General features: G+C 29.9%; 3 protein-coding genes across 10 annotated transcripts; 1 reads left to right on the top strand and 2 right to left on the bottom strand.

Annotated features, from left to right (window-relative positions):
• The first annotated feature begins 37868 nt into the window (after positions 1-37868).
• Positions 37869-41607, top strand: LOC114169884. Its single transcript, XM_028055264.1, has 6 exons — positions 37869-38770; positions 38877-39085; positions 39456-39678; positions 40474-40559; positions 40683-40774; positions 40937-41607. The coding sequence occupies exons 1-6, from the start codon at positions 38675-38677 to the stop codon at positions 41176-41178; spliced, it is 948 nt and encodes a 315-aa protein (XP_027911065.1). The 5' UTR covers positions 37869-38674; the 3' UTR covers positions 41179-41607.
• Positions 41608-49390: 7783 nt separating this feature from the next.
• On the bottom strand, positions 49391-53524 carry LOC114168956 (ELMO domain-containing protein A). 8 transcript variants are annotated; one of them, XM_028053951.1, is made up of 11 exons: positions 52705-52987; positions 52087-52189; positions 51509-51655; positions 51322-51428; positions 51137-51205; positions 50837-50952; positions 50644-50698; positions 50387-50507; positions 50102-50149; positions 49902-49996; positions 49391-49729 (listed from the first exon to the last, which is right to left on the bottom strand). In XM_028053951.1, exons 1-11 carry the CDS (start codon positions 52756-52758, stop codon positions 49634-49636), a joined length of 1011 nt encoding a protein of 336 aa, XP_027909752.1. In that variant the 5' UTR covers positions 52759-52987; the 3' UTR covers positions 49391-49633. The 8 variants fall into 8 exon arrangements, with proteins under 8 accessions (XP_027909752.1, XP_027909755.1, XP_027909754.1 ...); XM_028053954.1 differs by lacking the exon at positions 52705-52987 and adding an exon at positions 53304-53524 and having other exon boundaries at positions 49399-49729; positions 51509-51581; XM_028053953.1 differs by lacking the exon at positions 52705-52987 and adding an exon at positions 53001-53194 and having other exon boundaries at positions 49399-49729; positions 51509-51581.
• A 1212-nt stretch (positions 53525-54736) lies between these two features.
• LOC114169886 ((R,S)-reticuline 7-O-methyltransferase-like) lies at positions 54737-62592 on the bottom strand. Its single transcript, XM_028055266.1, has 3 exons — positions 59529-62592; positions 55380-56144; positions 54737-55298 (listed from the first exon to the last, which is right to left on the bottom strand). The coding sequence occupies exons 1-3, from the start codon at positions 59571-59573 to the stop codon at positions 54999-55001; spliced, it is 1110 nt and encodes a 369-aa protein (XP_027911067.1). The 5' UTR covers positions 59574-62592; the 3' UTR covers positions 54737-54998.
• Positions 62593-72089: the final 9497 nt, after the last annotated feature.

Below are 72089 nucleotides of genomic sequence, written 5' to 3'. Positions count from 1 at the left end.
CTTAGGTTCTCTCTAGTACCTCATTCTCAACTCTGTGAATGTTTGTTTTTCAGCTTTGTAGCCTCCTCCGGTACTTTATTACTCTTGCTTGGGTTACCGCTCTTGTGTTAGCATCCAAAAAGGTAAGGGAAGCTAGGGTTTACATTTTTTGAAGTATTTTGCTTATTTTGGACTGTTCTTGTGTCTTTGATGCTTGAATGTTGTTGTTGGTTGTATGAAAATGTTTGATGCGTGTGTATGTTCGGTTGAACAAGAAGTTGCATGTGCTAACAAGTGAGACACCTACTAATCTCGCCCAAGCGAGTGACCATCGCCTAAGCGAGAGTAGTAGGGACTCACCCCTAGATTTCAGCTTGGGTTGTCGCCTAGGCGACTGATTTTATTTTTGAGTGAGGCATAGTCTCGCTTAGGCGAGACGCTGTCGCCTGAGCGAGAACTCGCTGGAATTCTTCCAGTGGCCACTGTTGAGCTCTCGCCTAGGCGAGAAGGGGTCACCTGAGCGAAAGGAACCCTTTCGCCTGGGCGAGGACCTTTAGCTTGGGCGAGGACCTTTAGCTTGGGCGAAAAGTCCTGACAAGGGCTGTTGTGTTAGCTGATGTGGCTTCGTGCTAGTATTAATTGTTTTCCTTACTCATGGTATGTGGCTATGCTTGATACGTATGTTTGAATTTGGATTGGAATGAAAGTGCTATTATGTATAAGCTATGATTTTGTTGGATTGTATATTGGTATGCATGTGATAAGCATGAAAGGAGAAACATGATATATTTGGTGGTGGAATTACATGAGAATTGGGTGATTGATAGGCATGTGAAATGTGATGGTGAGGGAGTTTCATGGGAAACTCTTGGTGATATATATATATATATATATATATATATATATATATATATATATATATAGATGTCTAGTGTATACCTTGATATAGAAGATGTCTAGATAACGGAGGGTATCCTATACTCTAATAATCGTTCATGCTCACATAGAGCAAAATGGTTTATGTGGTGGGAGTGGCAAGAGGTCCTAGTCTCGAGACATATTGGGCCCGAGACAATAGAGGATTAACCCTATGTGTGGTTGGGTGATAACCCCTTGTGTCTAGACTCTGCAGAGTTTAGAAACCAACACGAGTGCATACTTCCTTTAAAATTCTATATGAAGAGTATGATCCAGATATCGAGTCGTAGTAGCTTGCATTTGTTTGCTTTCACATGATCTGAGTGTTTACTATTTAATTGTTAATAACTTGTTTCGCCTTTTACATGCTTTATAATATGTTAAAAATATTTCCATTAGCTTACCCTTTTAGTTGTGTCTCCTTCTTGTTTGTTTTCTCTTTTGCGATGATCACCATATTGGTGGGAGCAGATGGAGGAATTTCTGAGTCTAGATCTGATGGTGGTGAGCAGCAACCTAGTTGTGTTATGTTAATGGTGGCTCTTAGGAGTAGCTTCAAGGCCCTGGGTGCCTTTGTATTTCTTGCTCTAGGAGCAACTTCTTTTGTAAAATTGTTCAATCTCTCTGGATTTATGTTTGGTTTAAGGCATGGTAGTTTTGCCTAAGTATCTTTCAAAGCACGTTTATGGATGACGGTAACAGTGAATTCATTTTAGTATGCTATTCATCTGGTTGATCTGTTTATCATTATAATTATGTGATGTTTTAAATTTGGTAGAATTATTCTTTTTTTTTTAAATGGGATGTCACAGGAATTATAACGATCATATTTAATAGTTACATTAATTCTAAACATGTTATACACAAATAATATAAATATGCATAAATTAATTTACAATCCTCCAATGAAGTAAAACATTTCAAAATAAAATATAAACATTATTTAAAGGATTATAAACTGCACACATTTATAAACATCCAAAATAATTGTACAAATTTTAAACTCTCTCAACTACTCACTTTTGCGATCATTCACATGTCTTTATTTCCATATAACACAAAATCATAGTAGATAAACAAAACTACAAGCTAGGGTAAGTTAGTATATTTTAAAAGATTTAATAACTTACAACAATTTCAACAATTTAACATACATATCAAATCTCGATTAAATTCGCCATTTTATCTACTAAATACAACTATCTTGACTAAAACTATGTCAATGCTTTTGGAAGACTTGTGCATTGAATTGGACTCAAAGATTTTGTACAGCTACATGGACACTCAATAGGTTTTGGCAAAACTGTTTCGGCTTTACTCAGCCCAATATATCATGACTTAAGTCATTTTTATATGACAATGTTAATTCGCTATAGTCCGCCAGAGTGCTCTAGATTTTTCAAACTATTTTTCATCCATAGTTATGTTCGTTGAGCAACCAAAGGCCTTGCAAGCACGTTTCACTAGGCTCATCCAACAAGTTATGACTAGCTTTATGAGTGAAACATATAAAGCTCATTGGATTTTAATTTTTCATTTTCGCTTAGCCATGGTTTGGCTTGCTTGGCGAGTTTACATAAAATCAGAATTTTGCAAAATATATTAATTTGCTTAATTGACTCCATCAGGTGTTTTTATCTCTTTTACCAACCACAATACTACAAATCATTTCAAAATCAGTCACCAAGAATCAATTTACTCTAAACTGATATACCTATTCCCACTTTGGTCCTTAATCACATACAACTTATTTCATTCACATAATCAAGACAATAATTTAACATAACACAAAACAACCAAGATTGTTATACTCCTATCATAACATCTACAAACATATCACATATCATCAATTCAACCAATCACAACAAAATATCATACAATCAATTTAAATAATTAGTTTCCTTTACCTATATTGTGAGCTACTAACACAAAGCTCATATGCTTTTAAAGACCTCTACTCACACATGATGTAATATTTGCACATAAAAAACTCAGATTAATTAGATTAATTATCTAAGCACATCTTAATAATCATAATCGAACAAAGATTCATCTTGAGTCCTTAGATCACATGCAAGAACAAAACATGCCCCATGTAAACAAATTCACCAAACTACTCAAAAGAAAAGCATAAATAAACTTATCATGTTCGAGATTTTGATAAGATAAGATAAAATCATAGCACTCTTCACAAGAATTATTTTTACGCATTTAATCTAAGTAAACAAGTAACTTGGTCAAAAACTAAAAAAAGTGTAAAGAAAGAAAAGAATGTACTTTCTGAAAAAAATAATAGTTTTTGAAAAATAAAACTCGATTAACTAATTTTTATTTATAATTCATATTTCTTAATAATAAAACAATCTAGTCTCTTTTATAAAAAATATTTATAATAAATATTTTCTGGATCTTTAAAGGAATGACCATAAATGATATTTGGACTCTCTTTTCTTAAACTAAAAATTGCATCTTCTAGAATCTTAGTTCACTTCAAAATTTTAACTAAAATTCTATAGATTGGATACATTCTATCAATTTGAGTCGATTGACAAATTCGTTAAGTTAGTCTAATTCTTTTATTTTACGAAATGTATATATTATTTGATAGAATTGTTTTATTATTAACAAATTTATTTTAGATATTAACTAATTGACCATAATGATGCTTGAAAATTAAATCATGAAATTACATTGTATTAAAATTTATTTATTATTTAATAATTAATATTTTTTATAATATATTATCTAATTATATTGGACCTGTGTAAATTTTTTTAACTTTTAATGTAAATGTGATGTTGTGACCATCAACCCATTAACTAATATTTCAACTGGATCAATGGGATCAATTTCTACAGCAATAACACAGTACATATATGAATAACAACTAAATTTCATGCATGTGAATGAGAAACAACTAAATTACCTATATTAACTTCCTAATTTCTTTAAGAATTTAATTTTTCGACAATTTTAATAATGTTTTGAAATTTTTTGCAATTATTGTTAGTTAATGAATCATGTATATGAAAACACCCAGTCCTTTTCACAGTGAATAAAGTGGACACATCACGGATATCCACCTTCTTTTTATAGTGCCACTTAGCTTTTCCTTTATTAATTGGTTATTAAATAATCTCCACCATTATAATTTTCCATTGATGCGATTGGATAGCAAGAATTCATAGTCTTTTTCACTTTTCTCTCAACTTTTATTTATGCTCTTTAACTTTTGCAACAATTTCTCTAAAATCTTCGCCCTTTTCTTTACTTTACAATGTGTCTATGTCACGGTTTTTCCAATCCTCCTACTTTTTCCTTCACCCTACTCTAATTATATCATAACATTATTTTCAAACTACAAACCTTAAAATTTAATATTTATAAAAAAAAATCATATATATTACTCAACTTTCTTATTTCTTATTTATAGTTAACATGAAATTTTTAACTCGTATTTATATCTCAATCAATCTTTTATTTATTCAAATACACTTGGAATTTACATTACATATTTCAGTCACAATAAAATATTTTCCATGATTATAGATTTTCCTCGTAACCATATGAATGGCATGCACAACAAATATAAAATTCTTAAAAGTTTTACACTTTCAACTTTAAATAATTCTAAATCATGTATATCACAGGAGCGGATCCAAGAAGTTTAAGAAATCATTGACCCATTTTTATCTTTTAAATAAAGGACAGTGGGAAGGGTGGATGGCTCCATTATTCTCCTTTTTAACATAAAGAATTAGGAAAAAGGAAAAGTTGTCTTACTAAAAATTGAATAAAAGTGATGATGGAAATATTCTTATAAATAGTCCACTAGTATTTATATTGTTGTATAATATTAAGTACATGATTTTGAGAAATGAAATCTATGCTAAGATATATTATGTATTTTTCTATGATGAGTTTTGGTATATAAATATCTAATATCTATGAAAAACAATAAGAGACATAATTGACTTTCTTTTTGTCTTTTAGAAAAGGTTGATAACCAATTAAAGAAGAAGAGTAGTGCAAGCTATAACAGGATTGGGTTTTAGTAACTTCATTATAAAGATTGTATCTTTCCATCATGCTTCATAGATATTATAATAGTTATTAGAAGTACCACGTCGAATAGAAATAAAATAATTTTATAATATATAAGTGAGGTGCAAACTTCACTTTACACTACATGTCAGTTTTGTGAGGTTGAATTAGGTTTAAAATCCATTTATATAGAAGTGGTGTGCGTCATATATGTAAAATTATAATTTATTTTGGATGAAAAAGTGTATAAACAATGATATTTTATTCTAAAAGCATATAGCAAAAAGATACATGAATTAATGCAAATGCGCGCTCGAGTTTTCCCAGATCTAAGTATTTTTGAAATATTTGTAAATTGTTTGGTACTTTTAATTAATAAAAGTGAAAAATACATGTTTATGTTAAAGAATCTTTAACTAATGAAGACTAAGAATGACAAAATATCCAGAGTTTTGGAGATTATATTGTACCAACTTTGCCTCATGCATGCGCTGTTTGATTCGGGTGGTGAGTCACCTACACCTATGCCCTATAAATGAGAATGTAACCTCCAACACTAGGTACCTTTCTCTTTTATATACTATTATATTCATTTACCTACTCACTTATATGTAGGATGATTTTGCAAAATTTATTACACTTATTTCTTTATTGGATCATCTGGATTTTGTTTGAAGATACTACATCAACTATAGATAAAATGAATTTACAATATATAAGTAAGTATAAATCTCATTTTAAGTTTGACATTTATATTATATTTGTTATTTGTTGGATTTATCGTATTATCCGCAATCAGATCACCACTAATGTGTAGTTTCATGTTAAGATTTATATGTCTGAGTGTTCCATGCTTGAGATGTATGTTCTTATATATTAGAGATCTCACATTGACTAGAGATAAAACAAATTATAATATATAAATATATAAGTAAATGTAAACATTATATAACTTCTTTTCTAAAATATGTTTTTTTCTTTCTCTCTCTTTTTTCACTCGATAAATATACGAAGAAATTTAGTTCACCTTTTAGTTATTGTTTATATTCGTTTGGAAAACATACTTTTTTCTTTCACTTTGTTTTCTTCTTCGTTATCCTTCTCTTAATTTTTCATTTGTCAAGGAAATAAATTAGAAGAATGAATGTGTTACACAATGTTTGATGTTTCTAACAAAAACTTAAATTATGGTGATTGTTATAAGGTCTCTCACTCTGGGTTCTTCTTTAATTACACGAGTACAAGAAATTATTACCTTAAAGCCTATTCAACAAGGTCACCAATAAAATTGAATTCTTGTTTCCAGTGACGGACCTACATGTAATTGAGAGTGTGCAAGTGTCCCCCGATTTTGTTAAAATTATTACCAAATATCTGAAGAAAAAAAAATTAGTTTGCTCCCCTAATCTTATTATTTGACTCCTAATTTTGCTCTTTTTAATTCCTTACTTTCACTTCTAAAAATTTTGCTTGATTGAAACCTAAATAATTTTTAATTATCTGATTGACTTAGGATTTTAAATCCATCACTGTTTTTCTCCTTGCATATTCCATCGAAGGCCCTCTCAAACATTTTTCTTCCTTCTACTTTCTTAGCCAAACTTTCATAATTTCACATTTAGGCATCACAATGTTGTAGGATTTTTAAATTTTGGAGATAAACTTTAATGGGTAAAAATGGAATTTGAATTCTTTAAATATTATTTAACTTTACTGTTTTTAAGTGCTTTTTAATTATTAATAGGAGAGCCAATTGTGTATGGTCAGAATCAACGACCAATATTCTTAGAAACTTTAAATTTAGACGATATAAATATTTTCTTCTTGACATAATTTATTTCCTGGTTAAAATATCACTATCAAATTCAAACCCTACCTCTCAATTTATTCCTTATCGGTATGTGTGTTTTCGTGTTTGATTATAAGAAATAAAAAAGATATTAAGTCCTTCACGTAATTGTTATTGTACGGCGCAAATAGACACCACGAGACATCTTAAATTTGCACCATAATTTAAAGTCCAACCACCATAAAGCACCAACCTCATCCATATTCAGGTTAAAACCTTGAATTGCCATAATTCTATTTCAAGCAACTACCAAACCAAAATAACAATCCTCATCTTCAAATAGGTAGAAAGAAAAATAAAAATAAACACTTATGGTATTCATTGGCACCACCAAATTGCTATTAAACCTTCCATATCTTTTCAGAAATTTAATTTTTTAACAAAATTGTGAAAACACATATTGTATGCCAAGAAAACTTGTGAGTATATGTTAGGAGTGAATAATTACTTTTAAAGTTTTTTTTTTCTTTTTAAAGTGTAACTTTCTCGAAGCAGAGAATAAATGGTTAAATATTTTTTAGTTCTTAAACTTTGAACAAAATTAGAATTTTTTCATGTCTCAAACTTATTTTGGTCCTTAAACTTTAAAGACATATAAATATAATTCTTCTAATTTAATTAATTTTTTTTTTGTGTCAACTGATGATTCAGTTTGGTATTTGAATTGTTTACCTCACTTGATATGTTTCAACTCAAATATCAACATAAAATATAGTTGTTTAATACGTAAAATAAATTAATAGTTAGATCAAAATAATTATATCCATATATTTTTAAAGTTTAAAAATTAAAATATATTAATTTTTAAAATATGAACAAATTTTAATTTTATATCTAAAATTTACGGACTATAAATATATTTAATCCTAGAATAAAAATATCTTGTGAATATAAACATAAAAGAAAGAACCTTTTGTTTAATATATTTTTCTGAAAGAGTCCAAAAATAAGATACATTGAAAGTAACAGGCCCATTTGATGGAGAGAGTCCAGTAAGAGTCCAGCAGTAACGTGACGTACACTTGTGAAAGTCCGCACAACCTTGGTTTCTTCAAACTTACACTGTTACGTTTTTTTCTTCAATCAAAATATCTGTTACGTGTTGGGCCTCACTACTAAACCCATCATCACAACCATACTCACATCAACATCTTTCTTTTTCTTTTCTTTTTTTTATAATTATCACAAATTCCATTATTTAACTAAACTCTTTGCTTGAAGACAAACTAATAAGTCCTAATTCAGATCCTCTCATTTGGGTGAGACGTTTTTCTTACACACTTCTCATAGAGTCCTTCACATTTTACATTACGAATGCTTCTAAAACAAAGAAGAGTTTTATGAATAATTATAAAACCATGAAGAAAGTATTAAGATCAATAAAAATATCTATTATCTAATAAATCTGATTCAATTAAAAAGATTACACAAGGTAAGAAAATTTTCAAAATCTGATATGAAGCCGGACTATGAAATTTTGGTGGTAGAAGAAATGCTCTAGGACATTAATTCAACCATTATAATTACTAATTAATACTTATTATAATTAAACCCTGAAAGTGATTTTATTCTCCAATTTAGTTTAAACAGATTGATTTAATAATAGTTAAATTTTTAAAAATAAAAATTAATATAATAATTCAGTGTAACTCTCATTAACCAATTTAATTTTTTTATACAATGCAAATGAATTCCATGGGTTATAACATTGAAAAAAATTTAGGTGGAAACCTGGTAGTCCATTTTCAACGGACATAATTTTAATAGGCAAAACAAAACTCTTGCGTGTTACTCCTATCTTCGCCTCTATTTCTAGTTTTTGACCTCACACACTATAAAATTACTACTTACAAATTTCAAAGATCAAATCGGTTAAAACTCAAATCATTAGAGAAAAAATATATGATAAGTCAACAACAAATCAAATTATTTGAAAAAGTTATATTAATCTGTTATATAGAGATAGACTCATATTTCATTGATATTTTTATTTATAAGATTAGATTTGTTATATTATTCATTATCTATATTTTGAATTTTATTTTAGTAATAGTATATTCATTAAAAAAAATAAATTACCGAAATAAAACATGAGATTTGATTAAAGAAAAAAAAAACTAATTATTATGAAAGTTTCGTTCAGCCTTAAACTAGTGAGATAATTAAGACTACAAACCCAATCGGTGGCGAAGAATATGGGAACAAAGACCAAAACTCTTGTAGAGACATGTTATAGTGTTTTATAATGAAATGAAACACCACAACACAATTTTTTTTTTCTGCCACTAGCTTCTTGACTTTATCCGATTCCAGCAGTTATTGTTCTTAACTTAGTCTATGTCCAAGTATGTTGAATTTGTTTGTCACTGTTGAAACAATTGAAGTGTTGAATAATGATTGAACAAATGAAGGGCCTTAACCAGTGACTGGTCGATGAGAAGCACAAAAACTTGATTTAATTGGGGAGTTTTAGGCATGAAGAATGACTTAAGTTTTATGCATTTATGTTATTGAGTTCTCTGTAGTTTTAACAAACACTGAGACATGTTAATAGCGAAAGCTTGACCAATTAACCACATCGTATCAACAACTTTGTCATCACCCATAAACTTTTACTATCAATAATAATGCTCTTCGTTCTGTCCATTTTTGACATTTTGGCATGCCTTTGTCGGCACAATAGACCTGTTGTATTCTTAAATTCATCCCATACTTCTTAACATTATCCATATTCAATCAAAGTTTCGTTAAAAATCACGTAAGAGTACATCTTCATTAAAAGAATCATTAAATATACCTTTGGTGTCATAATTTTTGGTAAAAATTAAAATTTGTCTCTTTTTATAATTTTGGTCAAATTTAGTTCTTGAACTTTAAAAATGTATAGATTTAGTCATTTTAACCAATTTTTGTTGAGTTTATTTGATGTTTCAAAATATTTCATGATAGTATTTGAGTTGTTTATATTTCTTAACACATTTTTGTTTCAACATTAACTAAGAAACATGATTGAAATATGATATAAACTTAATAAAATTATGTTAAAATGATTAAATTTACGTATTTTTAAAAATAAAAGATTAAATTGGTCCAAAATTTTGATGATAAACTAATTCTAATTTTTATTGAAAATGAAGGGACCAAAAGACCAAAAATATATTTAATCATTAAAAAGATTCACACAACTTCTTTTAAACAAGAGCTCTACTAACACGAGTTAACATATTTTTCATGCGTTAATTAATTACTATGACTTTTTTTTTCTTAAAATATCTTATTTATTTTATTGTAGACTCGTGGTCCATTTATTCAATGAATATCGGATTTTGACTTCTAATTGGGGCTCCTGGTCTACATTGGTTCTAGTGTTAATTTTTACATTGGTAATGATTTTTGCAACGATTTTAAAATAGACATAGGTTTATGTTAGGAGTTTAAAAAAAAATACACTTTCTACATAATTATTTCTATAAATGGTGTTGAATTATTAAATATACTCAACATAGTCTAAAAATTTTACTTTGATATATCGATCACTACAAAAAAAAAAACTAATATTTTCTACAAATTTTGTTTTAAATTTTTTTTCATAAAAAATATTTATAAATTTTGTTATAAAAAAAATTGCATGAAATTGCTGCCAATATGTTTATAAAATATTTTGTATAAAATACTTTTCACAATAAATTTTATAGAAAATACTTTTATAATTTTGTAAGAAATAATTACTCACGAATGAATTACTTGCTAATTAAAATTTTTAGAAAAGTAGAAAAAAAAGTTTTTTTTTACAACTTTTTTAATAAATTTCAAAAAAATCTTATATAATATAAAAAATTTTAATAATGAATGTAAAATGTCCATTTTCTCTGTAGGTTATCAACCCAACATATTTAAAAAATTACCTTTTTTTATTTATTGAATAGACTGATTTGAGAATATTTTCAACCTACGAAATAAAATAACTGATCTTAAGCATAATATATTTTAATTTTTGAAATCATATACAAACATTAAAACATAAATAGTTATATTCTACGCTTACACTGTGTACACTTTTAAACAAATTTAAATTGTCTACCGTCACTCTAAGTTAAAATTTCTACAAGTACTATATGTTTATTTGTTTCAAACTTTTAAGATTTTTTTATCTCTTTTAAGAAAAATTATAATATTACGTGCTACTATTAACCACATCCCATTCGTCACATAATAACAACACTCAAAGATTTTATATTTCTTATTACACTAAAATCAATAAATTATTTATATTCAATAATTCACCATGTATCGTTTTTTTTTTACTTATGTATTTGTCATTCATTATATTACTAATTTTGAGAGTACTTTTGAAATACAAATACAAAATGGTAAAATATATTAGTGTAGTTAATAGATAAAAAATATAATTAAATGTGACACATACACGCTCATTTATTATATTTTTTATTTCATCGTCTAGCTTAGGATGCAACTTATACAATAAAGTAGCAATATTATTTAGGATCCAAACAATATTGAACACTTAATTATTATTATTTATTTATCGAAATAAATAAACGTAAGATATACATCTTTCTTTCATTCCAAGGTTATTTTTGAACATATTGACATTGGCATTTTAAATCTATTTATCTACTATCCTAACTATATTATATGTCAATATGATTTAACCTCCTCATTTAATAGAGTAGCCACTCTTAAGTCGATCTAATTCTCAATCTCAAAATGAAACATTAATTTAAAATTAATTAACTTGAAATATATGATTTTTAGTTTATTATCAAATAACACTAACTAAATTAAAAATACACTCAAATTTATGTAACATATACAATTTAATTATTATGACGTAGAACACATTCTTCTATGATCACTAGTGTAAAAATAATGTTTAATAAACCACAAATAAAGATGGTTTAAAAATACATATCGTGAAGGAAAATATTATGATAAAGACAAATAAGACCACATTTTTTTTATGACGTTTGGGGGGGGGGGGGGGGGGGGGGGGCGTCATTAGAAATCTCTTTTGAATATGACATTTGCTAAACAAAAAATATCGCTAAAAATGCTATCTTGAGAAATGATGACAGTTACCGAAAGAAATTGTCATTAAAAATCTTGTTATATTTTAAAGAGTGTGAGCCTCTTCTTCCTCACACTTTCACTTTCGTTTGGTGTAACATCCCTGGCTACCCCTCCTCGGGCCCCAGAGGCTGTCAGGTTACTACAGCCCAATGCACCCCAACCCCTCACCCTTCTCCGTCCATTCATACTGGGTGGGTTGTTGCCAGTGGGAATCGAACCCCCAACCTGACCTTTAACACCTCTGGCTCACCAGCAGATGCTACCAGTTAAGGGTGAGGGGTTGGGGTGCATTGGGCTGTAGTAACCTGACAGCCTCTGGGGCCCGAGGAGGGGTAGCCAGGGATGTTCCAACCTGACCTTTAACACCTCTGGCTCACCAGCAGATGCTACCAGTTGTGCTGCAGCGCAACTGGTAGCATCTGCTGGTGAGCCAGAGGTGTTAAAGGTCAGGTTGGGGGTTCGATTCCCACTGGCAACAACCCACCCAGTATGAATGGACGGAGAAGGGTGAGGGGTTGGGGTGCATTGGGCTGTAGTAACCTGACAGCCTCTGGGGCCCGAGGAGGGGTAGCCAGGGATGTTACATTTGGTCTTCTTTCATTCTCTCTCACCATTCATAGTCGTATTTCATCTTTGGTGGTGTTCTTCATCCTTTGTAATTGTTCATTATAATAAAGATCTTATTGTTGCTTTATTTTGCTCCTTACAAAAAAAAAGGTCACCCATTTCCTTTAAGCAGATAATAGATTAGTAAGTCTTCTTCTTAAAAAACGCTTACTACATTGACGTTGAATATACAATATCATGTTTTCTAACATCAAATGTTGTTATTGTAGTGCTTAGAGTGAATATAACATTTTGAGTAGTAGACCAAGTGCAACATCCCAAGCGCTAAAGTGGATGTACCTCAAGGTTTATATTTAAATTGTCTCATTTATCTACTTTTGTATTATCATTTCTATTGATCTAACCATCTTTACTATGGGCATAATGCAATAAAAAATTGGAAGCCATGGGTGTGGCTATTATGTCATGCAATGGATGACAACCATTGTGTAAACTGGTTTTAAAAGAGCTTGGGATTAAATATATAAGTTATAACACACTAAAATACTAATATAATTTATTACATGTACATGGACTTATCTTAATTAACTTCGATTCATTTTTCACAATTTTTTATGACACAATACAATTACACTCAAATCCATTAGTTTATGTCAAAAAAAAACATGGCCTATACATTTTGTTAACATATATATGACAATTTATGGTAGTAGATAATTAGTTCAATAGTACTTTTTATAGTTTTATTAGGCTTTGTTTATTAAGCCTTCTCTAAAATATTTTGGACTGTTATGTTATAGTGTTGAGTTGAAAAATGGATTTTGTATGAGAATTTATGCAAGTGTATGGCTTTAAACAAAAACGTTTTGTTATTTTAAAAAAAAATCGTCATCATCTCATTGCATTATAACAATGATTTTGGGAGGAACCATCATTGAATCTTGTCTCAGACTATGCTTTTTATTTTGTATTTTTCATTTTCAATAATGAGTTTATTACAATCGTCTTTAGGGGTGGCAATGTGGGTTTGGCTCGACAGACCAGCCACATGCTTACCAACAAATGCAGGACGGGTTGAGATATTGAGCTTGTTGGTCTGTAAAAGCCTGACCCTCATAACCCACAGCCCACACAGGCTAGCCTGCAGGTCGCATAAAAAAAACTTGCACTTGTATATATTGATTACTTTTCTTCCGGTCTTCTGCATGAACATTCCAAATTCTTGTATGAATGAAAAAGATAAGTGTTATGTATTTTTGAATGTGCTAAAATTTGAAGAGTACATCGTGTATGTCAAAATACGAGTATGAATTTGATGAAAATATTGAATTATTAATTTATCATTCAACTCCCCGAAGTCTTTGCTTAATTTTGTGAACTTGTTCAGGTTTTCCAATTTATTGAACTTGAAAGCCTTATCATAAGATTGATGTGAGATGGGCTATACTCTTTAGCCTGCATTTTTAACACGGGCGAACCAGTCCGATCCACATTTTACGGGCCAAGTGTGCGACGGGCCTAAACGGATCGGGTCGACCCGCATTGCCATCCCTAATCATCATTACTTTTTAAATTTTTAACGACGATTCTTTAGTTGTCATGGATTTTTCAATTTTTAACTATGAATGAAACGATGAACGTTAAGAAACTTTCTTTATAAACCTATTTTAACTGTCATGAAAAGACTTATATGCTATGATGCACGGATACGGTACGTGTATCAAATACGACACATATCTGATACGTCGATACGTTTATTTTAAAAATAATAGGATACGGTACGTAAGAGCTACGTGATATATGAATCTTGAAAAGTGTACAATAATTCTTAAAAACATAATAAATGTATTATTGTTATTGTGTGAATCCAAATTAAAACCTTGGTATTTAATCTTAGTGACAAATTTATAAACCAATTTGTAATAGAAACTATTTTAGTTACCAATTTAAAAACCAATTATAATTTTTTGAACTATTTTAATTGTAATAATATTTAGTTTATTAATTGGTCACTATATTGACTAATTATTTTTTGTCACTAAAATTGGTTATTATTCAAAAATTTTCTTGTAGTCTACTGCAACTTCATAAATTAGATACTTCATTGATAAATATCGATAAAGTATCCTAAGATATCAGATACGGATACATGTTAGACACATATACATAACCTAAATTGAAGTATCAATGCATCATAACTTATATGCAATAGCAAATCAAATATTCATAAACAAAACTTAAGATATATTGGTAACTTATGTAAATTATCATTCTACATCTTGAACTAATATTAAATAGTAGTTTCTACATTAATTTCTATATAATATTGATGTAAAAAAGTTAAAATATTAAAATTTGTCATCACTTTAATTTTTTTCCATCATCCTTTAAATAACATATACATAAGGTTCTGATGAATTGTTATATTTTTTTACTAGTATCCATATTCGATTTTGTATAGTAATATACTTAGTTAGGAGTTGAGTGAAAATATGATTAATTAATTTAAACATGGAAACTTTTTATAGCATGAATGAGTCATAGAGAAAAGGGCAATTGCAGGTAAACTTCACATCTCATCCTTAATATGTAGGATGTTTATGTTGTTTTCCCCAAATATCCAACCACTTCCTTCTTTGCTACATTAAAATATAGAAAGCACTTAAATGCATATTAAATTGACATCTCACTACATATTCATTAATGAATCACTTTCTTTTGCCATTGTTTGCAAGTCACCCCCCACTCATCTTGTTACTCCACTTTAGGTCTTTGACTTTACAATTTTTTGCTGGGGTCCCCAATGCATTGCTAGATGCAACATGTCTCTTTTTTTTTCCTTTGTATCTTAAGTGCTTTTTCATTTTTTAATTAAATTAGAGTTTTTTTTTCATAGACAAAATAAAAAGTGTTATCAAGGGTTTATACTAGTAAGGCTTCAATTTTAATTGAATAATAACAACCAAAACATCTTAATACCAAATATAAATTTTGTCATCTTCATTGGGGTGTGGTTATCATGAGTCATGAGTACAACTACTCACATGAATTAACATAAACTTAAAACTAAGCCCAAGTGGCGTTTATAATTTATTGTTTTAGTTTTATAATTCAATGTTCATATATACGAAGTAACCAAATCAGAGTGTGACATTTGTTTAGTTTTTTTTGTTTTGTTTTGGTTAATTCCCTACGTTAGATTTTCCCACACTAACATTTGTTCAGTGTCATATAATGCTAAAATTTTTAAAGTATTAATTTTTAATTTTATAAAAAAAAAATTCGTTATGTTATACATACTAAAACCATATTTAAATTTTATTTAATTTTATGGTATTAAAAGTTTAGGAGAATCAGTTCTCAGAAACTAGTTAGATTTAGGACAAATATAAAGATAAAATAATCACATAGATACATACATATCGGGTCTTTTTGAATGGTTTTTCTACAATTATAGAGAAAATAAAAATTATTTTTTAAAAAATTAAAATTATCTTCTTTATTAGTTAAAAAATGAAAGTTTAGAAAGTTTATATAATTTGTTTTAAAAATTATGTATACATAAACTGATTTTAATTTATAAAAAAAGTTAATTTTAATTTTCTCCTTAAAAATGTTTATAAATAAAGTCATCTAAACACACTCATTGATTAACAACGCCTTACAACCATAATCAAACTCGCATTTCTTATGAGATATGAATTTCTTTCTTGCGACCGGTCAACTCTTCTAAACTTTGTCGTCATTGATTTTATCTTTGACTTCCGCATTCTCAAAAGATTAGAAGTAGAACATGATATAATTTTTTTTTTAAAAGTAAAAATTAACTTATTCACTCTTGATTTAAAAAATAAATAAATGAAAAATTCCTTCTATAAAAATTAATTACGTAAATTAATTTTAACATGAGAGAAAAGTAACTCATTTATCTTTATATATATATATATATATATATAATTATTCAATATTTTGTCCTTATTAATGAATGATTTGTTAGCAAAAGTTGAACCACATATGTGTATGCAATGAACTTTAGGATGTGATTAAGGAAGTTGATAGATGAAGGGAAAAGTGATGATGATAGAGAACTAGGAAACATTTTTTATGTATATAATTTAATTTCTTCTATATCATTAAGAAGAAAAAACCCTAATGGGAAATTATGATATTAGGTGGCACGTGTATGTTTGGTCCACGATTTGCTCCACATTGTTTGCTTCCAGTTTTTCATTTTCTTTTCTTTTTTTGGGGTCCATGAAGAAGACTAAGTTACAGTGTTTTTAATTTTGTAGTTGAATTGTAGTGAAGAAGATAGAGTTGAATTGAGTGCACTAATGAGGATAAGGAGAGAAAGAAAAGCCAATGAAATGCTAACAAGTTTTTGTTCATGGCTTGGGTAGGGGCCATTCATCACATGATGAAGAGTTATTTGGAAGAGAGTGCCATAACATAACATAACAAAACAAAAACCAGTGTGAATATGTGACTCAAATTCAGAGATAATTCAGCCAACATCTCCACAAACAGTTAGTTTTTGTTTCATATTCAATCATTTCATGTTGTTATAAATTTAATGTCGGTTTTCAAATTTCATATTCCATAGAAAAAGTTAAAATAATCAATAACAAATAGAAAATCTCTATAAATTTTATTTTCTTTAAGTTTTTTATTTAAAGTAGTGTTTTTTGTGTTCTTGTATAAGTTTGATTTTCATCTATATCAAGCTTCCCTGATATTTTCTTCATTTCAGACAAATATAACATAGACTGAAAAAAATTCTAAATTTATTCAGGGGTATTCCACCATTAAAGAAACTCGCTTAATTTTGTTACAAATTTAAAATAAGTTTGAAATCTTACATTGAAAAATATAAGCAAAGGCTTTTGCAGATATAAAAAGAAAAGATTGCACTAACATTAATTCTTACTTACACGAATTATTCTAATGTCAAAGACCATTACTCATTTATTTTTCTTTTAATGAGTTTCTTTTTAACTTCAAAACTATAATCACATGATGGCCTTTTTTTTTTCTAATTTACCAAATAGTTAAATTTTATTTTACCAAAATTAAAATATGTTCGTTTCCAAAATTATATTTTAGTTTAGAAACTTTTAAAAAAATAAATATAATAATTTTAATCTAACTATCAATTATATTAGATTTTTTATCGTGTCTAAATCGTTTTATGTCGTGTAAATAAAATGCATGTATAAAATATTTAACATAATTAAATTTAAATGATTATATTTATTTATTTTTATAATTTAAAGATAGGATAATAAACAAATTTCGGGTCAAAATTTTAAAATTAAAAATATATTTAAATCATTATTAATAGCTTTGAGAATAAATTTTCTATCTACTTTTGTATTTTATTACTGATCAAATAATGTGTCATCGAATTTCAAAATTATATTCTTTATGTCTCATTTTATTTATTTATACTTTCTAATAATTCTGAAAATAATTCCAAGAAAACTGTTCTTAGTTTACATTGTACATCTATTTCTTTGTAAGGAATGAAAGTGAATTATTTACTGAAATTATTAAATTAAAACAAAACTATCTTGCTTCAAATTGCTTTAAATATATAACTTAATTCTCATTTTTTAACAGGAAATATCAGCTATCATTTAAATCATGATTAATTAGTAACATCATTTAAAAGTTTGAAGATCAAAATTATATACGTAATTATTCAATATCTTTTCTTTTCTACGATGAAAACAGTGAATCGGACAAGATACTTGTCACGTGCACATCAAAACTCGAATTCGCCGATTCATCGTTTTGTGTGTTGATTATCCAATTGGTCCTGCGTGATTGGGATTTGGATATGAATAGGATATATAATAATATTTCGAGCACCACGAATAAAATGCTTTAGTTCTCCACAATGCTACATTTCTAGTGATTTTAACTTTTAAGTTACTCTTCATAAGATAATATTAAATATGAGTAAAATACAAATTATACTCAACGCATATGGAATGGTTGTAATTGTATTCCTATTTTAGTGAGTACATTCCAATTTTTATATTAATACGTGTATGTATTTTGTAAATATACGTAATATTATATCTACGATAATGTAATATTATTAAGTTAATATATAAAATAAATTTATATTTATTAAAAATAAATTAAAATATATAAGAAAAGATTAAAGAATAATTATTGATAAATAAAGAAAAAAGAAAGAAACAGATATAGACGATTTTACAAAAAAGTTTGTAAAAGAAACGATTAATTTTCAAAAATTTAATAAATAATTATATTTTAAAGGATAAAATTAATATTTTGAAATGTAAACACAAAAGAGAATCTCTTTATATGTTATTATAGATCAGATACAAATATATATAGATATGAAAAATAGTGATTTTTTCTTTTTTAAATCAAGTATAATACATTTACTTATTCATGTTTTCATGGTGGTTTGTTTCTAAATTATCAAAGCAATTCTAATTTACTAGGTAGTTTAAGGCTATGTTTGGTTGAAGAGATAAATTTGAGAGAGAGAATGTTAAGATGAATTTTCGTAGATTTAAGGGGATAAATATGTGTGTTTTTTTTAGTTAATTTAGATAGTAAAGTGAGTGAATTTGAAGATAAATTTTATGAAAATTAATGAGTGATTTAATTGATATAATAGATTAAAAAAATATTGTAATAGATAAAATTTTAAATTTACAAAAATACCCTTCATAATAAAAATTTATTAAAATTACAACCGAATAAATTAAAAAATTTAAATTTAAATATATTTTCATTATATTTTTATATAATAATTATTATATGGATATATATATATATATATATATATATATATAAATTAATAAAAATAATAATAATTACATATATTATTAGTTTTTAGCAATACGATAATTATTATTAATTACTATATACTTTTATTAATTAATAATAATCATTTTATATATATTACTCTTATTATATATTAATATATTAATCATTATATTTTTAATAATATTTTAATTATTAATATTTATTATATATATTATTAATAATTATTATTAATTATATATATATATATATATATATATATATATATATATATATATATATATATATATATATATATAATACAACATATATGTTTATGTTACGTGACCGGTTATATATATATAATAAATTATAATAACAAGTATAATATATAATTTATATATAAATATTTAATAATATTTTAATTATTAATAATTATATATATATATAGTATATTTATGAAATACATTGTGGGATCAGTTATTCTATTATCATGAATTATTAATTTTGTTTTTTTTTTCCAATTATGAATCAGTGTGTCGTTGTTATCGATATAAGGATATATAAAGGTAAAATGTATGATAATTTGTATAAATCATCGCAATCTTGAGAGTGAAATTTTTATATTATCTCGTAAATCTATCTTTACATTTATATTTAAATAATTTCATTGAAACACGAAATTAGGTGAATATTTGTTCTTCCAAATCAGCGGATTTGATAAATTTTTTCAGACGAACGCTGTAATAGTTTATTCTCACTATTTACTTAGTTTTTGTTTCATTTTATTATGTTAAAAAGAATCCACACAATTCATCATAATTTATCTTAATTCTTTGACTTACTCAATATTAATAAAGTTTATTTGTATTTTTAATTTTTTTTCATAATCTTATAATTATATATTTCTTTTCTTTGTATAATTCATTTAAACGATGTAACGTGAATTAGGAAAAATAAATCTCAACTATATTAAATTAAATCGTTTCTGGGATAACATTTTATAATTTATTTTGTTTTTTAAATATTATTATAGTTTTTTAATCTTTTATGTGGTTCGTAAAGTACTTATAAATTATAATATTATTTATTTTTCTACATAAATATGATTATAATATTAGTCATCACACATAAAACAAAATTAAAGAATAAACTAAACATAAATTATATAAATTATGTAACGTCCATAAATTATATTATCGGTGTATTACTTTATCTATGAGCATTTTAATATGTATCTATAATTAATTAATATATATATATATATATAATTAAAAAATTATATAAATATTATTAAAAATAATAATATATCTATTATAATAAATTATGAACGTATGAATATACAAGATTATAAATACTTAAAATATACAAATAATTAAATATTTTATAAGAAATATATTAATGAGAAATAATTTACATATATTAATGAGAAAGAATGTTTTTATTATAATAATAGAATGTTAATGAGAAATAATCATTTTTATTATTATAATAGAAGAAACGTAAATAAAACAAATATATGTGGTAAATGATTGAGTTATAAACAAGGTTACAGATTCATAGGTTATCCAAAAGTAAAAGAAGAAAAAGAACAAAATCTAATTAGTATATATATATATATATATATATATATATATATATATATATATATATATATATATATATGCCTGCAAATACATGTAATAAAAGTATATAAATGATGTTGAAAGTATAACAATAAATGCACGTCCATCTGAAAATAAAATATTAGTAAGGAATGTTTAGCTATTAATGTAATTGACAGAGTGTTGGAAAATATTTGGTTAAAAGAAAACTAACACTAATCATTATTTGAGTAGTATAAATAGGTGAAGGGTGAAGAAATGTAATAGAGGTAAAAAAACCAAAAACAGAAAGAGTTTAGTGTTTTGAATTAATTCATCAAGTTCAACTGGTATAATGGTATAAGAAATAGATGGTGCGAGTGCAACGAAGAAAATTATATATATATATATATATATATATATATATATATATATACCTTTATTTATGTCTTTAATTGTTGAATGTCTCACATTAATTAGAGATAAGACAATTTCATAATATATAACTGAGATGCAAACAACGACGGATGTTTTGAGGGGCAGGGAGGGGCCATGACCCCCCTAATTTTTTTAATTTAGAAAATTTTAATGTTTTTTAAAAAGTTTAAATTATATGTAGTTTATATTAAAAAAAACGATGATTATTAAATTAGGTATTTTTTTAATTTTTTATAAAGTATAACATTTAATAATAATAAATGATAAACATAAAATCAAATATAGTAAAAATTAAAAATATTTAGTAAGATACATCTTTTTTATTATCTTTTTGAGCTTTTTTACATATTAGATTTATCTCTTATTCTCACATGTTTTCTTTTTGTTTTTGAAAAAAAAAGTTGGATACAAACTTTTTTTTTTCTTTTCATTTCATTTGTTCTCTTTCAGTATTGAAGAAAAAAAAGAAAATTCTCATGTCTTACTTGATCCTGAAATATTTGTTTAATAGTTAGCATTATCTTTTATCTCATGAGTCTTATGTTTATTTTTTATGAATATAGAAGTAAAAGTAATGTATGATGTGTTTTTTCATAACCGATTTTGAATTGTGACTTTATTATCATAGATTGTTTTAGAAACTCTCATTTTTTTATTAGATTGTAATAACTTATTTTGTGATTTTAATCATTTTTAGGAACTCTCAATCTTTTATCAGGTTGTGATAAATATTAATGAAGAATAAGATAATAGATTCATTGTTTTAAAGTGATAAAAGAAAAGTTACATGTGAAGATGAAAACAAGACTAATTCAATTTTTTACATATTCTGAAACATAATACTAATGATCATATTGTTCAATTAGAGGATCCTTTTCTTAAAGTTCAACGAGTTACATGAGAAATTTCCTATTAATTATTTAGAAAGGTTTTCATATTTATATTAAAAGAAATAGCTGAAAATTTTAGTTTTTATTTAATTATTAATGAGTTCAAAAATCTGAAAAAACAATACTTTAGATATGTGTGATTTGTTATGCAGTTACGGTTATATTAAATTATATATTAATTTTTATTGTATAGTGACAATTATTAGAAATATAAATTTTGAGTACATTTTTTGGTTCCCCCAATATTATTGGGCAAGATCCGCCACTGGGTACAAACCTTATTTTACAAGCTCCATTTTGTGAGGTTGAGTTAGGTTTTAAACTCCACTTCTAACATGGTATTAGAGACAAGTTAGAACCAATTCTAACGAACTTTCTTATACGTTCTGTTCCACCCGATATCGGACCGCTAATGGACCACCCACTAATTTTTTTTTCAAACAATAAATTTAAAGAGAAAATTTGCTCTAACTACAAATTTGATAAACTAATATTAATCTACAATAATAACTTGGCATGTCATATTTATAAAAAAAAGCTAAGAAAAGTAATAAAATATAAATAAGTTTAGACACTTTTTAAATAAATAAAAAATTATAAACTTATAATATACAACTTATTAACTTAAAACATTGAAATATTTATTCTCTATCATTTTAAATTCTCTCTTTAAACTTAGGAAATAGTGTACATTACAAATTTTACAAATCACAATTTCTCCATAGAAAATTACATTGTATTAAAAATTTACTGAAAATAATACCCAGAACTCGAATTTCGTTGCAAACAATAGCAAAGGGTTAAGAACTCTGCCAAAGTGTGCACCGACAATCTCATCTTAAACTCCGTCAGATTAGACAGGCTTCATTAAATATGGAATTTTTTTGCATTATAAACGTTTTTGTCCCTCACTATTATTATAATATATCACCTTTACATTTTCTGATGAGTCAAGTTTTTTATTTGGCTGTATTTGGGTGTCTGAGTACGATGTTTCTCGTTCTAGCTAGTGGAGATGACAACCCCTCGTTTTTTTTTTGTTTTGTTTTTTATGTTCTTTGGTTTCTTCATGGATATTTTCCTACTTATCTTACATTATAGAACAAGAGAAACAAATCTAACGTTGCTGTAAACAAATCTAACGTTTTATTCATATATAGCATGTAGGTCTAACTCGTACCGAACAAAGTTTGTATCTTTTCTTTTTTGGAGTAATTTTAATAATCGTTGAAGAGTTTTTATTTAAGCAAAACACGTCCCTAATAATGACCAAGAGAGGAATATGACATTATTTATTAAATATTTCGCACTCTTAGAAAAGAAATTATCTCCAAGAGTGGTTTGAATCACATTGCCTAATACTATAATTTATTAATAGTTAGGTATTACCTTTGTCCCGGTTAGTATAATAATAACATAAATTCAATCGTTATTCTAAATATCTAGTGCATGTATACTAACATAATTTAAAAGTTACTATATATTACTCGTGCTTATGCATATGCCTTTGATACCTTGTGATCTAAATTTAATTTTAATGCAGTGACTTGTAAAAGTATTTTTCATTGTAATCTAATCATCCCTTATATATGATTTAATTATTTAATAACCATATGAATTCTAATTAATTCATTATCTAAGTTTTTAGTAGAAACATGAGAAGTGTTGTCGCATCTGTCTATTTGAATTTTTTAAATTAAAAACATATAAAAATTACAAATATGATAAAAAAAAGAAAAAAATGAAATTTATTACATTTTTTTTTTAAATTTAATATAGTGGTTATTATTAAGAAGTCTGTTAACATTATTGTAAGAAGTAAAATTAGAATTATGAGATATATACACAAGAAGAAAATCATTTTCATATATAAATTAGCAAAAACACTGTTATTGTGTATGTGTGTTTGTATTTTATTATTTTCATAGAAATTTGAATTAAGATCAATAAAAAATATATAATTAATTTTTAAAATGATCAAATACAAAATTAAAAAAATAAAATATGTATACAATTTTTTTAAACAATAATTAAAGATAAAAGATATTTTTAGAATAATAGTTAAAGATAAATTATTTATAAAATAATTAATTTTTAAAATAATAATAAAAGGTTAAACTAAAATAACCAAATATAAATACAAAGTGTGTATCTTCTTTATATTCTTATAGATATAGATAATATATGAAAATTAAACTTAAAGAAAATACCATTATTTTATCATATTCGATGCAGAGAAGCCTAACCGTCTAATAAAGAATTTGTTAGTTGTAAAATTTTATATATATATATTATTTAATATTTTATTGTTATGAATGTAATTATAAGTTTAAGTCATATATTAAGTAAAATTAAACGTGATTGAGCATAAATATATTTTAAGGTTTTAGAGAAGAAATTGTGTTCTAATATTTTATACATGAGTTTATTTATAATTTGTTGACGTGGAATATTTTTGGTATATCCTGTTGAATGATTATATATAATTTTGTGCGGTTTGTTTTCTTTGTATATTTTTTATTGCTTTGTTCCTATCACTATAAACTATTAGATATTTTGCATATGTTAACCCAAACTTCTAAAATGTATAATTTTCTTTTTAATTTTCAAATTGAATGGAATAATTAATTTTGATGAGTAATAACTATACTAAATCTCACTTGCTATTTTGTCTCTTCTACTTTCTCACCTACGTACTAAATTATTATTTTCCGATTGATAAAATAAATAATTGCCACATAGTCATGAATGAAGGAAGATCTTGAGTCTATCTTGTCCATAAAATAAAACAATAAAAGGTAACTCCAACCTATTATTATCAGAGATTGTTACAATTATTGTCCCAGTCACTGTCTTCTTCCGGATGCATGAAAAACGGGTAACTCGTGCCTTTTCGTTTATAATTAAGAGAAAAAATGGAACCCTAGGTAAAGGAATAAGATCAGTACCAAGAAGGTTGACGGTGTTACATGACAGCATCTTAATTCATAATTTAAGATAATAATAAATTGGTATGTTACATATGTTAAGTTTTGTTTAATGTAAAACTCTAACACGTATACTTAACTCATACTACGATGTATTCTATAAAATTATATGGTGTTGTGTTGTGTGACCTTTACATAATATTACAGTGTTGTTAACGTTGGCCGAGTATAAACTATAGTTGGCCATTATAGACCGTGGATGAACTTACTAGGTTTTCTAATTTTTATATCTCATCCAAAATGTCACCCTACTATAAATAATTAGAAGTTTACACTAAATAAGTACAAGTTGTGTATATTTAGAAGAAGTATTATTAAAAAGGTGAATTTAAATTTAATTTATCCTATATAAAATTAATTTGTAAAGTAAGATTTTATATTTACTTGTATATATACTGTTATGATGTTAATAATCGAGGCAAGGAAAAATAAATGAACTGCATTGATGTGTGAAGAAAAGATAGTCTCTGTGATATTATCTTTTTGAAAAGAACTTAACAGTGGAAGTGTTATCAAAGTAGTAATTTATAAAATATCAGAGAAGAAGAATACTCAATAGAGAAAACATAGACTACTCCTTCTCTAATCGTTCTAAATTATCCTACTTTCAGGTATTTTAAAGTGATAGAATATTAAATTTGTATTTGGCCACTCTGACTAAAATGGTCGAACTCATGGGTGGAATCATATAATCTTACTATTCTGTGTAGTCACTATTCTGTAAAAAAAAAACTGCCTTTTCACATCTTTACCTGTGCCACTGTAAATTTTTTTCTAATACAATTACATTCATTAATGTATATTATAATATATATATATATATATATATATATATATATATATATATATATATATATATATATATATAACTATTATGTCAGCTCTAGAATTTAGTATTACATACGTTTCAATCCCTTTGTATATCAAATCTATTAAAAATAATTAATTTAACTTTACAAAATCTTTTTCTTAAACTAACTCAAAGTTGATATTTTTAACATTATTGTATGTAGAGAATCGGACATCTTAAATACAAGATTAAATAAATTTAATAACGAAAGACACGATTTTGAATAAATTTATTATAAGATTTTAAAAAATTATATTATTTTTTGATATCCCATTTAATAGAAAAATACTATTAAGTAAAATATTACATAATTTGATATATTTCAGCAGCATAACAGAGAATATAACAGAATCACAAATACAATCATGAGGAAGTTTAAAATACTACTCAAAATAGAAAATTAAAACAAGACATAATAAATTCCTATAAAAAGGGTGCTCCAAAAAAAGAAGAAGAGAACTAGCTAAACAGCTAAGCTAAATACCAGCATCTTCCTCCACTGGATCCAGATCAACAAGTGCCTCAACATCTACTCCCATCAATAACGGGGATCACTGCAAAACGAAAAATCAAACAAACAGATAACACAAATAAAAGGGAAAGCTAGGATATTGAAATATTCATGAATATATATATATATATATATATATATATATATATATATATATATATATATATATATACATATCACACAAAAGACACAACAATAAAAGAATAACTCACAAAATTGTATTTATTTATACATCTAATTGACCCTTGACTTGATTCACTAGTGCAGATTTGATATTTTACCTCGCCTTATAGGCTTCGGTTATGGCGGAACCGAAGCCTATAAGGAGGCAGTGGCAATTTTGTAATTTCATCAATCTATATTGCTTCGGTTCTACAAACAACCGATGCCGTAAGCAGTTCTAGGCCTTGGTCCATTAAGAACCGAAGCCTATTAGGCAGCCCAGAAATGAAAATTTTAAAATTACCACCAGCGAGAACACATTTGGCCTCAGGTGCTTTTGGACCGAGGCAATATTGAGCTATTTTAGGCCTCGGTTGAAATAGAACCGAAGCCTATAACCCTACCCAGAAACCCTAATTTAATAATTTCATCAGCGCCGCCTCCTTTGGCTTCGAGTCCCCTTTCACTGAGACCATTGAGCCACTTTAGGCCTCGGTTCTTTGAATAATCGAGGCCATAAAGCCTGTTAAAATCTCCAATTTGCGAACCTCTATCATTATTCATCTTCTTCCCCAATTCTCTCTGCATGAACGCCGATCGCCCTCTGCCACCACCAGTTCCGACGCTGTTGCCGACCAGCTGTCATCGCCGTCCGTGGGTTTTTGTTGCCTCCATCTCCTCATCCATTTCTCTCTACCGCTCCATTTCTCTCCAAGCCACCTGCACCTCCATCAGACTAGCCACCATTCACGAAGCCATTGCAACACCTCATCCACGAAAAATGCAGCAGGTCCACCATGCCTCGAAGGAGAAGAACGAAACCTCCACTGCAGCGCCTGGAGTCGAACGAAACGCAACCCACCACCACGCCTGGAGTCGAACACCTTTGACGAAGCACTCTTCCACGTTCACACGAAGCCTCTCCAGAGAGTCTACCTCCTGCAACTACATCATCAACACATATATGCATAAACAACGTTCACGCAACCAACTAAAACACGCATCTAGTAGATCTGGAACGCTGGGAAGTAGATCTGGAATGTCGGGAAGCAGATCTGGAATGCCGGGAAGCAGATCTGGAAAGCAGATTTATAGCTTCGGTTCAGGCGTGACTGGAGCAGAAAAACGCCTCTATGGCTTCGGTTGACAACCGAGGCCAAAAATCAACCATTTTGGCCTCATCCCAATATGCCTCGGTTTTAAAATCGGGGCAGAATATAAAAAACAACCAGGGCCAAAAGCCCTTACTACACTGGTGATTATCTGGATTATCCACTTGATAGGATTCTAAAGAAGAATGTACCTGTGTTGATTTCTAAACTCTAAAGAGTCTAACCACAAGGGATTATCACTCAATCAATCACAAAGTTAATCCCAATGTGTCTCAGACTAAAATAATTCCCAAGACTAGGATCTCTTGCTACTCTCACCATATAACCACTCCACTCTATTCTATATGAGTGTGAATGATTATTAGAATTCAAATTACCTTCCTTATTTAGACATCTCTTATATCAAGCCATACACTAACCACACAATCACCAAGAATTTATATAGAAACTCTTTCATTATCAACATTCCACATATTATCATCCCATGCTAAACACTTCAAGTACAGTCTTAAAATATCACATATTACATACATAGCCTTGTACTTCATGCTTTTAAAAAGTTACTCAATCAATCATAGATTCAAACAAAAGTTAAAACTATTTTGTAGCATTCTCGCTTAAGTTAAAGAGTCATCGCTTAAGCGATATGAATCCTCTCACTCAAGGCAGAAACTTTCGCCTGAGCAAGAACACACGAATAGAGAACAAGTGAAAATCTGCGAGTTCTCGCTTAAGTTAGACATTTTTGCTTAAGGGAGATTGCTTACACTTAAACGAAAACTCAAAATAGAGAACAAGATGAGTTTCTACTATTCTCATTAGACGAGAACTGAATCGCTTAAGTAAGAACAACATATCCTCGTTTTTTTGGCTTTTTTGAAATAATAAGAATAGTTATATTGAATCATGTTTCTTTAACTAAAGTGATATATTTTTTAGGAAAGTATTTTATACTTAAAATATAATGGTTAAATAAAAATATTAAAAGTTTTTTTTTCTCGAACAATATAGATTAACATGTTTTAGTGACTGAAGTTTATATATATATATATATATATATATATATATATATATATATATATATATATATATATATATATATATATATGCCAATAGTTAAATTTTTAGCAAAGGAAAAAAATTAAATACGCACTCCTTATTTTTTTCTTATTTTGATTCTATTTTGTTGTCTTTTATTTATTTCTTTTTCAGTTAAGCACATATACTATTGTTTTATCTTCTATATCTCTTTTCCACCTTCAATTCCTCAAAGAATGTGATAAGTATATCTTTGGATTTACGTGGAATTTGGTAAAATTATGGTAATATACTTACGCACTTTTAACTCAATGTTGAGATAATATTGCATCTACGCTTTTATTATAGTGAAGAAGAATAAGTTAAAGATAATAAAAATATGTTATTAATTAACATACTGTAAAACTTAAATTTATAATTTTTTATTTTAGAAAATTAAGAGGCACGGAAATCGAAGAGTGTAATGGATTGCGAGTGGCAGAATCACGTGGTTGCCCTGTGGCAAGAGAAGTACCTGCACATTAATTGTGGGGCCCATATACATTAGGTGTCGTCAAGAGAGGTAGCAACGTGTATTTTCTGTGTTCACATTATTTTTTCTTTTATATCGATTTGTCATAAAATATTACTTTTTATCTGATTTCAGTATAATATAATTTCTCTCGGGTATATTACTAATATAGAGAAAAAATAATTATAATAGCAGAAAAATAAGATATAATAATATATAAGCATGTATAAAAATAAAAAAAACTAATAGATAACTCACTTTTATTAAATTTAAAAAAAAATAGTTTGTGTTTTATATAAATAAATTAATTAAAGAACGGCGAAAAATAAAAATAATGAATTGAGTTTTTTTAGTGTTGTGAGTGAAAAAATGAATATGCGATAGAGGATGTGACTTAATAATGACTACGGTGATTATTTCAATTCAAGTATGTGGTGTGGTGTTTTTTTTTTTCAATATTACAGTAGTATTTTGTTTTTCGTATTTACTTATTTATTGTTGAAGATGAAATAAGGATCGACGAAAGTGCTTCTGATTTTATTTATTGGTCAACATCAATCCAGGAGATTTAAAATAAACTTAAGAATTAGGTTTTTATTTAAATTTATTTTTTAAATTATTTTTTATGTAATTGAATTATCGAAATTAATTTTATTTTTATTTTTTTAATAAATAATAAGGTAAATCTATTTTTTATATATTTTTAATTATTATTATTATGAGTTTGAGAATCAAACTTATCTTGATCACTAATTGTAAGACCCATTAAAAATCTTTTATTTCTTTTCTGCCCTAAAGTAAAGGGGTTGTCCCAACAAATAAAACCCCGAAACCTACCCTAAACCTAACATTTCCCTCATTTCAGAAACTGTTCCTAATCCTAAGAGCTGCAACCACACTTCTGCTAGGGTTTGCCTCCTCACTGTTTCAAGTTCGCTCAAGCTGTTCCTACTCCACGTAAGTGTCATTTCCCAAATTTTATGGCTGCCATCGATCTCCCTCCGCTTTCTCCACTGTTAGGGTTTAGTAATAATCCGCCCTTGTTCCGTTTACCTTCTGTTTTTAGCTCGTTAGTTCACTCCTAGAGCTGCAGTACTCGTTGTCGTGTCGTCAAGGCTTCTGTTGACCCTGTTTCCAGGTAAGGGAAGCTAGAACCCACTCGTGTACTTCATTTTTACTGCTATTTTACTGTTGTACTGAGGGTCTTTGACTGATTTGAGGTTCTGAGTGCTTGAAATGCGTTTGGTATGTTGTTTTGGATTGGTGGGTACGACTGTTGCAGGAGAACAGTGGCGAGACCTGTTACTCTCGCTCAAGCGAGCCAGTCTCGCCTAGGCGAGATGAACAGGGACTCGCCTAGAACCATTTTTGAGCGAGCGAGTACCTCGCCTAGGCGAGAGGGGTCTCGCCTAAGAGAGATCCCGCGTGTGCTCCTGCCCTTTTTTTGAGCCCTCGCCTAGGCGAAGGGGGCTCGCCTGAGCGAAACCCTTCAGCCTGAGCGAGGGGTTGGGCGAGGCAGTGCGCTGTTTGGACGCTTGTTTGTTCTTGGATGATTGGTATTGGTTTGGGAATGAATGTTATGATGAGAAACATGTATATAATGGAGTATTATGTATGCTTGGCATGGTTCATGAATTGTAGATGATAGGTTTGGTATGAACTGGGCATGTGAACTAAATGAGGTGGTTAATATTAAAGAGGCATGATAACAAGATGAGTTGAATCCTATGTGCATGGATGGTTTATGATGAGTTGGAATGAATTGGAATTGGAAACATGAAAGGTATTGGTTTTAAAGGTTGACATAATGAATATATCCTTTTATGACAAATACTATTTGACTGTGTGACCATGTTTTGTCTGTGTTAGTGCATAATTCCTTGGGGTCTCTAGGTGAGACTTTCAGGGCCGCCCTTTAGTGGTCGGGACGTAATTCCATGGCCCCTGTTAGTGGGTGTTCATGGTGGTACCCCATCTGTATGACTAGGTAAGATTCAAGGTAAGGTTGCATCCTGGCACTCTAAGGAGTTAGTTAGTCTCACCTAGAGCGGACTGACTCCTGTGGTGAGAGTAGCAGGAGGCCCGAAATTCATTAAGGGCTAACCTTGTGGTGAGGGAAAATTAATCCATCGTAACACTTGTAACACATAGCTCGGGGGTGAGTAGAGGTATCCACCACAAGTGCAAGCATCCGCTGAATCCGACCAGGTTATACATATCCGGATGAGTCGAGTCGTAGTGTATTGATTGAAAGTCATAACATGTTTGGTTGTTGTATGAATATTGAATGGTGAAAATATATTTGACTGTATGATGAAAATGTTGTTGGCTCTAGCTTACCCTGTTTGTTGTATGGTTGTCTTGTATGTGGCTCTTCTTTCTTGCGATGATCATCAATTTGATTGATGGGAGCAGATGGGCGAGGTTCTCATGGTCAACAAGGAAATGGCGATTCCGCTGCTTAGCCATCTGGGCTGGATTTTATTTTCTTCATGGTTTCTTTAGGGCTATGGCCCATGTATTGTTTTATGATTTACTACTCTACCCTCTTTTGTTAGACTTTTATCTGGTTCCCGTTGGCATCGTGGTGTGCCCAGTTTGTAGGGATTGTGTTAAGGACACCAAGACTACGCTACATTACTATTTTGTGTGGCGTTTCTTTTAATTTTGCTTAATGATTAAATGGGACGTTACACTAATTACTGTTCTTCCTTTATTGTTGTTTTTTTTATATCTATATTGTTATTATCTTGTTCATTCAAAGATCACCACCTTGTATCTTCTAATTTTTTTATTTTTTTATAAATTTATTTATAGCTCTTTTTGCATAATGTAAAGCTTCAATTTTTTCATAAACCTGCAAAGTTTATTTTAAGATTAATCATTAATAAAAATAATTAAAAATATTATTTATTCTTTTGAACTAGAACCCCAAACCCTAATCCATAAACAAAACTAGGCAAAAGAAACACATTTCTAATTTTAATACAAATTTAATAAATAGAATATAAACAACATCAACACAAATAGAAAGAAAAACATACTACCTAGAAATGAGAATAAAAAGATTGATACATACTAGCAATATGAGATTCAAAGAATGAAATATTTCAAAACCTCTCAAAAGAAAAACTCTAGAATAGAAGAAAGAAATGAGAGAAATAACTGAAATCAGTAAATGAGAGAAATCACATAGATATAAAAATGAAGAAAATAAAATTAAAATTAAGTCACATAAAGATAAAAGAATAAAATAACAAAAAATAAAGTCACATAGAGATAAAAGAAAAAAATAAAATCAAAATTGAAGTTACATAGAGATAAAAGAAGAAAATAGAATCAAAATTGAAGTCACATAGAGATAAAGGAAGAAAAATTATGAAAATTGAAATCACATAAAGATAAAAGAAGAAAATAGAATCAAAATTGATTATAAGATAATAAAGATAACTAATTATTCTTCTTTTCCTAAACAAAATTATAATTTATTGAAAAAATGTTTTAACTTATTAAATATCATTTTTAATACCAACAAAAATTAGCCGACACTTAATAATAATTTAATTAAATTTTATTCTCAAACATAAACTGATAATTAATTTAATAAAAGTACAAAAGGAATGCTTTATCTCCTTTACCCTGCTCTGGATCAATTAGTAAAGTGCAAAGGGAGCACCCATTCATTGGGGTCATAAATGCAACCTTCAATTCAAGTGACAACCACATAAATAATTTAAGGACAGAGTAAGGTTAATATTGAGATATTATTAATATGATTGTTTATTTTATTTTATTATCAATTACTAGATATATTTTTATCTTATTTAAGGTTATAATTATGTTTATATTTATAAATATTATTTGATCGACATTTTTAGTTACTGTAATATTGTTTTATTTCAGGGAAACAAAGTTCTTTAATATATATTTATATTGATGGTTTCATAAATAAAGTTGTATAAGTTTTTTTACTTTAAAACTTATCATGGTATCAACACCCTAGAAAAATCCTAGTGATAATTTTTTTTCCAAAATTGTAAGATTATGGCGCAAAACAACAATGGTTAGTCTCATGTTCTATCAAATCTAGGTGAGCCAACATGAATATTCAACATCACTTCAACAATGGTAGAAACTTCAAGGCTAACATTCCAAAATCAAGGATAACCTTCATGGTAAGAATGACATTCCTTGGAGTATTGGCATAGGAGCCTCACATCATGTGACAAGAAATTTATCTTGTAAGATAAATGTGAAAATTGCAAACATACTTGTAGGATTGACAAATGGAATAGATGCCACAACTACGAAGGACGACATTGTGATTTTGGATGGTGGTTTGCAACTTGATAATGTCCTTTTTTGTGCGTCAATTAAATTGCAACTTAATCTCTGTATCATAATTAATTGATATCTCCAATTGCATAGTTCAATTTAATCATGCATTGTGTGTAATGTATATTAGAAGATTGAAGCTGGTGAACGAACCATGAACTTTGTTTTTTTTTGGGGTATTCCGAAGGTACATATATTAATGTTTAAATAGGGTTTGACAATTGATCTATGACATAAATGTTTGGGTCACCCGTCAGACAATGTATTAAAATTCATCCCCCATATGAGTCAGTTTAGTAGAAGCAAAAATAACAAAATATGTGACATTTGTCCTTATGCTAAACAATAAAGGAATTGTTTTTCACTAAATGAACACACCACAAGTAGTTTGTTTGAATTAGTTCATTAGGATTTATAAGGATATTATTGTACTCCTTCATCTTGTGGGATGCGATATTACTTAACAATTGTTGATGCTTATTCACGCATAATTTGAGTTTATTTGTTATGCAATAAATGTGAAGTTATGCTCGTGTTTATGAATTTTGTTACCCTTGTTGATAGACAATTTGATATGAAAATAAAGAAAGTTGACAACAACACTAGGTTTAAATGTTTGTGTAATTTTTCTTTAAAGAATGAGATTGTGTTTGAGACATCTTGTATGGGTACACCACAACAAAATAGGAGAATGGAAAGAAAACATCAATAAATTATGAATGTGGCATGTGCTCTTAGAATCATTCCAGGGTCATTTATCAATGTAGTTTTGGGATTAATGTGTGTAAAACACATGCTATTTAATTAATCGCGCACTACTTTAGTGTGCTTAATTATTTGACACCTTATGAAAAATTATTTGGTATACCACCTAATTTTGATAACATGAAACTCTTTGGTTGCTTATGATGTGCACATCATCAACGTCATGATCAAGATAACTTTGCAAGTAGAAGTCAAAAGTTTATATTTATAGGGTATCCTTATAGAAATTTTATGATTTGGAATTTCATGAATACTTTGTCTCCAGAGATGTGAAATTTTAAGAACTTGAATTGCTTTTGTCAAGTCATAAGACAACACTCTTTATACTCCTCAAATTAATTATGATTTTAAATATAGCACCCATATTATTGGATGAGATAATTATGACATAATGGGGTTGTATCTATGGCCTTGCAAGGGGAAGAGCAATCCCAACTTCAAAGGAGTTTGTGTGGAGAGTGCCATGAAACTATTGTGGCAGCTAGTGAGGGAGTAAATACGAGTGGTATGGGTGGTGAGGTAGTGTCTCCACATGGAGTTGATGAGACTGATGATGTTATGGTGGTGCAAGAAGAAAATATGGTGACAAAAATGGGAAGTGGGATGAAAAATAAAATTCCATCGACAATGTATGAGATTTTTGTTAGTCATGTCATTACAAAAGTAAAGTCCTTGAAGAGTTCATATGCCCAACAACATGTCTCGAGTACTCTTTATTCTATTACTTTGTAAATGGTGAATGATTTTTTGATAGACATTGAAAATTTGTGATTATGTGGAAAGAACCTAAGAATTTTAAGGAAGACATAAAGGATTCTGGTTGGAGTATTGCAATGGTCGATGCGATATGAGCCTTAAAAGAGAATAAGACATATGGGTTTTGCAAAAACTATCATCGAGAAAGAAAGCTCTTGGAAGTAAATGAGTATACAAATAAAACATCATTGAGATGGGATCATCAAGTGTTTAAAAGCGAGACTTGTTATATTCAAGCATCATCAAAGATAGGGAATAAACTATGATGAAACATTTGCCCCAGTGGCAAAAATGGTGACCATGTGTACATTCTTGACAGTGACGACAATTAAAAAATGACACGTTCACCAAATGGATGTACATAACACATTCTCCATGTTAATTTGGTTGAGGAGATGTACATGAAAGTTCCCTAGATTTTAAAAACACTGACCCAAATTTAGTTTGCAAGTTGAAAAATTCTTTTTACAACTTGAAACAATCTCCTCGTTGTTGGTTTGCTAAGTCAGCTACTGCCTGGAAGCGCTATGGCTTTACCCAATCCTATTTAGATCACTCATTGTTTATATTGCACAAAGGATAAATACATCTCTATGTGCTAACCTATGTGAATGACTTAGTTATTGTAGGCAACAATATTTCAATCATGACAATTTTTAAAGCTTACTTAGGTTCTTGCTTTATATCAAGGACTTAGGAGTTTTAAAATTTATTTTAGGATTAGAGATAGTCCATAATCTTGGGGGAGTTTATCTTTTTCAACGAAAATATGTCTTGAAAAGTATTGAAGACACATGTTTATTAGGTGTTAAATTCTATTTGTCGTTGCTTAGAATTTAGCAAACAAAACCAAAATCCCCCTAATGAAGTATAGGGAAACCCAGAGTATCGAATCTAAGGAAACAATGCGTATTAGGCCTAGCTTGCACAATTTAATCTCACTAAATATAAAATAAAGCATGAAATGGGGAAAAATAAATTTTAGTAAAAGTAAAATTAATCTCTAACTATTTAAATGACCCTAAATGCATAGGATGCAAATGCATGTGTTACTTCTAGAGAAATGATGATATGCATAATCTAAAATGGAATGAAGGATTTTACAGAAATGATGATGTGCAAAATCTAAAATGGAATGAAGGACTAAACTTAAAGTGGAAGGACACATACCTAAATGAAATATGAATGCATATGCATAATGCATGAAACTTAATGGTAATGATCAACTAAACTTTAATTGGAATGAAGGTTCCAAGCCTATGGATTTTTCAACGAAATAACAACATTAGTTAGCTTTAACTTCTGGTACACCTCTTAAAGGTTCAGAATCCTTTCAAAGAATGATTGGGCGACTAATCTATTTGTTTGTAACTATACTTGATCTTGCTTATTATGTACACATCTTATCTTAATTTATGCATAAACCTCATAAAGAGCATTGAGATGTAGCCTTAAGGGTTATTAAATATTTGAAGAAACATTTAGGGCAAGGTATTCTACTATGGTCTAATAGTAAACTAGAACTGCAAAGATGGTGTAATTCAAATTGGTCGGGGTTGTCCACTTACAAGATGTTTTTTGACTGATAATATGTGTTTCTTGGTTCTTCTCAAATATCTTGAAAAAGTAAAAAGTAATTAACAATCTCTTTGTCTTCTCGAATATCTTGATGAACTCGCTTATATATTTTAAATTCGACCTATCTCTAATTGATGTTGTGTATGTTTGGAAATGCGTTCAAAAAGACTGAATCGATTCATCGACGGAAAAGCAAAATTTGCTTATCATTGACGTGGATCTTTTAATTAATTTGACGTGAATATTTTATTTGAAACGAATTATGCGTTAGATTGACGCCAAGCCAAACACACTGGTTGAATCTCTAATATTACTTGGTGTATATGAACACACTAAGAATTTCTATTTTATTGGATTTTTATAAGTTATTTTTATTTTCATAAAAAACATAATCTATTAAAATAAAAGTTTTAGTAAAGTTTTTCATAATAGTTTTAAATTTATTTTGATGCTTTTAATGGCCAAAATTATGATATAAACCTTCAAATAGCATAAGTTTATTAGAAAGACAGTCAATTATATTTTTCTAAAACCCCCTTAAACCAGAAAACCAACTAGTTTTGATTATAAACCAGAATTGAGAGAAAGAAAGTGACATTAAACTTGCTAGATTTTAAGATATTTTGTCTAGTTGTGCATACCAAATCTCTTAACTTTTATTTATCAAGCACTGGTCAATTTTGACACTTTTCTTTTGTTTGTTCCCGCACTCAGAATTTTTTATTATGCGTGGTCATACTTCTATTTTTTTAAACTCAAATTAATTGAGTCAGACATGCCATTTTCTCGTTTTTATGCCACAAATATTTTCTTTTTCTAACAAAACATACGGCTATATATTAATTGCAACTTTTTTATGAAAATAATTAATTAAAGTCCTTTCCTATGATAAAAAAATAATCTTTAAAATTGCATGGCTTTTTCTTTAAAATAAGTAATTCCGAATAAATCTAAAAAATCACGGTAAAAATTAATTGTGCATTCAACTTTGGAATTAAAGATAATTAGTAGACTAATTCTTGACAAAACATGATTACCTAGGAAATGAGAAATAAAAAGCTGAGTATATAATCTGAGACCAAGGAGAGAGAGAAACATGAATTTGAGTAATGTTACAGATTTGGTGTTTGTGTGTGACGCGGTAAAGGAAAATGCTCCTATATAGCTATTCTACATTTCCCGTTCTTCACATTTCATCATAAATTCGCACTTTCTAGAAACCAAACCAAGTCCCTTCTTCTTCGCTTCTGCTTCTTTGGATATTTCTGAACCAAACCATTTTCTCTCTGTTTTTTTTTCTAACTTCCTCCATCCCCTTCCCATACCCTCTGACTCATTCTTTCTGTTCACTTTTCTTTCCTCCTCCTTTTCACTTCTTCTCAGACAACACAAACACGGGTTTATCTTCAGACTTTTTTTTTTCTTAAAAAAAGAAAATATTCCCTCAGTTTCGTTTCTTTCAATCTAGCGTGTCTTTGTTTGTTGCTGTTCCTGGCCTTCTTGGTTTAAGGTTAAAGCGTCAGCGTGTTGTCTTTCCTTAAATGTCCAACAAAGAAGCCTTGCCTTGAGTTTTCTTCAAGACTTGGTTTATCAAACCACGAAAGAGTTGTGATTGTTTGTTTACGTAACTTTGTGCTGAACTGGAAACGTTTCTATTGGCCAAGTCAGTGCTTGTTACAACAGGGAAATTGTTAAAGCAGATTAAAAAGACAGCTAGATTGAGATTTTTGTGGGCAAAAATTCGGTGTTCAAACGCCAAAAAAAAAACAAGACTTTGACTCTTAGCTGTTGGGATTTTCAATTCTGTTTCTTTTCTCTCATTGAGCTCAAAAATAAAAAATTCCCAACTCTGTTTTCCCCTTGTCTTAGTTCTCATTGTGAGAGGAGCTGCGGAATCTCCTTCGTCTCTTTTCTCTCCGACACCATGATTTTCGATAAAGGGTCAATGCAATCTAAGTCTAACCTTGACTGCTTCCTCCGCCGTACGACACCTGTTGTTCCGTCTCAGTTTCTTCCGAAGGTGTTATTTTCATTTGTTGTTGTCTATATCTTGTTTTCTGGTGGTTTCATTGTGTTTTTGTGATGGTGGGTTGTCTCTGATCCTGAGTTTTTGTTTTTTCCTACAGCACGAGATTCGAAACCTTAACCGTTTGTGGCACCCGTGGGAGAGAGAAGCGGTTGAGTACTTCACTTTGGGTGATCTCTGGAATAGGTTCGACGAATGGAGTGCTTATGGAGCTGGAGTTCCCATTTCCTTGTCCAATGAGGAGACACTTGTTCAGTACTATGTTCCTTACCTTTCCGCAATTCAAATATTCACCAGCAGCACTTTCAGGTATGTCATACATGTGTGCACATGAAGATAATCAAGATACCCATGTTGTGGTGTTGTTCAATTTTTATACTTTCGATGAAATCAAAGTTTCCGAGGGTTTTTTCATTGATGTCCCAAATAAGCATATTTTATTTTCAAATGGGATTATTTGGTACTGAACGAATGTGACTCAATTGGCAACAATAGATGTAGATGTTGTGGGAAGAACTTAAATTTGATTTCTGCATAATCAATCTTCAGAAGTAGTTTTAACTCTTAAGTGTGGTTAATTGTAGGAACAAATATTAACATGGAAGCTCTGAATTTGATTTTTACAGAACACAAGATTTAAGTGTAATGAGTTCTGAATTTGGGTGTTTTGTCTTTTCAGGGAAGAGACAGAGTCAGGTGAGTGTGAGACAAGGGATTCGTACAGCGATTCCTACAGTGAAGAGAGTGAGTGTGATAAGCTATGGAGGTGGGATGGAACTTCATCAGAGGAAGGAGGATCTGAACATGATTGTTTGTGGCACATGAATGATCGATTGGGACACCTTTACTTTCAGTATTTTGAAAGATCAACACCATATGGGAGAGTTCCTCTAATGGATAAGGTCCGTTGTTTTGTTCTTGTTGGCCATTTCTGACTTTTACAAATTTTTTACTGGTAATTTATTTCTGTTATCTGATGTGCTGAAACGCATTTCATTTCATTTCATATATATCTGGATTCTGATTTTGGTGTTCTTGGTGAAATGAGAACCAACAGATTAGGCATAAGGAGGAAATAGTGAATAGGGAATGTTCTCTTTTAGAAAGGTGTGTTGTAATCACTAAAAATCTCTAGTGATAGGGCATCCCTAAAAGGTTCACTGTGACTTTTGACTTATCAATGTGAATCCAGAGAACTCATTTTTCTCCGCTCATAATAATAACATAGCACTTTCAATATTATTATTCTTATTGTGATGCTTCTTCAGCAGCATATGTTCTTCTTCCAAAACCTTTTGCCGGATGTTGTTTTCACTTGTCTCTGTTTAGATTCTTCTGATCCGTGTTCAAAAAAACCATAATTTAGTCCTTCAATAGATTAACTTATCTTCACACCAATACGAGACTTCCAGAAATTGTGGGTTCAAAAGAAGTCCTTAAAGAATCAAATTACGTTGTCCCTTTTGTGAATGCTTACAAAATTAACTCACAACCACAATGTTAAGGCTTCAAAATTAGAAAGTACACATGATGGTTGTAATGTAATGTAACAGATCACAAAGATTCTGGTCTGTGATACCTTATGTGTACATGTGTTAATGCAACATCATGTGATTAAGATTAATTTTGATCTAGATTTTAATCACGTCCAGTGGACCCCACTCTGATGCAGACCAAATAATTTTTATGTTTTTCAGATTACTGGGTTAGCAGAGAGATACCCAGGGTTAATGTCACTTAGAAGTGTAGATCTTTCCCCAGCAAGTTGGATGGCAGTTGCATGGTAATTAATATTCTCTCTCATTCTTAACATGGTTAAACAAATTTAAGTTGTATCCTTAATTCTTAATTCTTGGCATTATAATGGAGTTTAAGCATTTATTAAGTTAATCGATTCTGTTTTCAGGTACCCCATATATCATATTCCCATGGGGAGAACAATTAAAGATCTCTCAACATGCTTCCTCACTTACCACACACTGTCATCTTCATTCCAAGGTATAGTTATCATTCATCTCTTCTTCATGCTTCACACTGCATAATTATGTTGAACCAGCACACCCCTTTTGAAAATTAAATTTACCCGAAAAACGAAAAAAGCATAGAACTTTGGAATGAGAATATGCACTAAGTGGAAGTTTTGGTGATGATGTGTGATAGATATGGATGTGGATGATGATACCGTGGGAGGGAAAGAGAAGAGGAAAGAAGGTGAAGGAATTTCGCTGGCAGCGTTTGGTTTGGCCACGTATAAGATGCAAGGGAATTTGTGGGTCTCAGGGAATTATGGTAGGGACCAAGAAAAACTGGTCTCACTGTTGAGCGTGGCAGATTCATGGTTGAAGCAACTAAGGGTCCAACATCATGACTTTAATTACTTCATGGGCATTCGGCATGGCTGAGACAATTAATGCAGTGCTTTACGAATTGACCTATGAAATCACTAATCCTCCTTTTTGGGATGTTTGGTTGTTGTGGCCTTTGCTTGGACCATTAATTGCACCCCTGTTTTTGCTTTTGAGTGTCATCAGCAGTGAGATTTGTACTTATAATTGTAATTGTAGTTGTTGGATTAGGACAAGGCGTGCCCTTGTAAAGGGTAACCCTGAACGAATTGACTCCTTTCATTGTAGAGTGGTAGGTGAGGAGGCCATAGTGACTTACTAAGATCATGTGAGAGTGAGATTACATAGAACTTTGAACTTGGATTTGGATTTTGTATGTATCATGTATATGTATATGTATGGATACGGATGTATGTATGGACGATGAATGACTTTGCTATTGACCAATGATGACACCGTAGTTGAGACGCAGAATGTTTCTGCAAATGCCACGTATTGCCATGAACAATTTTTTATTGTAGTTGTTTTGTTTTTGGTACAAAGGAAAAAAAAATATTAAAGAATGCAATCTAAGGAGGAAGGTTCATGAGAAATGAATGAACGGTTGGACATTTGGGTTGTGGGCTTTATTTGCGTGTGGGCCCATAATAATAACAGGACATAGCACATGGAGTACCCTAATTCTGCTATTATAAAATACGGTTGTGATATATGCATAAATATCCTCACCTAGATTTTGGAGCCAAAAATTATAAATTTGTTTCATAATTATCCAATCCACGTGCGGTGTTAGGTTGCCGCGTGCGTCTTCTCCTAGTATTTTATTTCTAGTATTTTATTTATTCAATTTTATAAATTTACTTATAATTTTTCGGGGCCTATTTTATATTAGTTTATTTGCAATTTTACTATATTATATCAATTTTTAATATTATTTATTTTCACCGATAAACCTATGGTGATAAATACTTAGTATTCTTGTGACATTGGACGTGAAAATTAACTAACTAGATGTAACTATAAATAATGGATGATGTGCATTTAAAGATATGTTTGATATTTCAGGAAGTTATGAATACCATATAAATGGAATTATAATTGTATTAAATATATCTTATTACCTAATAATTCTTTTTTCTCTTCGTTTAATATAAGACATAATATAGAAACTGATATTTTAAAAGGAATTTAATTTTTCTTTTCTCTATCTATGTTTATTAATAGTGTTTTGTTTGTAATAACTGGAATTACAAAAGCAACCACAACTAAATGAAACATTTAGGAATTGTTCTCCTGATTTATTAGCAAAAAATGTTAAAATTTTATTTTTAGAATTAAATTTAACTTCGAGAGTATTATTAACATCCTGTAACATCGATCTTAGTATTATTATTTCTAATTAAAAAGGTGCACAGCTTATCTAACCTTAAAAAGTATTTAGTCTATCCCTCCTAAAACTACTCTATTTTTTTATTATTTTATAAAAATATTATTAAACTAATTTGGTTGTAATATATTTTAAAAAAGTTTTTATAAAAATATTTATTTAGATGTAATAAAATATTGACATGGTTTCTGACATTTTCTTATAATCAAGTGATAAGTACTTTCATTAATTTTAAAATTTTAATTCTTTTAATATTTTAATAAATTATACATTTTATAATAAATTATACATTTTATAATATACATTACATTGCGGTCTTTTTTTCGTCGCATATATGCTTTGATAGTAAGTGTATAAAAATGAATAATTTCGTACAAAATGAAAATATAAATGATGTAATGAATATCAAATATTTTCGTGTGCAAATAGATTTGTTAGCTTATACATAAAATAAGTCATACAAGAAGATATCTAGAATAGAGGGAAAAAGTTATTTTTCTACAACTATTACTTGAACCACACATTGTTATTGAAAGATCTATTTACTTCATATGATACTACAAATTCATATGATACTACAATGTAAACAGATTAAATTCGAGTGAATGTCTATTCTAAGATCAAACCAGAAAAATAAAAATTAATTAATTCAATTTATATGACATAAAAAGAAAACAAGTACATTCAACTATAAACACACTCATATATATATATATATATATATATATATATATATATATATATATATATCATATTTATTCTCACTTTAATTTATTAAATATTTTTTGTTTATTTGATAATATAATTTTAATTTATGCAATTATAATTTTTTTTGTTTGACACTTTCGAGAATATATATATTTAATAAATCATATTCTCTTTACTTTTGTTTGTATATTCTGTTGAGATAAAATTATTAAATAAAAATTTAAACATATTCAAATAAGTATGAATTCAATAAATAGACATTCCTTTTATTAGACAGGACCAGAAATGAAATTTCATACCTATGTAATATTTATAACAAGAATGAATATAAATTTTAATTCAAATACAAGAATAAATATGGTCAAACATGCATGTCAAAGTCATCATATTTTTAAGTATTTTAAAACACTTTCTCCCTTTCCGTTCTACATTGAATTATTTTTAGTAAAATAATTTTTATAAAACTTATTATATATATATATATATATATATATATATATATATTCATAGCTGAAGAATATATAGTGTAAAAAATGTTTAAAATATCAATATATATTATATATTTATTCATTTTTATGCCTAAAATGTCATCTAGATATACAAGTCAGAATCCACTAAAGTAGCAACTTGTGTTGAACATATAAAGTTGCAGTTTGTTTAATAGTGGATTCCAAGGTTTGGTATGAAAGGTTAAATGACTATGCACCCCAAACTTGTATAGAAAATACGTAAATTAGGTAGTAATATGATTCTATATGATTGCTTTAATTAGGAAATCAGCATATTCATACCAAATAAATCAGGCATATAAATTTTGATGAAAACATGATATTACTAAGATGGTTTAGTCCTCGTTCATTATTATTAGCTTGATATATATAAAGATTCATTTTATATAAAATGTATCCGAATGAAGCAAAACCAATTCTTAAATATAAGAAAGTTGGTGTAGATAATGCAAGAAGTCAAAAGCAATATATACATTGTGACAGATAACTGTCCTCCGGTTGAAGTTGTTTTCTCTTAAATTATGCAAAAAAATATAGTGAGTTGTTCTTGGTGTGATTAAAGGGGTTTTTGAAGGCTCCATTTTCAAAGAAATCGGCACGTTGTTTAGCACTTTGTCGTGTTAATGATAATAAAAAGTGATCCAAATTTGACAAAATGAGTTGCAGGATGGGACAGTACAGTGAAGTGATGCCAAGATTATAACCACCAACAGTTTTAAAGTGTGAGAAAGGCATGAATTTGATCCTTCAAAGTGTTGAGAGTGGTAACAACCAACAAACCCATCACTGATGCAATCACTAACACATGGGTTATGGTCCTCAAAGTCAATGCATCAGTATCATTTAGCTGTTTGGCACTTCATTGGTCTACAAATTTCATTTCATCAATTTCAAAATACAACTTGGATCACACAATGTTTTCTTTTAATTCATTCTTTTCATTTTTAATCATCACCATCCTTCAATATCCATTTTTTAATCACTATGTAACTAGTCTAACTGATTTATAAAAGTATATAAATAATATGATTAAAATACTTTTAATTATATATCAACATGAGTTTAAGTAAACTCACGACTTGATCAGGACTAGATGTTAAGGGACGGGTAGAGTACAAGTATTGCCATCATCTCTACCTTATTCCTTCACTTGGATTCTTATTTAAGAATAAGTTTGACAACAAGTAAAAATGTCTATCAATATTATTATTTGTTATGCCAATAACTAGTTGATCATATATGAGCTCTGAGTTGATCATAATAATTTTAAAATTTTGCAGTCACAATTGTGTATATACACAATACATAATAATGTTAGAATATTTATTAATTATAACCTTATTATTTATTAATTATCGTATAAAGAAGCATAATAATGTTGCTATTTATTATTTCTTTTATAAAGATATGTATATTAATGTTATTTCTGATCTAATAGCATATTGTTTATTTTGATATATTTTCTCATTAAATTCCTTGATAATTATGAATACAATTTATTAAATTTTAATATATGCAAAAAGGTATTAAGTTATTATGATTTATTTTTCCTCTGTTATTTTATTTTAATTATTTTTGTATTTGTATATTTTATTATGTTAATTATTTTTATAAATGTCATTCAAAATCTCAAAGAGTAAAACTGGATTAATTTTAACTTCTAATAAAATCTAATAATTATTTTATTGGTAAAATATTACTTACTTTACTAGCATTCACTCAAGGACTAAAAACTCTATCACGTTTCCTTTTGTTTCTTCCTATTTACTTGAAAACATTCAGAGACTAAAGGCATTTGCTAACTTTTTTAGATTTTTGTTTAAATTTTAATGATTTTTATATTATATTAACGGTGAAAGTTATTAGTTTTGTAAATTTAGTTTGATCAAATATTGACAAAATAATTGATTTTATTTTCATAAAAAGTAAAATTTACGACTCGTGTTACTATTTCACCGTTTATGATTATATAAACCTTTCATAATCATAATCAAGATCTCGATTTTAATTACCTTGATTATAATTGTATTAATTTTTTGATTGGGTTTGTAGTTGGATTTTGGATTTTAGTTGTATTAATTTTTAATTGAGAAATAAATTTTAATTGTATTAATATTTCATTTAATTAGGTGAGAGGTGATTGTGTAACTAACAACACAAATAACAATGTAAATTTTTAATTACATTAACTTTAGTTAGGTTTAGATATAATTTAAACTGAATTTATTGACCAAAAAATATGAACAGATAATGCATGAGAAAATTTGAAAATAAAATGATTATTTATACAATTTTACGATTTTATTCGGCGATCCTACCAATCCTACTATATTATGATTAGCTATGGGATCTCACTCCTTGCAACTACATGTAAAATAATAGGATTTCATGATTTTATAATTTAGGGTTAAATATGTTTTTGGTCCCTCAAGTTTCTCAGTAAATTTTGGAATTAGTCTCTCTTCGAAACTTTATACCAATTTAGTCCTTCATCTCTATAAATGCGTGGATTTAATATTTCTTATCAATTTTTGTTAAGTTTATTTGAAATTTTAAACGTATTTTATGATAATATTTGAGTTAACACTGAAGTAAAAATGTGTCAAACGGTATAAACAATTCACAATGGCGGATCTTCACCAAAATTTTTGGGAGAGCCAAAATAATATACTCAAAATTTATATATTTAATATTTTTGTGACTAATTCAATAAAAATGAATACACAATCTAGTACATATATAATTATCAAAGAAATTATACAATCTAAAGGAATGTCTATCGTTTTTGTCATATTTTTTAACTCATGGAAATTGATTATAATTAGATTTTTCAGTTAACTTTTTTCGATGTAAATAATCATATTATCTGCAAAATATTCATCTTCCGATTTATTAACATACATTTGATTCAAAAAATATTCACAAACTTTCATTTCATTATTATGCGATAAATAACATATTATCATGTTTTCATCTTCACTAATAATTTCTCTATCAATTTTAAAAAATAAATTTATTTTTTTATTTTTCATTAATATACCTATTTAGAAAATAAGTTTAAGACTAAAAAATAATTTATCATAATCTAATCAAAAGTTGAGAGACATAATTACAAAAAAAAACTATGATAATCAAGTTACAATTAAAAATTGACTATGAAAAATCACATAGTATATTGTTTCTTCTTCTATATTAATAAAAAATTAATATACAAAAAGGTCATGAGATAAAAAAATAATACTAAATGTTAAAGAAATAGTTTACTATCAAGTGAGACAAGAGAAAATTACCTTATTTATTTATTTAATAATGGAAGAGAAAATATAAAAAGATGAGGATAGAAATACTGAGTTTATGCCTAACTTTTTTTTAGTAACAAAAGAAAATAAATAAACATAAAAGAAGAATACAAAATATAAAAAACTCAAAAGATAATTAAGAGAGAAAATAAAAAATATCTTAATAATTTTGTTTTCTTATATATTTAATTTTATATTTTATTATTTATTATTGTACTTTATAAAATAAATAAAAAATAATTAATTTAATTTTTATTAATTTTGAATATAATATTATTTAATTTAAAATATTTAAAATATTTTAAAAAAATAAATGTAAAATAATGAAAAAAAAATTAAAAAAATTGGGGAGGGGGGGCCGTGGCACCCGCCTGCCCCTTGTATGCTCCGCCACTGACAATTCAAATATTATGATGAAATGCACTTGAAACGTTAGATAAACTTAACAAAATTTGGTTAAAATGACTAAATTCACGCATTTTTAAAGATGAACGACTAAATTGGTATAAAATTTCGTTTCAAATTTCACTGAAACTTGAGGGAGTGAAAATATATTTAATCCTACTTTTTATGCGATAACATTATCATTAATCTCTTTCCACCTTTATTTTGTGATGTTTAGGGATTTTCTTTAATTGTATCTACACAATTGTCTTTTGTCAAAATTGTCTTCATCTTTCCTTTTCTCAACGAAAAATTATTCTTGTTAATAACATAATAACATAAAAACTGATAGAAAAGAAAAAGATGTTTTGTTGTCATAGAGATATCAGATACAAATGCAGATGTAATCTCACAGTTGAGCCGTGATATTTAAAGACGTCATAATTGAGCGAATGTGGACAAATACAGTGATTGAAAATGGCTCACCTAGTATACATATCCAGCTAGCACTGGATCATGGATGTGGATAGGCTTCAATGGTGGACACCAATATGCGCTTTTAATGCTTATATACCAAGTAAAGCAGAATTCAATCTTCTTCTCCTTGTGCCATGCCATCATGAGTTTGATAAGGTCACATGAAAAAAAGTTCAATGCTCTTTGGTGATTCCAATCCACAACATGTCTTCTCATGACTATCGAATGTTCTTCACTCATTTTAATCAAACCATTCGTGCATCATGCTGAGTAATTATAGTTACGTTTCCTAGTAACTAAACTCCTTCAAGGGTCAAAATTTTGATGGACAAGTGTATGCATGTCTTCTGAATATATATGAAGTTAATTAGTTCTTACGTAAGCAATATGAATAAGCTAGCTGAAAAGTGTGATGAGTAGAAGCAATCATGTTAAATATATGCTCCACCCTATAATTTTGTTACACTTTCTTTTATTGTACTGCTGCATTTCAAAACTGTGTAACATAACGAGATCTTGCTAGGTGTCACTTATAGGTGCTAGTTGAAGGATTATCAGAGAGAAAATGGAACAAACAAAACGAGATTATAATAAACCCATCTGCAATAGCAGAAGTACAAATCAGATGGTCATTTTCTCATTAACAGTGATAAAGTTGGACTCAAACTAGTCATTTATCAGTGTCAGTTCCACTATGTATTGACTATGTTTACATAAATGGAGATCATGTCCATTAGAGTTTGAAAACCATGCAGCTGTCTCTTTTAGCAGTAAAATTCAGAAAAAGACAGCAAAATAATTCAGAAAAAAGAGAAAGGAGCAAGAAAGTTTCAGATAATCTTCAATTAATCTATTAAGAGTGGTTTCTAATATTTAAATTTAATAATTTGTTAATAACTGTTTAGTGATTAAGATGGTCAAATTCATAAACCACATCATTGTTAGTTGTCAACCTCTAGAATTAAATTGGTTAACTTCTTTATACTTAAGTTAGGAATCAGTTTTTTCAAGGAATCAGTGTAATTGATTAGAGAAAACAAAACTGAAAGAGGAAGAACTTTAATGGAAGAGGAGAATAAAAACAAATAGAATTTAGATAAAAAAATAATATTAGAATAGAATTTAGAAATTTCCTTATTTCTGTATTAAGGAATATTAAACATCAGGGTTATTTTATTAGATCTGAAAACAAATATATGTATGTGATGATAGTTTTGAATGTTCAAATAATAGAAGTGTTAACACAAAGATCAAGTAAATTAATAAACTGCTAAAGTAGTTAAACTATCATTTTAACGATTCTTAATTACTAGTTGGAGTAGGCAACAACAAGTTGTTAAACACCTGTCACGATCAAACCAAATGAATCAATGTAACAATTTTTCAGCTAAGTGAATTAACTTCTGTATTAACCTCATCAGTATTCTATCTTGAAGAATTCTAATTCAATTTTCTTTGAACTGTTTGATGAGATGGTTTCTCACAGTTCATCTTGTCCTTTTCCTCTAAGGATTAAGGAACTCCACAACAACTACAATTTATGGTTCTCAAACGCCCCTTCAATGTCATTATCTCATATTTATTCAGCATATAGAGAACTTGGAAGGTGACTCATACAAATTGATTCAGAAGAGAAGCAAAGTCCTGCAGTTCATTTAGGATAGACATTGTCTGCAATACTTACAAAATTGTGCCACTTGATAATTTTTTTTTTCTTATGGACAGAAGAGGAAGAACTAATCTTAGTGTTACAACAGATTGAAAGCAGGAAGATCTTGAATTCTGTTGATGTCTTCTAAGGAAAGCTCTCTCTCCAATTGAATTCGTGTTGCATTTAGAACATCCTAAAGACACGGGATCACGGGCAGTGTCAATGCATTGCAAAAGTTGAAAAACACCAAACAATATAGGACTGTGTCACATCATCATTAGTGTCCTTGTTCCATTACAGAATATAGCATCTCTCTTATTATAAGGAAATATATTGACACCTAAAATGGAGAACAAAAAGCATACGTTAAAATCCATGTAGGAAGCGTGCATAGCCAGCCATTGTGCATCCATCATCTCAAACGATATACAGTATAAAATATCGAACGCTTCTTCATTTTCTGCAGCAAGATGCAATGAGAATCATGAACATTTGAAGGAGTAAAGCATCAAAAAAAGAAAATACAAGCACGCATTAGACACAACAGATTAAGATGTAACCACACCTCCTAATAACTTGACAAAATTGGCGCCTGGAAGACATCGTGGCTTTTCTGCAAAAAACAAACAACATTCAGTGAAAACGTTATTAGAAAATGTACTTTGCTTTCTCACTTTCTGACAGGAGGGAATATTTACAAACCCCAAATGGTCAAACAACAAAATCATTGATGCAACATGAGAATAAAGTTAAGAGAAATGTTGAGCAAATGCAATGCAGTGGTGGAGTACTAGTTGTTCACTGGGCTACCCTTTACTCTTTCTAGCATTGTGATTAATAGTACACAAACCTGAGTCTAAATCCAACATCTGTATCAACATATATGATATATTAATGCCAGCAACAGCAAATGGGTACTCCCAGGTTGCTCTGATTCCTTCTTTCTTCAGTAACAACCTGTGAAAAGATGCCTTCATTTGAATTTCCATAAAATTAGTAATAACTCATCTTTTCTGCCAGCATAGATATCAAGAAACTAAAATGATAAGACATAAAAGGCAGATGAAGTTGTTTCAGGTGTTCTTAATAGAAGACAGAAATGCATACCGGGTATTTCCTCGCGAAAAACAGTAGATTTTCAAGGGAAATGAAACCACATCCCCTGAGAAAATCAGGATATCAGACATAATATAATACCTTGGTTAAGCATAATGCATTCTCTTTAACTGTGCATGATCAAGTGCTTTCATATAATATGCAATTACTAATCAAAAAATGTTGTATTCGTGTATCTGTGTACCTAAAATCAGTTGATGGATTAGGACCTTGCCATCCCATATCTTTCCATTGGTCAGAAATTAGGCCTTCCAGAGATACATTGGGAAAGGAACACACCCATAAAGCTCTCAGTGCTTCCTGTTGGAAGTTTCAATGATATTATTGGTAGTAAAATGTGTATTGAGATTACAAATCAAAAGTTAAAAGCATTCCTAAAACTTCAGGATAGATTTTGTCTTTCTGTGAAACAGAAATGAAACTTTAATTTTCCAAGAACAAAGAAAAAGAAGAGGTAAAATGGGTTCACAAAAAATAGATGTACTTGATGTTCGGGGCGAGTATCATCATAAGGCACTTGCACCCGTTCTTGAAGCCTTTGAAGTCTTTCCTCCTGACATAATCATAGAAACAATTTAAGTTCATCAGATCTAAAACACAGAGGACTCAGAGAAGGAAAAACAGTGAGAAGAAGAGGGAAATTCAACACATCATCTTCATCCATTTTACCTCAACGGGACTCAAAGGATAGTCAACAAATTTATCATTATTTCGCTTAGTGCTTGTGCGGTGAAAGAGTCCTCCTATCCATGATCTTGATCCAACCATAGCATTAGCTACATGCAACAAAATGTCGATCAGCAGTAGAAGAAAATTTGAATGATAAATAATGCTAACACAGGATAGAATCATTAACTTGCAGTGTTGTTAGTCATTGTATACTTTGACATACTGAATTTCACATCTGAAATAATTTCTTCTATTGCATTCTGAAAATGGTCATTGATTTCATTTGCTATGTCAGAAAACAGAATGCAGAAGAGGCATTCCTCGCAACAAAGTCCTTAAGAATTAAGAAGTGAATCTTGGATTAGAACAAACCAAGCAAACAAGCTCATTTTTTCTGCTTAAGAGTGAGAATTACAAAACATGTCTAGTCCTCACACTTCACTTTAGGTTAATCATTGGTGGAAAGGGTAATTTAATTTCATTTGTAGGATTTGAAATCAAGAATGCTCCCAAAATGAAACTGCAAAATCAAAAACCTTAATCCTTTTTGATAAAAATTAGGCAGCTATATCACCATATTTATAAGCACAATGTCGTTATGGAAGTAGGAAAATCTTTTAATTGAAGTATTTGACGAAAACTGTCTGAAATTTCCCACAATGTTCACTAGTCCTCCACATTCGCATTGATTCATAACATACTGATTTATGAAGAGAAACAAAAATGTGCAGAAAAAGAAAGAGATGGAGAAAAAAATGTACTCACTAAAACATTGAGTCAACTGAGATATTAAGTGAGTGGAATTAGGTGTCCATTCCAACTCTTCATCTTCCTTTCTGTGCCTCCAATAAATCTCATCCTCGTCAACCTGCATTTCAAGTTTGGAAGCATCCTTAAGCAAAGAGTGATGGCATAAAGAGAACATGAACAACATGTCAATGAACCGAAGCGACTGACAAATTTCAATTCCAATCATTCAGATGAATGAATCTTAGCATGTTATCTCAAAGTGCTAAGAACAATGACTCAGGGAAGAATCATGTTTTGGTTTTTAAACTTATCAAAAAGAAATTCTTCGTTTTGAGTAGCAGAGTGAGAAGAAGAAACAAATAGAGAAAAGACTATTGAACTAAATGGCAGATAACAAGCACAAAAACACTTGAGACAACATCAGTGTCAAGATCGAAATGCAAGTGAAGCATCCGCATGATAATTTATTTAAACGCATCACAGTTAGGTAAAAAGAGACAGATTGTGAAAGGTACGACAATGCTTTAATTCCTCAGGAGACTCTACATTGTAAACATTTTTTTTTCTTAAGGCGAATTTTCAAACATGGAGCTTAAGGTAAAGAAAGATATGAGAAAACAATGGTGAATTTACTTTGCGAAGAGAAGAACAAGAGGGAAAACATCGTTTACGCTTCCTCAATCTCATGAGGGTGCAATCAGAAACCAGGTTCTGTTCTATCAACCTTTTTTCTTTAACCGAAAGCAAAAGGGTGGAAAAGACAAATCCATTTTTGAAACAAATGGGTGACCTATGATTGCACTAAACTCATGCACCCTCTCCTATAATTCAACCTCCCCATCATTCCTATGCTGATTTCATCTGTAGCAATTACTAGAGAGAGAAGAAAACAAATGAAACAAAAGTGGCAACATAATTGAAGGCCAAACCTGAGGTTACAAAAGCCATAATAACACGTTGAAATAGAAGAAGGACAAGCATATAAGAAAGGGGTCCTGTTTTTTGGTTTAACTTTATGCTGTAAAGAAGTGAGTGATGCAAAAGAAGATTTGAAAAGTGGAGGTGGGTGTCTCTGCTCTGCCTAGCATTGATTTTTGCTTTTTCTAGCTCACCAACTTTTCATACAAGACAACCATGATATTTGTCCTATCAAGGTAAAGCCTAGGCAAAAAGACATGTAATGTAACACAATATGCAATGTAACATACATAGATAGATATAATAAAATAAACCTGGTATGTGATGTTATGGTATCTGAGAAGAGGTGTCAGTGGTTGTGATGTTGTAGATACTTGGTGGTGGTGATAATGTCAGAAAGAGAGGGAGTGGGGCAGTAAGTGGTGGGGCCAGGCGGAAGAGGGAACACGGGAAGTGGAAAAATGGCATTTTTTTTGGAGAATGAGTTTTGGTTTGAGGAAGGAAAGGAGTGGAAAGGATGGGTGTTGTGTTTGTGTGTCTGTTTCTTTGTGTGGCTTTGGATGCCATACATTTTCCCCATTGTTAGCCTATAACGTAGTTATCGCTCAAGTAACTATCTTTGTGTTTTTTTGTTTTGTTTTTTCATTGGTCCAAATAATAGCATTATTCTTTACGTGTATCTGGTACCAAAGGAAGGAAATTTTGACTGCATTATTCTAGCATTTGGAAGATGAGAGTCGTGTTTGAAAATATAGTTGATAAGATTATAGGATATTTTAGAAGAGGCATTTGGTTGAAAAGAAATTCAAGCATGTAGGTGGAGACATTAAGGATGATGTTCACGATCCAACCAATTCAAAGGTTGTTGATGAATGCGCACGTGTCAAAACTGCCAATTCATTCAGCCTAGTAAATGCGGCAGGAAGTAGTTTTAAGAGAACAGTTGGCCTTTTTCTTCTGAAATTTTGGCACCCTAATGTTTTTTTTATCAAGCTACACCATTTGGGATTGGTCACTTTGAAATATACTGTAGTATGAATTAGTGTCAACGCACGATTTACACTACCAACATGTGGAATTTGAATTCTGTGCAAATTTTTTTGTGTTATTTTTCTATTGTATTTTTATAATATACTAATTACTATTAATTTTAACATTTTAAAATATGTTAAAAAAATATTTAAAATATCAGTAAATTTTTAATGGTCAGATAACAACTTAAAGAACCGGTAAAAATTCTGAACTCTGAAACATGTGACACAAGGCCTAACAGTGACTTGCAGGGTGATCCTAGAAAGCAATACTTAACCGGATTTCAAAATTTGGTAAACCTTTTCAAAATCAAGTTTTTCCTTTATTGGATTTCGAAATTCATTTGTTGAAAGGTCATTTTAGAAATTGCAGTCTTATTGCATTTCTTGAAACCTCATTGCAGTCTTGTTTTACTTTTTTTTTGGGCCTTAGGCTCATCTTATCTTTGTTGTTTCTTTTTATATTTTCAAACATCACGTGTTGATATGTTTTAGCACGTTTAGAAGGAAAATAATAAAATACTCATATTGAGTTTTTAGTTTTTTTCCTTTTCTCTGTACCATGTTTCGCAAGAACAGTAAATAATCCCGTGAATTCAATCACAATCACATAGGTTAAAATCTATGTAAATTGTGCAAGAGAAAGGTTATCTCTTAATGCAATACAACACTTTAATCATATTACTGGTGGATGTGAAATAACAGGACAAAAGCAATTATACACACCAGAAATTTCATTCATTAAATATGAGCAACAGATTCTTCACAACCACACACCACTCACTCGAAGGAACATATACATATAACCCATATGAACCCTGCATTACTTTGGTGGTGGTGGGCGTTTTTGTAGTTTTTATTTAGTACACAAACATAAGGGCTAGAGAAAGCCAAATGATATAACACGAAGATCATAAAGCTGTTCATGACAGCAACAATAACACCACACATATGCAGCAGAAGTGGGTTCCTGGTTCTTCAAATCGGATACGCCTCGATGATGGAGGGGAGAGCGTTGATCTTGATGATGTTGTAACGTGCGAACCCTGTTTCTTTGAATAGCCACTTCCAATTCTCTTCGGTCCTCTCTTTGCCACCGGCGTTGTGAGCCAGAAGCATCATGTCAAATGCAATGCCAACGTCAGTGAAGGCTTCGTTCCCCTCGGGTCGAAGCACATGATCCACAATTATCACCTTTCCCGTCTTCTCTGGTATCGCTTTTCTGCAGTTCTTCAGGATCTTCACGCAGTGCTCGTCGCTCCAATCATGCAAAATCCACTGCATTCATAAAAAACAATTATCAGAGACCGAACGAGAAAATGAAACTTCTAAACGATGTAAGCATGGTAGTACACATACCTTCATGTAAATGGCGTCAGCAGAAGGAATGGAGACGAACATGTCACCTCCGACATGAGTGATTCCATCAAAGTTGGGTGCAGTGGCAACCACATGAGGCAAGTCAAAGTTGATGCCTTTGATGTGAGGGTAAGCCCTCACAATCTCAGAAAGAGAGCCTCCAATGCCACCTCCCACATCAACCAAAGACTCAATCTTGTTGAACCCATCTCTGTAACCATTGATCACAGCCTTGGTGACAAACCTAGTGGTGCACACCATCCCCTCATTGAACAACCTGTTGTACTCGGAGTCCAACCCCGTCATCTCAAATTGCTCGTGCCCGTGGCACCTGAAGAAAGCAGTGCCGTTTTTGGTGCCTTCTCTCACAATCTCACTGATGTAGTGAGCAGGGTTGAGGTGAATTGGGTGGTTCTCCAGCAGCAAGAAGGGTGCTATGGTAATTTTCGTGTCCCGTAGGATCCATTTGGAAGCACGGGTCATGCCATAAAGGGTCTCTCCGGTCTCTGATTTCTCTGCGCTGAAGATCTTTCTGCGCACCATCACTCTCATCACTCTCTCCAGAAGACTCGCATCAGGAGAAGGTGCGTTCTCAATGTTCTCCACAATTTGAGACAAGGATAGTGGCTTTCCATAGCTGTCTATTATATCTGCTATGCGAAGCTCTACCACAGCTTTTAGAGCCATGGAATCGGTGAAGCTTGTCATGTACCTCCATATTTCAACTTGCCCTAGAAGTGAGTCTTCTTCCTCCTTGCTCAAACCCTGATCACAAATGTAGCACACAGATGTTATGATGTAAAAACGTAGCAATCGTTTCAAATTTTACATCTTTTTGGTTCTATAGATTAATAAATTTACGTGCATGGATATACGTGTACAGTGTTTCAAAATAAGAACTGCTGCATATTGAGAGAGAACAATTTCAGTGTCTGTGAACACGTAATAGAGTTTAAATTACAAAAAGTTGGATGAATTGTCTTCTCTGTTATATTTCCTTTATTTGTCAAACTCATCCGAAATCTTTGTTTTATAAAAAATATATTTCTTACTCTTAATATTTGAAATCATAAGGCAAAATATGCATAAAAAGTACAAGAAAAAAGTTTTTTTTTACGATAATATATATATATATATATATATATATATATATATATATAATCCTCTTTTAGAGATATTGATTATCAAAAGAGTTAATTTTTTTTCATTTATAAAGAAAATTAAATGACAAAATAATAAATATAAAATGTCTGTAAAAATTTATTATATGTTAAAAATGTACTATAATAGTTAATTGAGCAAGTTGAAAGTGATATTTATCAAGGATCTTTTCATTATTTATTTTAAACTATTCTCTTTATTTCATTTTATTATTATTTTTCTAAAAATGTTTGATTGGAGAACTAACCTTTGTGAAGTTTATACATCTTACATTTACAGACTGAGAAAGTAAAAATGATATATTTATACTATATATAACTTAATTTAGATATTTGATTATGCATATTTTCTTAACATCTTTTGACAGTATTGTAACCTCAGCGGTATTTCTTTTTTCACAATATATAAATCCAAAATTTCATTTAAACCATTTGAGTTTAGTTTTATCTGGACGATTGATATGTTGATTATTTTTAATATTTTAATAATATCACTATCTAAGTTACCAAATTTAAATATATATATATATATATATATATATATATATATATATATATATATATATGTGTGTGTGTGTGTGTGTGTGTGTGAAAAACACTGCTATTAAATTATATAATAGAAAAAACTGACAACATTCTTGGTTAAATTCATAGAAAACAAATTCAAAAACTCCATGTTTGTTGTATAAATGCATCCCTCGATGACTTTGTATCTAGGTTAATAGTCATTAGGATGGTAAGTTAAACAAGAGTGATTAATTATCTTATTAAATTTAAAATATAAATTTATTTATCTTTTATGTTTAATAAAATGACACTCACATTTCTTATATTTTTTTATTTAGATATTTACTTCTTATACTTTTAGTAAAATTTAATTTTTTTTTATATTTTAATAAAATAATATTCTTATATTTTATTTTATTTGCAATTATCATATCAATTAAACTTAAAAAATTATGAAAAATAAGTTAAATTTTAAATATATGAAAATAGAGTGTTGATGACACTTATTTGGGTTTTCAACGAGTTTTTGGGCCCACAAGGCCCATTCTAAATGTGATTATTATTAACTCTTCATGACCAATGAATTGTCATACACATATTGTGGATTGAACACTCCACCATAAGTACCATTGTTATAATGTTTAAACTCTATCTAGAAAAATCTTAATAATTTGTCTACAATTGAATATCTAATTTTTATCTAAAAATTTATTTTTATATTTTAAAACTTTGACTTTTAATTATCATAATTTTTTATTTAAGTTATGTGAATATATAACATTTAAATAAAAAAAAATGAGTTAATATAACTTTAGAAAATACGATTTCATAAAGAGGTGCGTCCAATATTTTCTTAATATGATTTACATTATTTTCTTAACAATAAGTATTTTGCTAATGTTGAATTTGTTGAATACATCAAAGTTTTTAAAATTAAATCAACCTATTTTACCAACTGATCGAAGAATGAACCAAGTAACTAATTTGAAAAATCCAAAAATAAAAAGTTAATATATTAGTAAAATCCATAAAAAAATCAAATTAAATTAATGTAAAAAAGTCTATTAGAATTGCATGTTGTTTTTCTAGAAACAAATACAAATTCTTAGGTAAAATTAATGTAAAAAAAAAAGAAAAAAAAAAACTACTTAGTATGTTCGAATTTGCATATATTATAAATTATTATCTTATAAGATATGCACTATAATCTTTTAGCTCCGTAAAACTGTAGTTTCCAACTAAATAAACAAATAAAATAATCAAAGTCAATAAAAATTAAAACTAACTGCCATTTAGGCAAAGAAAACTAAATAACATTTTAATGTTAAAAAAAATGATAAATTCACAATTGACTGGAACGCAATTCTACGAGTTCCACTATACTCAATTTTTATTTTGTTTGTGACTTCAATTATTGCACGTTTTTTCTTAATTTGCTTTAGAAAATTATTTCCCAAAACTAACAAAGAAAAGAGGTTTAATAATAGATTACTATTCAACAATACTTTTAAGCATACCTTTCTAAATAGAAAAAAACACTTTCTTAAAAAAGTTCTCTTTCAAGAGAAAAATCAGTTTCTTAGAAAACATTCTTTTCAAAGAAAACCCACTTTTATATTTTAAAACCTATCATCCCAACAAAAATTTAATTAAAATAATTTTAGCAGTAAAGTAATTTGTATTCACTTTCAGAATTGATTAGCACTTGGCAGTCCTTACACAGTTCTCAACAGTGCTACTTAAAATTCACTTTAAATAACATGAAAACATTAGTTATTAATTGACACAAAAATTCTCCTGCATGAAATAATATTTGGTAACATTCAGCACCAACATAATCAGCAATGTAAGCTCAATGGTGCCCTCAAAGTCCTTATTCTCTCAAACTGGGAAAGGCCACAGAACCAAACTGGAATCAAAGTGACAAACCTCATACATTCAAACTTTATAGCATTAACTAACAAAGTTATTCAGTTTAAAACTGACTAAAATGTAAAGAAACTACAACCCACTTTCTTATGTAACATTCCATGCATAATGTTCATGACCAATTACACTAATTGCATCAGAAATCATGAAAATATATGGTTTCCTTCAACTATTAAAAGCTATATATGCATATCATGAAAATCACCCATAAAACTGATGCATAAATCAATGGTTTTTGCTATCACCAACGAAAGCCAATGCCTGTGACAAAACCCATAACTATAAAGACACACAAAACTCCCAAGTTTTTCTATATAAACTGTTAGTAGATTCATGTGTTAGCACCATAATTAGCCCAACATACTAAAAAATGCTGATCTTAAAGAAGTTTACCAAGTTTGTTAATCAAAATAGTGAGTCCATGTGCAATATTGAAAGTTACTTAAGCAGGCATAGAGGGATACACATATATGGTTAAAGTTGAAGTCCCAAGATTAGTATATTTTAGTGAGAAATAACCAGATAACCACATAGTTTGATCTATTCTACGCACCTTGAATTCCAAAGGTGGGGAGTGATTGGAAAGAACAGTCTCCATATTCTATACAAAGAATGAGAGGTATGAACTTGGTGCTGAGTGCAAGAAGCCTTTCTCTTACTTACAACTAGGGTTCCAGTGAGTGATGAGTTCAATGGGTGTGGAAATGGGTGGTTAATAAAGATGATAAGGTAGCATGACGTGTGTGGTTGATTGCTTCAGTGTGTGGTTCAGATTCACATCACAGATTTCCAGGAACGTGCTGTTAAATTATTGAAAACTGAAAAGCTACGAATGCTAGGTGATGGATGAGTGTGTGGTGCAGATCACACCCAATAAAGTCTCTTTTCTGCTTTAGAACAGCTCCATTGGTACTGTAAGGACACATGTTATGCAATTTTCATGAATCTCAACCAGATTTATACTATCTCAGCCCTGATCTCGGAAAGTGACTCACCCTAATGCCTCTTCCATCGTACAGTTTTCAAATAAACATCATTACTCATACATTATTGTCAATCTTATTATATCATACATTTTTCAAATAAACCATTCTTCTGTCATGCAACAACCATCACTGTTCATAGATTATGCGAGTCCTCTATCATGCAGTTTTAAAATAATGATCACTGTAGCTACATCATGCCACCTGTCTGTCACAGTTTTGAAATAAAAACGTTGTTTATAGTTTATGCCACTTTAAAACAAACATCATCTATCAATAAGCATTATTATTGATGCATTACTTGTAAACCATGTGTTAAAAAGGAGGAACTTGACCAAGATATATGATAAATGACAAACCTGGTAGTCACATCTTATATATTATGCTCCATCTGAAAGTTGACACGTTAGAGCGAGAGATCAAATGCATAAACGCAAGCCTCCAATAATTGTGATAGAAAATGGTAGCGAAGGCCAATGAAATGAGTACAGGTGGTGCAATGCAATGATGAATATGACTTATCATGTCATTTAGTGCTTTTGTTTTTTTATGATCAACAGTTCAAGGGATGCATCCAGTATAATAAAAATGGACTCTCACGCACATGGTTACCACAGTTGCACTCACCACAGTATTTTCTGCAATTCTTCTTTTTTTTTACAATAAGAACAATGCAAGTGCAATTTAAGAGACCTTGTCGTAAACAATAGAGACAAATTTTGTTAGGTAAACAAATACGACTAAGAAGTCTACAAGTTATATCAAAATAGGATATACAAAATTCTCCATCCTATAAAGTTTTTGGTTCATTGTCTTTCATTCTTAATGAATATACCTAATTGTAAAACTCATGCTCCCAAATACTCATTCCTATATGAAAGGAGGTGAAGTGAGAATTTGATAAATGTAAAATGAAAGATTCATTAGTGAGAGTGAAATCAAGAGTTTAACTTCCTATGTCCTACTAGAATACTCATCCGAAAATGAAAGAAGTTGCATGAAGATGTTTAAAGGATGAGTATGAAATAAACTAAAGATTTCAAATATTATAAAACTCTTGGAACACCTTTCTATCTTTTTCTCATGATGAACTTTCTGAAAAAACTCAGGGGAGTCCTGGTATATTGACATATAACATGTTACTATTAAGTTGTCAGGTAGATGTTTGAAAAAAGTACTGGTCAACAAATATTTTTCTTATGCCAGATAGGAAGTTGAGGCCTAACCTAAACTCAATTGATAGATTGGACCCTCCAAGGCCCGGTCCAATCCAGCTTGTACCAGCCCATACTATCTGTTGGTACAAAATCCATTAACATTTCTAACTGGGCCTTAAGATCATAGTACCTATCAATACCAGTAAGAGCTAGCCTTATATGTATCAAAATGTGAAGTGGGTGATACTCACCCCTGCCGTTCAATCTATAATTTTTTCAATTTTTTTCTTAGCAAAAGAACAATGCAACTCCAATTTAAGATCTTCTGTCCTAAACATGAAAGACAACATTTGTTTGGAACATACATATGGGCCTGTTTGAGTAGTTAACAGTTTCTAGATTAATCAGAACTACATAGCACATGCTTCTCTGTTTGAACTAGGAAGTCTAAAACTTTCAAGCTGTTCAAAGGGAACATGAAATCTGGACTGGACCAGCCAAAGCCCAGCCCAGTACATACCATCTAGGCCCAGCCCATTCCTTACTTTCAAACAGAATCCATTAAGATCTTGGAAGGGCATGGAAACGGCCTGTTACTAAGTGGGCGGGCCTTAGTAACAGCAAGTATTTTATAGACATATACTACCATGGTTTAAATGAAAGCAAGAGGAAAGTGGCTAAAGTGAAATAAAGTTTGTGTAAGAGCTACCACCAGCACAAACAAGATGAATGAATAAGCAGACTCCATGACCAATTAAGCTATGTAATTCACTAGGTAAAAGATTAGGGTTTAGTTTAGTAAACCTTAACAATTCATGTGTAACTGTATCACCAATATCAACTCTTCTCAAATCTGAAACTCTCTTTAGATATGTCTCACTATCTATGTAGAGAAAGATAGATGAGTTCATAATAGAAGCACAACAAAAAAATAGATGAAGAAAACATGTAGATGTAGGAGTGTTTCAGCTACACACTGCACTTAGCATCACATAAAACAAGCATTAAGGGAGAGGAAAACAAAGTGTCTTCTGAGGAGAAAGGAATCAGATTATGAAGTATAAGAAGAACCAGAGTCAGATTTAACATGACTCCAACGAAGTTGTTGATTGTTTCATACTAATTCACCCAGAAAACGAGTATGAACAACACAGATAAAACCTGGTGTGTCTAGTAAGTAGCATGCTGAGTAGCTGAATAGAAGATCATCAAATAACCATTCCAATGATGTAGGAGAAGTGCAACAGAATAACAAACAGAGAGTAAAGAAGAAGAAACAAAGTTGAAGCTAGCTCTGATCTTCTACGGAAAGGATTCAAAAGCAGCATTCTTCTTCTGTCCATCGAAAGTACTACCATTACATGTACACTGTTACCATAAGAGCCAAAAAAAAAAAGGAGCAAATTTTGAGAGGGAGAAAGCAACCCAGAAGAAAAAGTGAAATGTGTGCGAATAAGAGATCAAAAGGGTGTGTGAAGAGAGAAAAATGGTTGAATGGGATTGATTTATTATTATTAAAAAGGATGAAGATGAGGAATTGGAGGAATAAGTTCCCTACAGCTGTAACGTGTGTACAGCATGCATAAGATTTGAAGCTTTCGTTTTAGGATCCACGGCAGCATGCGTTGTCAAGCAAGTTGAGTTGAAATTGGAGTTGTCAAGAGAGTCGTACGAAAGGATAAGATAGCTTTGAAGAAAATCTTCCCGAGCCAACTAAATCCTCATTCATCAATCATCAGCTTCCAGAACCACAACCTTAATTAAACTACCTTCTTTCCTTTTTCTCATTTTCAAATAAATACAACATCCCAATCATTACAACAACTTCTGCAACGAAAACATAACTATTATTACTTTTTTCTTCTCCAAATTAAACATATTTTTCTGCCTAATTAAATTATAATGTTTTTTATTTTTTTTACTGTTTTAAATTAAATTCTTATTAAAATTTTGTGAGTGACTCAATTATAGTAGCTAATTCTACTAGCAAGATTACCACATAATTAGTATATAATTACTGTTAAGCGGCAGACATATAATTATATTATAAGTTTATAATATGGCCTTTCAAAAATTGACACATTCATTATAAAATATTTTTATATATTTAACTTGTTGGGAGTCTTACGTAAATTACATATCTGTCCATTCTTATATATTTGATAATAATCATTATTTTGAAGAATTTTTAGCCATTTTTCTTTATTTCAGATTTATACTTGAAAATCTAAACAATATCTATATCTATCTATATATAAATATGGGCGAACGGTGGCTTCACAGTCCACTGTCTTGATCCATTTGGCTACATCCGTCCTTATAGTAAAAACGATTTAGTTAATGCAAACATCAATTTATAAGTTGAATTTTTAAAATTGAATTAAACTAAAATTTCTTTCTTAACACATCTATGTTAAAATGTATATGTACTTGATCGATACTATTTTAGTGCGGAACCAGACGATCTCAAGAACCTTCTATGTCGAATCTCCTTATGCTCCTCTCTGGACTCCTCCCGGATCTCCTTACCGTCTGCACTCCAGAGGTGGGTGTACCTACAGGCATTCCGACGCTCAAGTCAAATAGTGATTCGATATGAGGTGTAATTGGTTCGGTGAGAAAAGCATACCTTTACGTGTTCACTAGGTCTTAATTTATACTAGTCTCTTGACAGACCTGCTATTGTTATTTGCGGACCGTTTGTATTCGAGAATCCACTCTTTCTTTTCTGATTAAGTTTATACGTGTTGGTTCTTTCCTTTCTGACTGAGATTTCATGTTGCTGCTTTGCCAAAGATCAATTCCTTCCTTTTTGGGTTTTACCCATCTGTACTTCTCTAAATATCAACTCATTCCTTTTTGGGGTTTGCCCGTTTGTACTTCTCTAAATATCAACTCCTTCCTTTTTGGGGTTTGCCCGTCTGTACTTCTCCAAATATCAACTCCTTCCTTTTTGGGGTTTGCCCGTTTGTACTTCTCCAACTATCAACTCCTTTCTTTTTGGGGTTTGCCCGTCTGTACTTCTCCAACTATCAACTCCTTTCTTTTTGGGGTTTGCTCGTCTGTACTTCTCCAAATATCAATTCCTTCCTTTTTAGGGTTGAGATTGCGCGCTGCTCCTCTGTACCCCTGCGCCATAATCCCATTTTTCGTCTGTCACTCCCTTGGGCCGGGATGTACACGGCCAAGAGGGTCGGGATGTGTACAGACGCGTCACACTTACTGGGATGTCAGCGTCGTGCTGGATCAAAGCCCCAGCAATTGGGCCAGAGCATGAGAGCTCCCTCACTCGGGCCGGGATGTACCCGCCATACACCAACAATATAAGAATTAGATACTTTCTATTAATATTGTGCTAATACAACCTTAATTAAATATGTGTCCGTTAGTGGTTTTTTCTAATTTTTAAAACTTTTTTAAAACTTTTTTTTTTATTTTCTTAAGTTTTCTTTTAAAAAAATACTATGTGACAGTGTCAATGTGATGTGGCAGTATGTGTTACTGTATTATTGACTTAATCTCGATTTGTTTCATATATTTGTTATTTTAGATATTCATTTAAGCTTAATTTAATCTAAATTTTTGTTAAAGTAAATCAATTTTATTAATAAAAAATTTAATTTTTCTTATAAATTTTATGCTGGTATTGAGATTAAACTTTATACTTTTACATACTTTTACATGAATATTGTAAGGCCCAGTTTTATTTTCTGCCCTAATGTTTAAGGGCTGGCCTTAATCTATTGGGCTTAAGGGCTGGCCCATAGGGTGCTAAGGCCCCTAAAGCTGCTAGGGTTTCCCTTTCAGCCTCATTCTTGCAAAACAGAACCTAAAACGCTGTCCCTCTTCCTTTTCAGAACGCTCTGCTAGGGTTAGCCGTCAACTTCCCCAAGCGAACTCAAGCTCTTCCTCTCCATGTAAGTTGCTTCTGAACTCGTAGTGGTCTTCCTCTAGCTTTATTTTCGGCATTTCATTGAGGCTCATCTCAAAGACTCGTTCTGCTTTGTCCCACTGTTTCCTTCCAGCTACTTATCTTTGTTCCTAGAGCTACTGCCTCTTTTGTTCGGTGTCGAGGTCGCGTCGGGATAGTCTACTAGCTTATTTCCAAGTAAGGGAAGTTAGGGTTTTTGCTAAATCTGTGATTTTTCGTGATTGCTTGATGATATTGCATGATTTGATTGGATGGCATGCTACTGGGAGTTTATGAGATGTTATTGTGTTGGTTTGGTGGTATTATTGGACTATTGCACGAGAGAACAGTGGTGGGCATTGGTTTTCTCGCCCAAGCGAGCATGTCTCGCCTAGGCGAGATCAACAGAAGCTCGCCCAAGTTACTTTACGCGCGTAGTCGCTCAGGCGACCTACGCTATTTTGAGCGAGTGTGCACCTCGCTCAGGCGAGAGGGGTCTCGCCTAAGCGAGATCCCGCTTAAGTTTACTATTCCCCTTTTTGAGCCCTCACCTAGGCGAAGAGGGCTCGCCTGAGCGAGAGTCTCTCACCTGAGCGAGACCCTTCAGCTTGAGCGAGGAGCTGGGTGAGAGCAGTGTGATGTTTGATCGTTTCCTTGAATCTTGAATGGTTAATACTTGCTTGGATTTAAGTATTGTGTTAAAAGCATGAGACAAATGATTATGCATGAGTAATGTGATTCATGATTTGTGAATGATGGGTTTGGTATGAACTTAGCATGTGATTTTAATGAGATGGTTGGTATTAAAGTGGCATGGTAATGAGATGAGTTAGAATTCTATATTCATGGATGGAGTATGATGAATTGGTATGGGTTGATTTGGAACATGAAAGAGATTAGTTATAAAGGTTGATATAATATATATATATATATATATATATATATATATGTGTGTGTGTGTGTGTGTGTGTGTGTGTGTGTGTGTGTGTGTGCATGATAGGTCTTTCTTGATTGATTGAACATGATTGGTCGATGGTCAGTGCGTAAATCCTTGAAATCTCTAGGTGAGATTTCAGGGTCGTGCTTCAGTGGTCGGGACATAATTCCATGGCCCCTGTTAGTGGGTGTCCATGGTGGTGCCCCATCTATATAATTTGGTAAGGATTCAAGGTAAAAATTGTATCCTGACACTCTAAGGAGTCAGTTAGTCTCACTTAGAGCGAACTGACTCTTGTGGTGAGAGTAGTAGGAGGCCTGAAACTCATGAAGGGCTAACCTTGTGGGGGGGGATTGATTCATTGTAACACTTGTAACACATAGCTCGGGGGTGAGCAGCTCGAGGGTGAGCAGAGGTATCCGACCAGATTATATGTATCCGGATGAGTCGAGTCTTAGTGTATTGGTTTGAAAGTCATAAAATGCTTAGGTGTCCCTACTGTTTGTTATTGTATGTTCTGTGGTGTGATCTTTTCTTTTGCAATGATCATCAAATTGTTGATGTGAGTAGAGGTGAGAACTCCCCGAAATCATCAGGGTGATGGAGGTTCCGCTGCATAGTCCGCTTGGACTAGATCTATATCTTTATGTGCTTTCTTTCTGGGCTATGGCCCATGTACTAGTTGTCTTTTAATTTCCTTTTGGTTACTGTTGAATGTTGTAACTGGTTTAGTTTTGGCATCATGGTGTGCCTAGGATATTGTAGGGGTTGTGTTTAAGACCCCAGGACTGTGCTGTTGTACTATCTGTGTGTGACGCTTCCTTTAATTACGTTTATTAATTAAATGAGACGTTACAAATATTATACTAATATTACTGAAATTATTTTAAATTAACTCTATTTCAAAATCACTTTTAATAACATTAAGTTTTTTAAAATTTTGTTTTAAAATTATAAATTTAAGTTTATGTTTATTTGAAATATATTTATTTCAACTATATTTCAAATTTATATTTCAAAAAATGTAGAGTTCAAATAATTTTATATACAATTATTTAAAATATAAATTCAAATAAAAAATAATATTGAAGTATGATATAATAAATTTATTTGAAATAAAATTTTTGAAATATAAATTTTAAATAAATTTACATTTATAATTTTAAAACAAAATTTAAATAAAATTAAATGCAAAATATAAATTTAAGTAAACTAAATCTTGTTTGATAAAAATATTAATATAAAATTTATATAAAAATTAAATTTGTTATCAATTAAAAAGAACGAAAGTTATTATTTTTATTTTAATTAAATTAAAATTAAATAATAATAAATATAAAGACTAAATAAATATTAAAATAATATAAATTATATTAAAATAATATGTAAAGGTTTGTTGCAGACACACTTTTTAAATACAAAAAATATATTTATAAATTATTTTATATATTTATGGTATAATATATAAATAAAAAATAATTATTTTAATTTTATGTATTTTTATTGTAAAAATATGGACACTCCTTATATATGTTTTTATACTTTAACACATTATTTAATACAATATAAACTTAAACAAATCTTTAAAAGGTAGTGAAATAGAAAAATGTGACTATTTATAATATAACTTTATATCGCAAATATATGTTCTATTAAAAGATTATAAATTAGACAGTAAAAATTATTTTATACGTATGTTTAGTTAAAAGCAGATAGTAATCACATATATAAATTTAAATTTCTTTTATATTTAATTTATTTGTATTTTTAATCAAAAATCAAACCAAATCGTGGTGTGAATAATCTCCTTGAGAAAGACAAGATACGAAGCTAGAATAAAAATATAAATAATATAATGAGATATTTTAAAGTTAAAAATATAAACTAAATAATTATCATATAAAATTTATTTATCTGAAAAAACATTTGCAAGAGACTTCGAGAGTTTGAGAATTAATGGATAGATACATCTTAAAAGGTATCATTGGAAATGCTGACATGAAACCTTGTATATGTTATAAGATAACTAAGAAGTCACTTTTCAAGGCATTCAAAGTCTCCATTTTACCCTTCAGAAACAGCATAAAGGTTCCGGAATATATACATAGATTAAGAACAGAAAATGAAAATAAAAATATCTCTATGGACAATGGGACCCCACCCCCACTAAATTTATTTTTTCAGAAATAAATATTTTTATTCTTTTGAAAATTGTTAAAATTATTTTATATTATGCTAAAATAAAGATATAGATTAGGAACCAACATGTAAGACCAATAATTGATGACTAGAGAACAAAAGAGAAGTTGCTTTTTTATTCAGTGTACTTTTTATTCAGGAGGAATGCTCTTACATCTTATTAACGGTACAATAGATAATTCCTCTTACAAGATCTTACAAAGAAAAATAAAATAAATATGTTTTTAACATCTTGAAAATAAAAATAGATTTAACACTCGCTATTAAAATATGTGAATAAATAAAAAAAATGTTAAAAAAGTTAAAAATTTTCACTGAGTTCCAAATGACTAAAGTTGGGTGACAAAGAGAGGTTTTCTCCATTAAACCAAATTGAATACCATAATGCCAACGCAGATAGGTGGTTGCGTTTTGAAGTGTCCTTAGGTACAATCAATAAGGCCACAATGATTGATGTTTTAGGTTTCCATCGTCAATGTCACCTTCATAGACAAAAGGAAATATGGCAACATATGTTTTTAGTATATAAGAGGATTTACAACTTATATTTTACTCTCTATTTTAACGACACTTTCTTTACATGTATAGAAAAAACTGAAGCGAACAATCATATCAAATTTTATCTCTACATCATTAAAAGATTTTTCATTTTTCTTTTTCAGTGGTGGTGTGGAATGATTTTCTTTTTATGCCAACAATTTTTATTCATTTATATAATATTACTTTTTCGAGGATTTGAATTCGATAGTCACATGGGAACTTTAGTAAATTCAATCTACTCGACACAAGTTCATTTACAACGAGTAAGCTTGATATTTTCAATTTGATTGAAAGTGTTTAAATATTCTATGCATTTGTGAGAATAAATTTTATACACAATTCACTTACGATATGAATTAAGATTACAAAATTTTTTAATTCATTCAATTTTTGTGTTATGTTGACTGTAATCAACAAAATATGTATTTATTTCCAAAGATCATATTTTTGTTGTTCAATATGGATTCATTAAGGAATTGAAAAATAAAAATAAAATGGAGAAGAAAATGATGGTGAAGAGTTTTTTTGGAGATGTAAATTGTAGAAAACTAAATTACTAAAGATAAAATAGAAATTGATAAAGTAAAATAACGAGAGGAGTGACCTAAATTTCTACAATCAATATTGATCTTGTCATTTTTCTGCTCAAAGCGTTTTTCAGTATATTTCAAATTGTATCCATAATTTGTCACCTCTATTTACATTTGACCCCCTATTTATATTCTCTCCCTATTTTTACAACATAGTAAAAAATATAAAAAATAGATAAACCAGAGTAACGGTCCTAAAAATTGCATACGTCATGCTAGATGTTTTCTTTGCTTCCATATTTTGTGGTAGTTATTGTATATAATTTTTTTTCTCGAGTTGACCTTCGTATTTGTTTTGATTGTATCTTTTTGATGCCTTTATTCGCTTCGATGTTACTAACATGGACTCTTTAGTTGAGTTTTTTCTATGTTTCAACAATGTTTCCTATTAGATCTTTCATGTCGATCTTGCTTGTCTTGAGACATCCACTATAAGAAATGTTTCATTAATAACCAATTTTAGTGACAAAAAATTGTTAATCACAATAGTGGCCAATTGAGACACCAATTTACAAAATTAAAAATTATTGATTACTAAAATAGTCACTATTATGAATAAAAAATTGTAATTGGTTTCTAAAATTTAGCTACCAAAGAAAATTGGTCACTAAACATTAGCTACCAAGGTTTTTTGCAACCAAATGAATTGATTATAAATTAGTCTTTAATTAATTAGTGACCAATTTAGCAACCAATTATAACTTCTTATTCATAATAATGACTATTTTAGTAATCAATAATTTTATTTTATATATTTGTATCTAAAGGTCACTATAGTGACTAACAACTTTTAGTCACTAAAATTAACTGTTAATGAGACATTTTCTTGTATTAACCTCTTTTTCACCATTTTACAAGTCAACATGCTTATTACACCCTCCAATTTGATTATTGTTTTTCAATTTCCTCAATAGATGTGTTCGAAGGGAATACTGATTTGTGACTCTCTTGATCTTCTATTAGCCTCTTCAACTTGAAGACTTTACACATTCTTGCCTTTCACATTTTGAAATTAGTCATGCATGTTTGTTGAATATCCATACTTAGAGCCAAATAGGCTACCTCGAATTGGATTTTAAATCCCTTTTTAAACCTTAGCCTCACAATACACACCTTAGCCCACAAAAGTAAATATCCCATATTTTTTCATTGATAAGGAAGACAAAAATAGCATGTGTGTTGGAATAACATGCAAGGAAGAAGGCCAATTGAAGAAACTACCTAAGGAAAAGAAAAATGCAGTCTAGAGGATTGAGAAAAATAACTTTGGTGCAAAACAAAAAGATGAAAAGAAAAAAAATTGCATCAGAATTGAAATGCATAAAAAGACAAATAGAGCTAAACTAAATAAAGTTGAAGGACTCATGATATGCACATATTATTTTAACTTTTTTTTATTAATGAGTCTTGTTTGTCTTATAAAACAAAGTTCCTTCAAAACCTAGCCAAGTTACAGGCTCAAGAAAGACCTTAGTGATCCATGCTTAATGTGTGTTGTAAGACCCGAGAAAATTAAAAAGTTAATTAAATAATTATTTAATAAATTCGGGTAATAGAAGCATTTAAAGTATTTAATGCGGATTTCTATGACGTGGAAAAGTACTAGCTTAAGCAATTGAGAGTACTTTGTTTGTGAGTGAGGACTTGGGTTCGAGTTCTATGTATGCCATTTGTATGTTATTTAATTTATGAATTTTTTATATTATATATTTGAATGGGTGACGTGATCACATAACCTTAGAATTGAAGGAATTATCATAATTGTAAATTGGTTGAATTGGTTGTGCAATTTCTTTGTGATTGAAGGGTTGTGAGTTTAAACCTTGTTGAGAACTAATTAATTCTCTTTTTGCCAAATTTTCCTTTGGCATGAATATGAAAGGGTTAGAAACCCTAGCAGCCAATAGAGAGGTAACCTAAGGGCTAGAAAACGCTTGGATAATTAATCATTGATTAGCCTTAATCTACTTTTTATTAAAAATTCGTTTTAAGGCATTAAGGGGTAATTAGGAGAGAGTAATTGTGAGAAAGGAAAAGGAATTAGAGAAAAGAGGCTGGGATTTGCGTGTGAGGGTTTGGCAAAAGCTTTTCCAGAAGCAATTCACACTGTGTGGAGCAAGGAGTTGGAGTGTAAACCATTGTTAGAGTGCAAGCAAAGGACAAGGGTCATTTTAGGTTAGAGGCACGTTCAATTCGAATTTGGAGCGAGGATCAGAGGTAAGGGGAGTTGTCTTTGCGTGTTTTTAATAGCAATCGCTATGTTGTACCTTGTACGATCGAAATTGCATGATTTCCACTCTTGTTGCACTGTTTTATTAAAGTTTCTGGGTTTATTCCCAGAAACCGCCTGGCGGCCCAATCCCTACCGCCAGGCGGCACATAAGAGGTGTGTCTTGTTCTTGATTCTAGCATGAACCGTCTGGCGGCAATGAAGATCTGCCAGGTGGCGCGACGCTGTTCGTGAGTTTTTTTTTGATTTGCTATGTACGCAGGGGTCATTGGGACTTTTGGTTGTGATCTTCTGTTGATGCTATGTGTTAATAGTACGAAATTGTGAGAATTGGGGTCTATTGGTGCTTTGGGAATACTCTTCATAATTATCATGGTTAGAGTTGGGGTGTTGGAAGGCGTAGAATCCAAATTGAATTACTATGGTTCATAGCATGTACGAATTAAAGGATATAATTTCAACGGAAATTGGGTCAATAAACCACGAGTGAATTATTGACTGGTATTGAATTTGGTGACTGGATTGAGTCCTGAACATCTTGAGCATGTCATGGGTATAGTAGCCTGGG

Source organism: Vigna unguiculata, chromosome 11, assembly GCF_004118075.2.
Source record: "Vigna unguiculata cultivar IT97K-499-35 chromosome 11, ASM411807v1, whole genome shotgun sequence".
Taxonomy (NCBI): domain Eukaryota; kingdom Viridiplantae; phylum Streptophyta; class Magnoliopsida; order Fabales; family Fabaceae; genus Vigna; species Vigna unguiculata.
This window is presented reverse-complemented; position numbering and strand designations above follow the sequence as displayed.

Coding starts and splice junctions, on each gene's coding strand:
- LOC114168956 (XM_028053951.1), bottom strand. CDS start 52,758: ATGAGATTGAGGAAGCGTAAACGATGTTTTCCCTCTTGTTCTTCTCTT. Junction 49,997..50,101: donor TTTTGTCAAGTTATTAGGAG/GTGTGGTTACAT, acceptor ATCTTGCTGCAG/AAAATGAAGAAGCGTTCGAT. Junction 49,730..49,901: donor CTTCCTACATGGATTTTAAC/GTATGCTTTTTG, acceptor CCGTGTCTTTAG/GATGTTCTAAATGCAACACG.
- LOC114169886 (XM_028055266.1), bottom strand. CDS start 59,573: ATGGAGACTGTTCTTTCCAATCACTCCCCACCTTTGGAATTCAAG. Junction 56,145..59,528: donor CCCCACCTTTGGAATTCAAG/GTGCGTAGAATA, acceptor ATTTGTGATCAG/GGTTTGAGCAAGGAGGAAGA. Junction 55,299..55,379: donor CTGACGCCATTTACATGAAG/GTATGTGTACTA, acceptor TTATGAATGCAG/TGGATTTTGCATGATTGGAG.
- LOC114169884 (XM_028055264.1), top strand. CDS start 38,675: ATGATTTTCGATAAAGGGTCAATGCAATCTAAGTCTAACCTTGACTGC. Junction 39,679..40,473: donor GAGTTCCTCTAATGGATAAG/GTCCGTTGTTTT, acceptor TATGTTTTTCAG/ATTACTGGGTTAGCAGAGAG. Junction 40,775..40,936: donor ACTGTCATCTTCATTCCAAG/GTATAGTTATCA, acceptor GATGTGTGATAG/ATATGGATGTGGATGATGAT.